Source organism: Petaurus breviceps, unplaced genomic scaffold (genome assembly GCF_028583685.1).
Source record: "Petaurus breviceps papuanus isolate PSGF00001 unplaced genomic scaffold, PetGlider_PUasm1.0 213, whole genome shotgun sequence".
Taxonomy (NCBI): domain Eukaryota; kingdom Metazoa; phylum Chordata; class Mammalia; order Diprotodontia; family Petauridae; genus Petaurus; species Petaurus breviceps.
This window is the reverse complement of record NW_027185860.1, coordinates 13,482,055-13,554,143: the sequence shown is the minus strand read 5'-3', so window position 1 is coordinate 13,554,143 and position 72,089 is coordinate 13,482,055. Positions and strand designations below refer to the sequence as shown.

The following is a 72,089-nucleotide window of genomic DNA, read 5'->3' as shown; positions in this document are numbered from 1 at the left end:
AAACAACTGACCTAGAAAATAGATGCAAGCGAGATAATATAAGAATTATTGCACTACCTGAAAGTCATGATAGAAAAGGCCTGGACAACATCTTTCAAGAAATTATTAATGAAAACTACCCTGCTATATTGGAACAAGTGGGCAAAATAGAAATTGAAAGTATTCACCAATCACTGCCTGAAAGAGGTCCCAAAATGGAAACTTCCAGGAACATCATGGCCAAATCCCAGAACTCACATGTTAAGGAAAAAACATTGCAAGCAGAAAAAAAATAGACAACAACAACATTTAAAAACCAACAAATCAGATATCATGGAGTTACAGTCAGGATTTCACAGGATTTGTCAGCTTCCACATTAAAGAATTTGAGGGCTTAGAACATGATGTACCAGAAGGCAAAGCAGTTAGGATTATAACCAAGAATCACCTACACAGCAAAATTAAATGTAATCTTTCAGGAGGAAGAAAATGGAAAATTAATGAAATAGAAGATTAATCTTTTACATATCATAAACTTAAATACTGAAACAGATAATAAATAAGAAAAAGAAAAAAAACATTTCATGGATACAGTTGAATGTAAGAGAAGATTCAAAATATATAAAAACGAGTCTCCATTTCAAGAAAGCCTATATAATAAATATTATAAGTTGTGTTGAAAATTGTCCATCTTTTCTTTGCTTCTTCATAAATTTTCTATTGTTCTCTGCTGTGCACTTTGTTCATTTTTCTCCATACCCCCCACCAAAGGCAACAATTAAATGCATTGAGAGAGAGAGAGAGACAGAGAGAGAGAGAGACAGAGAGACAGAGAGAGAGAGAGAGAGATTAAGATATACACACATAAATACATATGTAGGTATATGTGTGCATAAATATATATGTATACATATACACACATGTATATATGCACATACATACATAAACATATACTTTCCCTAACAAATTCCACTCCTGATCTTTGTTTGTGTATATCTCTTACTGCTTATTGTTCCTGACTATTCTACTTTATTTCTACCTATTATTTGCATTTTACTACTTAACCTACCCCTCCTCTTCAAGGATCCCTCCCATTCTCATAAATCTAAACACCTTTCCATACCTGCCTTTGACCTGTTTCCTCATCATCCCCTCTAAATATCCCTCCTCCCTATCCCCTTAACATTTTATTTCTTTCTGCATTTGGAAGACTTTTCTACCCATATGTATGTATGTATGTATGTATGTATGTATGTATGTATGTATGTATGTATAAGTGTGGGGGGGTTGTCCTATATTCTCAAAGAAGACCATGACATCAGGGAGATGATTACATGACTTGCAAATGACTTTGATTTGAATGAGGGAGGGCTGTGCAAAATCACCAGCCTGACTTTCTCCTCCAGGACCAGGAATATACTTATTTTTTCAGCAGTACATGGAACGTACACAAAAATTCATCCCATATTAGGACATAAAGACCCCAAAACCAAATGCAGAAAAGCAGAACAGCAAATGCATTCTTTTCAGATCATAATGTAATAAAAATTGCATTCACTATTTTACAATGGAAAGAGAGATTAAAATTATTTAGAAACTATATAACCTAATCCTTAAACATAAATTGATCAAAGAACAAATCACAGAAACAGATAATTTCATTAAAGAAAATGACAACAATGACAAAAATGACAATGTATTAAAATTTTTGGAATGCAACAAAAGTGGTACTTAGGGGAAAATTTATATGTCTAAATTCTTACATCAGTGAACTAGAGAAAATGCAGATCAATGAATTGAATATGCAACAACGATGACAACACAACAACATGACATAAAAAGTAAAAAAATTAAAATTCCCCATTAAACACCAAATTGGAAATCCTGAAAATCAAAGGAGAGATTAATAAAGTTGAAAGTAAGAAAACAAATAAATAAAACTAGAAGCTGATTTCATGAAAAAAAAAAAACACATGCAATAAAATAGATAAATCACTGGTTAAATTTATTTTAAAAAAGGAAAGAAGAAAATCAAATTACCAGTATCAAAAATGAAGGAAGTGAACTCACTACCAATGAAGACTTAATTAAGACAATTGCTAGGAGGTATTTGGCAGAATTATATGCTGATAATTTTGACAATCTAGATGAAGTAAATGAATATCTAAAAAATAAAAATTACACAGATTAAAAGAAGAAAAAAATACTTAGCCCAATCTTAGAAAATTAAATTGAATAAAGTATGAACTTTCTAAAAAATAAAAATCACTAGGGCCAGGTGAATTCACAAGCTAAATCTACCAAACATTTAAGGAGAAATTATTTGGAAAAATAGGCAGAGAAGGAGTCCTGCCAAATTCCTTTTATGACACAAATATGGTGCTGATAAACAAAGCAGGAAGAACAACAACAGAGAAAGAAAATTATAGACCAATTTCCCTAATGGATATTTATATCAAAAAAATTAAATGGGGAGAGCCAAGATGGCAGAGTAGAAGCACAAAGTTGGCACTCCAATCACTTCCAAAACATGCAAAAAACCAAAACTTTAGAGCTACAGAACCCACAAAATGACAGAGAGAAACAAATCTCCTGCTGAAGGAAACCTAGCAAGTGTACAGGAAGGGTCTATCACACTGAATAGGGAGCTGAGCACCGTCCCCCATTAGTGACAAGTTTTTGGTCACAGGGTGAACCCAACCTTCAGCAGCCAAAGCAGACTTCAGGAGAGTGAATGACCAGCAGCTGTGGCAGTTTCAAAAGTTCTCAATCCATAAATGCCAAAGACAAAGTATAAGGTCAGTGGAGAACTCTGCTGGATGGGGGGGGAGACATAAGAGTGTGGTGTGGCCCCTGCCCCTAGGGCAAGAAGCAGTACAGCCACAACATGGCTGCATCAGGAGCCTTCAGGCCATAGGGGAAGCAAACAACCAAACAGACGGAAATCACTTTCACTTTAACTTGCTGGAGCTGGATCATGGTCTTGGGTGATGGTCCTGGGGTCTGTGGCAAGTAAGCCAGAGCTTGTGGGGGCTGTAGAGACGGTGCCCTCCTAAGAGCTCCAGCAGCTTTGAAAAACCCAGCAATTTAGGCCAAAGTTCTCTACATTCAGGAAGCAGAATTCTATTCTGGCAAAGAGCAAAAAGTCAAATAATTTCCTGGCAAGATGAGCAAGCAGAGGAAGCACTAACAGACCATAGAATCCTTTTTGGGGGACAAAAAGGATCAAAGTATGGAATGGAAGGAAGACAGAGAAGTCAGAACTCCTATATCAAAAGCCTCCAAGAAAATATGAATTGATTACAAAGCCATGGAGGAGCTCAAGAAGGATTATGAAACTCAAGTAATAGTAAGTGGAGGAAAAATTGGGAAGAGAAATGAGAATGATGCAAGAAAATAATGAAAAACGAGTGAACAGCCTGCTAAAGGAAACCCAAAATTACACTGAAGAAAATAGAATAATTCAAATGCCAAAAGAGGCCCCCAAAATGCCAGTGAGTAGAAGAATGCCTTAAAAAGCCAAATTTGCTAGATGGAAAAGGAATTTCAAAAACTGACTGAAGGGTATAACTATTTCAAAATTAGATTGGAGCAATTGAAAGCTAATCACTTTATGAGAAATCAAGATACTATAAAACTGACCCAGAAAAATGAAAAAAAAAAAAAGAAGGCAATGTGAAATATCTCATTGGAAAAAACATTGACCAGGAAAATAGATCCAGGAGAGATAATATAAAAATTATTGGACAACCTGAAAGCCATGATCAAAAAAAGAGCCTAGACAAAATCTGTCAAGAAATTCTTGGCAGAGGCAGGACCGGAAGGCATGGCCGGCAGACGCAGAGGAAGGGGCCTGATCAACTCGGAGGGCAAGTCTTCCCACCAACCACAAAGGCCACTACCAGGCCTATCACCAAAGGGCTGGTACTGGAAAGAACAAGGTGTAATGTAATGCCAAGCAAAGGCAACTTCTCAAGTTTCAAAATACCAGCATAAGTGTTCTTCATTTTATTTAGTGACAAATTAAGAACAGAGGGAATCAAAATATGACATCATTCAAAATACAGCATTTACTAAGTGTGATTAAATAATCTCCAAGGGCTACCCCACCCCAGGACCTTACATTCATTCAATCAATTACAAAGTCCCTGTTCTAAATACTACTCCACCCCTAGGCTGTAACTTCATTTAGTCCATCACAAAGTCCGTCTTCTCAAATGGAGATTAGTTTCCAATCATAAGTAAAGTTCATTCATTTGTTCAATAATAGGACACAAAAAGGTCAAAAGTTCCCCACTCCTGGACCACAATTGAATCTACCCCAGAGTTACAACAAGTTTAAGCACAGCACTTAATACCCAAATGGAGGTCTTTTCTTCATCTTCACTGCAAGGCAAGTTCTCAGCAATCTTTATTCCTGGGGAGACAAAGCTTAGCAAGGCCACAAGATACATTGCCAGTCTCTTCATTAATTCATCCTCTGTCTGCAGAACAGTCCTAGAAACCTTGAAAACATTAGCAAAACCCTCTCCCAGGATTTCTGTAACATACAACAAGAAAATCCTTCTTCAGGGCTTCGGAACCAACAGAAAGTTTCCCAGATTCCTGCAACAACAGCACTGTCCTTCACCAGTGGACAGTATTCACTCTCTGTCTGCAGGACAGTCTCAGTAGCTCTTAACCAACAGCCAGGTTCCAGAACTTCTTCAACAACAGGACTGTCTTTCACCAGTGGACAAATCTGGCAAAACAACATCAAAACAGACAGACAAAGTACCAGCAAAACAGCCGTGTCTCCTCAGTCCTTGGCAGCTCCGGGGGCAAGTCTTAAAAGTCCAGGGCAATTCAAAGTGGCCCTCAGCGATTCTCTCAGTCTCTCTCTGCCTCCATGAGGGTGCTGCTTCCAAAAATTACTTCTGCCTCTCTCTTGTGTCTCTCCAAATCTACGTCACCAGCTCCTCCCAGTTCAGCACTCTCTTTTCATGTCAACAAGTCCATCCCACAGGTGGGATTAACAAGCTCTGGGTTTTAACACAATCAAACCCAAAACCAAGCCAGTACAGGGGAATCTTTAAATGCCATTACTATTACACAAGGTAAGAAGCAGATACAGGGGCCCCTGCCCTGGACAGCAAATACTCCTGGGGCTACCAGTTCATAGCCCAGAAATTAAAAAAAAAAGCCCCTATCATAGACCAGGATGACAGAGTGAACCTCACCTGCTCCAAAACCCCCCTCTGACCCTGAAAACATAGTAACTCTTGCCCCAGGGCAAAACCCTTTATTGTAAAGGCTTGGAATCCCTAGAGGAAGGCAATGACTAGGGCCCTGCCTCAAAATGGCTAGAAAGAATACCACAAAGGCAAAGACTCTGGTGTTCTACTCACCTCAGAGGGAGAAAATGTGGTCTCCACACCCACAGCTGAAACATCAATAGGTAATGGGACCCTAGCACAGAAGGCTCTCCTAGATGAGATCAAAAGGAACTTTGAAAACCAAATGAGAGAGATAGAATACAAAATGAATAATTCTCACAAAACGAATATAGCAGAATTATAAAAACATTATAATGAGGGAAACATCTCTCTAAAAATAAAAGTATATGATATGGAAAAAGGAGCTCCAAAAATTAACCAAGGAAAATGATTTGCTAAAAACTAGAATCAACCAAATGGAAACAAATAACTCTATGAGGAACCAAGAATTAGTCAAACAAAACACCAAGAATGAAAAATTAGAAAAAGAGGTCAAATACCTCAATGAAATAATAACTGACTTGGAAAACAGATCCAGAAGAGATAATATGAGAATCATAGGTACACCAGAAAATCATGATGAAAAAAATGAGCCTGGACAATGTTCTCCAAGGGCTCGTTAAGGAAAACTGCCCTGAGATACTACAACCTGAGGGTAAAATAGAAATCGAGAGAATCCACCAGACACCTGCTGAAAGAGATCCCAAACTGAAAAGTCCTCAAAATGTTGTGGCCAAACTCCAGAACTACCAGATTAAAGAGAATATACTTCAAGAAGCCAGAAAAAAAACAATTGAAATATCTAGGGTCCACAGTGAGGATTGCACAGGATTTGGCAGTCTCTACACTGAAAGATTGGAGGCAGTGGAATACAATTTTCCAGAAGGCAAAAGAGCTCAGGTTACAACCAAGGATCACGTACCCAATGAGACTGAACATATTCTTCCAGGCAAAGAGATAGTCATTTAAGGATATAACAGAATTCCAGAACTTCTTGATAAAAAAAGCCAGAACTCAATGGAAAATTCAACCTCCAACTACGAGATGCAACAGTTACATAGAAAGGTAAACAAGGAAAACACACACACACACATGCGCACACACACCCTGCTATTTGATTAGAGAAAACTGGTTATAGACAAGTAGAGAGTATGACTATAAAATACACAAAATGACGATTTAAAAAAATCTTATTAAGGGCTACAAAGGGACTGTAATGGAAGAAAGGGAATGAATGAGTGGAAAAGGGTAAATTATGCCACACAAAGAGGAATAAAAACTGTATAGTAGAGGAAAAGAAGGGAGGGAGATGGGAATCATATGAGTTTTTCCCTCATTGGTTCTGGTGCAAAGAGGGAATAACAACCAGTTAAGCATAGGACTCTATGGAGAAGAAACACAAAAAGTATCATATAAGAGGGAAAGAGGGGAGGAAGAGGAGCTTCACATTAGATTTCTTCCTGTCACACTTGGTGTGAAGAAGAAATAGCATACTTCATTAAGTATAAAAATATCCTACAGGCAGTAGGAGGGGGAAAGGGTTACGAAAGGGGGTGTTAGTAGGGAGGGAAGAAGTACGGGGAAAGAGGAGGTAAAGGGAGGGGGGCTGATAAGGGAAAACCGAGGGAAGCGGTGGTCAAAAGGAAAACTATTAAGGGGGGGAATATGACCATTAACTGGGGTGGGAGATGATGGAGGGAAAGAAACAGATAACAATCATAACTGTAAATGTGAATGGAATGAACTCTCCCATAAAACGGAGACAAATAGCAGAATGGATTAGAAATCATAATCCTACAATATGCTGTTTACAAGAAACACATCTGAAACAAAGGGATACACACATGGTAAAGGTAAAAGACTGGAGTAATATATATCATGCCTCAGCTAAAGTAAAAAAAAGTAGGGGTAGCAATCCTTATGTCAGATAAAGCAAAAGCAAAAAATGACCTAATTAAAAGAGATAAAGAAGGAAACTATATCCTTTTAAAAGGCACCATTGAGAATGAGGCAATATCATTACTTAACATTTTTGCACTGAGGGGTATAGCATCCAAATTCTTAGAGGAGAAGGTAAAGGAATTAGAGGAAGAAATAGATAGCAAAATCTATACTCCCACTATAGAGTGGGAGACCTTAATCTCCCCCTCTCTGAACTTGATAAATCTAACCTCAAAATATTCAAGAAAGAAGTTAAGAAGGTTAAAAGGATTTTAGAAAGGATAGATATGACAGACCTCTGGAGAAAACTGAATGGGGATAAAAAGGAATATACTTTCTTCTCAGCGGTTCATGGCACATACTCAAAAATTGACCATGTTCTAGGGCATAAAAACCTCACAATTCTATTCAGTAAGGCAGAAATATTAAATGCATCCTTCTTAGATCATGATGCAATAAAAGCTATATGCAATAAAGGACAATGGAGAGACAGACTAAAAACTAATTGGAAATTAAACAATTTAATCCTAAAGAATGAGTGGGTCAAACAAGAAATTATAGAAACAATCAGTAATTTCATTCAAGAGAATGATAATAATGACACAACATACCAAAATTTGTGCGATGCATTAAAGGCAGTTATTAGGGGAAGTTTTATATCCCTAAGTGCATACATGATTAAATTAGGGAAGAGGGAGCTCAATGAATTGGGCATGCAATTGAAAAACCTAGAAAAAAGAACAAATTCAAAATCCCCAATTAAATACTAAAATAGAAATATTAAAAACCAAAGCAGAGATTAATAAAATTGAAATTAAGAAAACTATTGAATTAATAAATAAACCAAAGAGCTGGTTTTATGAAAAAACAAACAAAATTGATAGACTCTTAGTCAATATGATAAAAAAAAGAAAGAAGAAAACCAAATTATGAGTATCAAAAATGAAAAGGGTGAATCTACCTCCAATGAGGAGGAAATCAAAGCAATAATTAGGAATTATTTTTCCCAATTGTATGCACATAAATTTGACAATCTTAGGGAAAGGGATGAATATTGACAAAAATAAAATTTGCCCAGATTATCTGAAGAGAAGGTAAATTACTTAAATAACCCCATCTCAGAAATAGAAATTGAACAAGCCATCAGTCAACTCCCTAGGATAAAATCTCCAGGGCCAGATGGATTTACTAGTGAATTCTATCAAACTTATAAAGAACAATTGATTCCAATACACTACAAACTATTTGGGAAAATTAGTGAAAAAGGAGTCTTGCCAAATTCTTTTTGTGACACAAATATGGTACTGATACCTAAATCAGGAAGAGATATAACGGAGAAAATTAGAGACTAATCTCCCTCATGAATATAGATGCAAAAATTCTAAATAAAATACTAGCAAAAAGACTACAGCAACTTATCTCAAGAATAATACATTTTGATCAAGTAGGATTTATTCCAAGGATGCAAGGATGGTTTAATAGTAGGAAAACCATCAGTATAATTGATCATATCAACAATAAAACTAGCAGAAACCACATGAGCATCGAAATAGATGCAGAAAACGCTTTTGACAAAATACAACATCCATTCCTATTAACAGCATTAGAAAATATAGGAATAAATGGAGCCTTCCTTAAAATAATAGATAGCATCTATTTAAAGCCATCTAAAAGTATTGTATGTAATGGGGAGAAGCTAAAAGCATTTTCCATAACATCATGGGTGAAACAAGGGTGTCCACTATCACCCCTCTTATTCAATCTGGTACTAGAAATGTTAGCAGTAGCAATTAGAGAAGAAAAAGAAATCAAATGAATCAAATTAGGCAAAAAAGAGACCAAGCTATCTCTCTTTGCAGATGATACAATGATGTACTTAGAGAATCCTAGAGAATCAAGTAAAAAAACTACTTGAGACAATAAAATAAATTTGGCAAAGTTGCAGGATATAAAATAAACCCACACAATCCTCGGCATTCCTATATATTTCCAATGCAATTCAACAGCAAGAGATAGAAAGAGAAATCCTATTTAAAGTTACTGTAGACATTATAATATATTTGGGAATCTACCTGCCAAAATAAACCCAGGACCGATATGACCACAACTACAAAACACTTTTCACACAAATAAAGTCAGATCTAACTAATTGGAAAAATATCAATTGCTCATGACTGGCTTCAGCTAATATAATAAAAATGACAATTTTACCCAAATTAAAATAAATATTTAGTGCCATACCAATTAATTTACCAAAAGACTACTTTATAACGCTAGAAAAAATAGTAACAAAATTCATTTGGAAGAATAAACGTTTCAGAATATCAAGGGAATTAATGAAAAGAAATGCTAGGGAAGGTGGACTAGCTATACCAGATTTCAATCTGTATTATAAAGCAACAGTCATCAAAACTACTTGGTACTGGCTGAGGAATAGAAGAGTGGATCAATGGAATAGATTAGGCATATGAGATTCAGAAGTCAACGACTATAGTAATCTATTGCTTGATAAACCCCAAGACCCTGGTTTTTGGGATAAAAACTCACTATTTGACAAAAATTGCTGGGAAAAATGGAATTTAGTATGGCAAAAACTGGGCATAGACCATTATCTAACACCATATACCAAAATCAAGTCTAAATGGGTGCATGATCTACGTATAAAGGTTGATACTGTAAGCAGTCTCATAAAAAAAAAAGGAATAGTTTACCTGTCAGGCTTGTGGAGACAGAAAGACTTTATGACTAAACAAAAATTAGAGAACATTATAAAATGTAAAATGGATAATTTTGACTACATGAAATTGAAAATTTTCTGTATAAACAAATCCAATGTAACCAAGATTAAGAGGGAGATGGGAAATTGGGAAAGAATCTTTACAACCTAGGTTTCTGACAAAGGACTCATTTCTAAAATATAGAGAATTGAGTGAAATTTATAAGAATACAAGTCATTCCCCAACTGATAAATGGTCAAAGGATATGAACAGGAAATTTTCAGAGAAAGAAATTAAAGATATCTATAAACACATGAAGAAATGCTCTAAATAACTATTGATCAGAAAAATGCAAATTAAAACAACTCTGAGGTACCACATCTCACCAATCAGATTGGCTAAGAAGACAAAACAGGAAAATGACAAATGCTGGAGAGCATGTGGGCAAATTGGTATACTAATGCATTGCTGGTGGATTTGTGAACTGATCCAGCCTTTCTGGAGAGCAATCTGGAATTATGCCCAAAGGGCTATAAATACTTTCATATTCTTCGACCCAGCAATACCACTCCTAGGGTTATATCCCAAAGTGATCATAGAAGTGGGAGGAAGACCCATATGTACAAAAATGTTTATAGCAGCTCTTTTTGTGGTGGCAAAGAATTGGAAATTAAGGGGGTGCCCATCAATTGGGGAATGGCTGAACAATAACGAAAACTCCTAGGAATATTGTAGCCAAATTCAAGTGTTCTCAGGTCAAGGAGAAAATACTGCAAGCAGTTAGGAAGAAATAATTTGTGTATTGTGGAAACACCAGGATAACACAAGACCTAGCAGCTTCTACATTAAGGGATTAAAGGGCTGGGAATATGATATCTCAGAGGTCAAAGGAACTAGGACTAAAACCAAGAATCAGCTACCCAGCAAAACTAAGTATAATGCTACAGGGGAAAATATGGTCATTCAATGAAATAGAGGATTTTCAAGTGTTTTTGATGAAAAAACCAGAGCTAAGCAGAAAATTTTACTTTCAAGTACAAGGAATAAGAGAATCATGAGAGGATAAACAGGAAAAAGAAATTCTAAAGAACTTAGTAAAATTGAACTATTTATATTCTTATATGGGAAAATGATAAATGTAACTCATAAGATCTTTCTCAATATGAGGATAGTTGAAGAGAATATATAAATATATATGTATACATACACATATGTATATACAGGAGGGTATATGTGTATATAAGTGTATATGTGAGTGTGGGCATATATATGTTCATGTGTACATAGAGGGCACAGGATGAGTTGAATATGAAGGGATGATATCTAAGAAAGAAAATTAAGAGGTGAGAGAGGAATTTATTGGGAGAAGGAGAAACGGAGAGATAGATTAGGGTAAATATCTCATATAAAAGAGGCAAGGAAAAACTGTTACAATGGAGGGGAAGAATAGGAAGGTGAAATGGAATGGGACAACCTTAATCTCATTGAATTTGACTTCAGGAGGGAATAACATACACACTCAATCAGGTATCTTACCCAACAGGAAAATAGCAGAGGTACAAGGGAAGATGGGAGATGATAGAAAGAAGGGCAGATTGGGGGAGAGGGTAGTTAGAAGCAAACATTTTTGAAAAATGATAGGATCAAAGGAGAAAATAGAATAAGTGGAGCATGGGATAGGATGAAGAGAAATATAACTACTATGGAAATGATTTGGGTAACTACACATGTACAACCTATATTGAATTGCTTATCTTCCCAGTGGGGGCACGTGAGGAGGGAAGATGGGAAAAAATCTGGAAGTAAAAACTTCAAAAACAACTGTTTAAAAAAATTGTTTTTCCATGCAACTGGGAAATAAGATTTACAGGAGCTGAGGTATAGAAATCCATTTTTCATTACTAGAAAGTTAGGGGGTTAAGGGGGAGCAGGAGAGAACAGATTGGGGGAAGTTGTATTCAATAAACTTGCTATTTTGGGGTGGGGGTAGGGGAAAGACGGAGAGAAAAAAACTGTAACTCAAAATCTTGTGGACATGAATGTTGAAAACTAAAAACAAATATATATATATATATATACATATATATTAATTTTAAAAATAGATAAAAAAGAAAATAAATAAATAAAATACAAGCAAAGATATTACAGCAATATATCACAAAGGTTATACACTATGATAATGTGGAATTTATACCAAGAAGGAAGGACTAGTTCAATATTAGGAAAACATAACTGATCATATTCAGCAAAACTGACCATATTAATAACAAACCCAGAGGGGATGGCAAGGTTAGCATAGTTATGCTAAAACTGATGAGGACTCAGATGGCTGGATATAAGGTGGAATGAATGGGACCATGAGGCACATTTCAACATTGATCTATGGGAATTTCACTGCCACAGAACAGAGCAAGGACTATAAACCACACAAAGTTGGATGTACTTGTCTACACCTTAGAAATCAAGGAACTCTCCCTCCTCTGATGTACTTTGATATCTCTGACAACTAAAAGAACAGTTTAATTTCGAAACCCACTAATAAGTAAACAATAAACACTGGGACATAATCTCATTCTCTCAGATCCATTTTCTTAGGTTAGGGAGGAAAAATCCAAATAAGACTTTCATGATTTGTTAAATGAGTATCCGAGTTATAGGCTGGTTCCTAAAACAACCCATGAGAGTTCGGCTCTACTGGAAGGACTGGCTCATATGAATAATTGGGCCAATTACTTCTTTCAACTCCACACATTGATCACCTCACCTTATGTCCCCATCCCTAACCCCTTACCAGATCTTTAATGAGTCAAACCACCTGAGGCACTCTGACAAAAAGTTTGCTAGATAGGACAACAGGAGAGGAAAGAATTGATCTGAAATAGGGAGGAAAAAATGAGAGAAGCAACCACTAGTACCCCACCTGCAACTATGCATTGTGAGCCCTAAGGCAATGCTTAGTGTGCGGAACAGGCAGGGGAGAGATGTGGTGGAAACTGCTGGCACATAATAATAGCCTACTTTCCTTTCTTAGCCTTGTCTTGTGTTGCCACAGCCTCCATGGCTTTGCTCATGATCTCTTTACTCCCAAGGAATAGCATCCACTTGATGGGTTTCAGATTCTCCTCCAACTCATACATGACGGGAATGTCAGGGGGGCAGATTCAGCTCCATGACTGTTTTTTCAGGCAGACCATCAAGATATTTGACAATCCCTGAAAGACTATTGCCATGGACTGCAACCAGAACACATTTTCCTTCCTTGATCTGGGGTATAATGTACTCATTCCAAAAGGATAGAATCCAGTCAATGGTGTCTTTCAGGCTCTAACAGGAAGGCAGCAGATCCTCAATAGATGCAAAAAAAGCCTTTAACAAACTGTTGCATTCATTCCTCTTAAGAACCTTAGAAAGTATATTAATAAATGGAGCTTACTACTTTAAAATGAAAAATTGTATTTATCAAAAACCATCAGCAAGCATTACCTATAATGGGGATAAGCTAGAAGTCTTCCCAGTACAATCACGGGTGAAGTGAGGATGCCCATTATTACCTCTATTATATAATATTTTACTGGAAATATTAGAAAAATTAGCTATAGCAATAGAAGCAAAAGAAACTAAAGCAATTAGAATAGGAAATGAAGAAACAAAACTATGACTGCATATGATATGATGTTATTCATATAAAATTCTAGAGAATCAATTAAAATATTTGAAATTATTAACAACTTTAACAAAGTTGCTGGATACATAATAAGCCCACATAAATCAGCAGCATTTCTATATATTACTAGTCTAGCACTAAGAGTTAGAAAGAGAAAATCCATTTAAAAGTATTGTAGATGATATAAAATACTTGGGAGAGTGTGTGCCAAGGAAAACCCAGGAATTATATGAACACAGTTATAAAACACTTTTCACCCAAATAGATCTAAACCATTAGAAAAATATTAATTGATCATGGTAAGGCCAAATCAATACAATAAAAATGACAATTCTCTTCACATTAATTTATTCACTCAGTGTCATACCAAACTATCAAAAAAAATTTAAAGCTAGAAAAAATAACAGAAGTCACTTGAAAGAATAAATGCTCAAAGATATCAAAGGAATCAATAAAAAAAAACACGTGGAAGAAGGTGGTCCAGGTCAAGTTTCAGAGTAAGGAGTAAATTGCTCTCACTTTCCCTTATTGACCTCTAAAAAAAGCCAATAAATAGCACTCCAGGATTCATCTTAGAAGAGGAGCGGAAGAGGCAAGACAGGGTGAGCAGGATGTTAGCCCAGGAAATTTGGAGAATAACCAAGGAAAGTCCATCTCATTTGGGTAAGGGAGGATCACAGTGCAGAATGGGAGATATTCCAGCAAACCCCACCTTAGCAAACCAGTGGGAGATCCTGAGCCTCAGGGTGGTGTAGCCGGTAAAGGCCAACACCTCACAGGTGCCTTAGCATAGCCAGGGAAATCTGCATACTCCAACTTGAAGAACCACTATGTGCATCAGTGCAGCCCTTCATGGTCAGACATCAGCCAGCATTCAAACCACCCCATGCTTCAGCCCAGCTCTGGGGTCTTTCAGTGTCCAGACTTCCACATATTTCAGTGTAGATGTGGGAAAATGCATAAAAACACCACCTGGCCTCAATCATACCAGACAACACTGCTAGGAACACAGTTCAGTATCAGGTAAACTGCCACACCCCTTCACACTCCAACTGCCATCAACTGAGGCGATAGCACACAACATCAATAACTAGACCTTGGTGGTCAGCAAAAGAAGCTTGGACAGTGGCCCTATGCTCCAGCAGGATAGTTCAACTTTATATTTGTTTATTTTAATAGACTTGTTTATTTACTTTTAGTTTACAACATTCAGTTCCACAGTCCCTTGAGTTTCAAATTTTCTCTCCCTCCCTCTCATCCCCTTACCCCTCCCCCCAGCCCCACGATGGCGGCATGCACTCAAATATAGGGTCTACAAATATCTTCACATTAATCATTAGTCAGGTTGTAAAGAAGGATTATAATTTATGGAATTATCAGTGGGAAAGGGGAAGCAAAACAAAACAAGAAAAAGAAACAGAACAAGTAATTTTTTCAATCTACATTCAGAACCCACATCTCTTTCTCTGGATGTGGATATCTCTTTCGATCATGAGTCTTTTGGAGTTGTCTTATAACCTTACATTGTTGAGAGTAGCCTAGTCTATTGAAGTTAGTCATCACACATACTTTGTGTGTGATTCTGTACAGATATTTCCTGGTTCTGCTCTTCTCACTCAGCATGAGTTTATGAAAGTCTCTCCAGTTTATTACAAAGTTTGTCTGCTCCTCATTTCTTATAGCACAGTAGTATTCCTTTACCTTCATATATCACTACTTGTTCAGTCATTCCCCAATTGATGGGCATCCCTTTGATTTACAATTCTTTGCCACCACAAAAAGAACTGCTATAAATATTTTTGTACATATAGGTCGTCCACCCACTTCTCTGATTTCTTTGTGATATAACCCTAGAAGTGGTATTGCTGGGTCAAAGGGTATGCACTTATTTATAGCCCTTTGGGCATAGTTCCAGATTGTTCTCCAGAATGATTGGATCAATTCACATCCACCAACAATGCATTAGTGTTCTAATTTTTCCATATCCTCTACAGCACTTATCATTTTCCTGTTTTGTCATCTTAGCCAATCTGGCTAGTGGGATGTTGTTTGGATTTACATTTCTCTAAATCAGTAGTGATTTAGAACATTTTTTTATGTGCTAATAGATATCTTTAATTTCATCTTCTGAGAACTGACTGTTTATATCCTTTGACCATTTACAAATTGGGGAGTGGCTTGTATTCATATAGATTCAACTCTATTCTTTGTATATTTTAGAAATGAGGCCTTTACCAGAGACATTGGTTGTAAAAATTCTTTCCCAATTTTCCACTTCCTTCTTAATCTTGGTAATATTGGCTTTATTTGTACAGAAGCTTTTCAATTTAATGTAGCCAAAATTATCCATTTTGCATTTTATAATCCTCTCTAACTTTTATTTTGTCATGAAGTCTTACCCTCTCCATAGATCTCACAAGTAAACTATCCCTTGCTCTCCCAGACTGCATACAGTATCAGCCTTTATACCTAGATCGTAGACCCATTTTGACTTTATTTTTTTGTATGGTGTGAGATATCGGTCTATGCCCAATTTCTGCCATACTAGGTTCCAGTTGTCCCAGCAGGTTTTTCCAAATGGTGCATTCATATCCCCAAAACTTGGGTCTTTGGGTTTATCAAACAGTAGATTACTATAGTCATTGACTGTTGACTCTCCTTTACCCAATCTATTCCATTGATCAAGTACTCTATTCCTCAGCCAGTACCAAGTAATTTTTATGACTGTGGTTTATAATACAGATTAAAATCTGGTATGGATAGGCAAGCTTCCCTAATATTTCTTTTCATTAATTAACTTGATCTTCTGGAACTTTTGTTCTTCAAAATGAATTTTGCTACCATTATTTTTAGCTCTACAAAGTAATTTTTGGTAGATTGATTGGTATGGCACTAAATAGATGCTTTAATTTAGGTAAAATTGTCATTTTTATTATATTATTTAGACACCGCCTTTAGCAATTGATGTTTTTCCAATTGTTTAGATCTCACTTTATTTGTGTGAAAAGTGTTTCTTAATTGTGTTCATATAAATCCTGGATTTGTTTTGGCAGATACATTCCCAAATATTTTATAATGTCTACAGTAACATTAAATAGGATTTCTCTTTATATCTGTTGCTGTTGGATTTTGTTAGAGATATATAGGAATGCTGAGGATTTATGTGGGTTTCTTTTATATCCTGCAACATTACCAAATTTATTTATTATCTCAAGTAGTTTTTTACTTGATTCTCTAGGATTCTCTAAGTATTTCATCATATCATCTGAAAGAGTGATAGCTTATGCTTTTCTTTGCCTAATTTGATTTTTTTTCTTTTCTTATTGCTACTGCTAGCATTTCTAGTACCAGATTGTATAAGAGGGGTGATAATGGACATCATTGTTCCCCCTGCCCCAGTCTTATTGGAAATGCTTCTAGCTTATCCCCATTACATATAATACTTGCTGATTGTTTTAGATAGATGCTACTTAATATTTTAAGGAAGAATCCATTTATTCCTGTACTTTCTAGTGTTCTTAATAGGAATGGGTGTTGCATATTTTCAAAAGCCTTTTCTGAGTCTCTTGAGATTATCATATGGTTTCTGATAGTTTTGTTGTTCATGTGATCAGTTATACTTATAGTTTTCCTAATATTGAACCACCCTTGAATTCTTGGAATAATGCTATCTGATCAAAGTATATTATTCTTGTGATGAGTTGCTGTAGTCTTTTTGCTAATATTTTATTTAGAATTTTTGCTTCTATATTCATAAGGGAAATTGGTCTGTAATTTTCTTTCTATGTTTTGTCTCTTTTCAGTTTAGGTATCAGTACCATATTTGTGTCATAAAAAGAATTTGGTAGGACTCCTCCAATTTTTCTGAATGCTTTGTAAAGTATTGGAGGAAATTTTTCTTTAATTGTTTGCTAGAATTCACTAGTAAATCCATCTGGCCCTGGAGATTTTTTCCTAGGGAGTTCATTGATGATTTATTCAATTTCTTTTTCTGAGATGGGTTTATTTAAGTAGTTTACTTCCTCTTTGGTAAATCTGGGCAATTTATATTTTTGTAGATATTCATACATTTCAATAAGATTGTCAAATTTATGTGTATACAATTGGGTAAAATAATTCCTAAGTATTGTTTTAATATCCTTTTAATTGGAGGTAGATTCAACCTTTTCATTTTTGATACTCATAATTTGGTTTTCTTTCTATTTTTTATCATATTGACTAAAGGTCTATCAATTTTACTGATTCTTTCATAATACCAGCTCTTAGTTTTATTTATTAATTCAATAGCTTTCTTAATTTCAATTTTATTAATCTCTCCTTTGGTTTTCATTATTTCTAATTTAGTATTTGATTGGGGATTTTCAATTCTTTTTTCTTTTTCTAGCTTTTTCAGTTGCATGCCCAATTTGTTGACCTCCATTTTCTCTATGTATGTATGCATTCAGGGATATAAAACTTCCCTTAAGAACTGCTTTTGCTTCATCACACAAGTTTTGGCATATCTCATTATTGTCTCATTATTGCCATTCTCTTGAATGAAATTATTTTTTGTTTCCATAATTTCTTGTTTGGCCCACTCATTCTTTAGGATTAAGTTATTTAGTTTCCAATTAGTTTTCAGTATATCCCTCCATGACTTTTTATTACATTTAATTTTTATTGCATCATGATCTGAGAAGGATGCATTTAATATTTCTGTCTTTCTGCACTGAATTGTGAGGTTTTAGTGCCCTCACACATGGTCAATTTTTTTGTGTATGTGCCATGTACCACTGGGAAGATATATTCCTTTTTATCCCCATTCAATTTTCCCAAGAGGTCTATCATATCTAGCCTCTCTAAAATTCTATTCATCTCTTTAATTTCTTTCTTGTTTATTTTGAAGTTAGATTTATCAAGTCCAGAAAGAGGGAGAATAAAGTCCCCCACTAGTATAGTTTTACTGTCTATTTCTTCCTCTAACTCCCTTAAATTCTCCTCTGGGAATTTGGATGCTATACTGCTTGGTGCATAAATGTTTAGTAATGATATTGCTTCATTTTTGATGGTGCCTTGTAGCCAGATATAGTTTCCTTCCTTATCTCTTTTGAATAGATCTATTTTTGCTTTTGCTTTGTCTGAGATAAGGATTGCTAACTCTGCTTTTTTCACTTTAGCTGAGGCATGATATATTTTACTCCAGCCTTTTTCCTTTACCCTGTGTGTATCTCCCTGTTTCAATGTGTTTATTGTAAACAGCATATTGTAGGATTATGGTCTTTAATCCATTTTGCTATCGATCTCCATTTTATGGGAGAGTTCATCCCACTCACATTCACAGTTATGATTACTATCTGTATCTTTCCCTCTATCCTCTTCTGTGCCCTCTTTATCCTTTTATTTTTCCCCTTCTCTCTTCACCTCAAGAGTTTTCCTTTTGACTGCCACCTCCCTCAGTATTCCCTCCTTATTAGCTCCCCTCCCTTTTCTTACCCTCCCCCCTTACTACTTCTTACCTCACTTCTAACCACCACCCTCTTTTTGATCCCTTCCCCCCTCCTACTGCCTGTAGAGTAGGATAGACTTTTATACTAAATGTAGTATGTTATTTCTTCCTCAAAACTAAATTGATTATAATAGATCTCATGCAATGTTCCTCTCCCTCTCCTCTTTGCCTCTATTATGATAGGTTTTATGTCTATTCTTGATAGAGTCCTATACTTAACTGCTTATGTTGTTCCCTTCTCACACCAGAACCAATGAGAGAGAAGCTCATAAAATTGTCATCTCCCTCCCTTCTTTCCCTCTACTGTAATATTTTTATGCCTCTTTGTGCGGCACAGTTTACCTTTTTCTGCTTTATTCTTTCTTTTTCTTCCACTGCAGTCCCTTTGCAGCCCTTAATAAGGATATTTTAATCATCATTTTGTGTAATGTATACCCACCCCCTGTATTTATCTATATCTCTTTTAGATGTAACCATAAGTATACAATGTTCAATATTAACAGGTATTAACTTCCCATATAGTTATGTAAACAGTTGGCTCTTATTAAATAACAAATTATATGTGTGTTTGTGCATTATTTCTTCCTTATTTACCTTTCTGTATCTTTCTTGAGTCTTGTAGTTGGAGGTTGAATTTTCCATTGAGCTCTGGCTTTTTCATCAGGAAGGTCTGAAAGTCCACTGTATCATTGAATGACCATCTCCTTGTCTGGAAGATTATGCTCAGTTTCTCTGAAGAGGTGATCCTTGGTTGTAACCCAAGCTCTTTTGCCTTGCCTCCTGTCCCTCCAATCTTTCAATGTAGAAGCTGCCAGATCCTGTGTGACCCTCTTTGTAGTTCCACGATATTGGAATTGTTTCTTTCTGGCTGCTTGTAGTATTTTATCCTTTACCTGATAGTTCTAGATTTGGCTACAGCATTGTGGGATCTCTTTCAGGGGTTCAGTGTATTCTCTAAATTTCTATTTAACCCTCTGGTTCTAGGATGTCAGGGCGATTTTCTTGACAAGCTTTTGGAAGATGTTATCCAGGCTAATTGTTTCTCATGAATTTTCAGTAGACCAATAATTCTTAGATTATCTTTCCTGGATCTCTTTTCCAAGTCATTTATTTTTCCATTGAGATAGTTTAGTTCTTTTTCTAATTGTTCATTCTTGATGTTTTGTTTGACTGAATGTTGGTGCCTCATGGAGTCATTAGCTTCAATCTGGTTGATTCTAATTTTTAGCAAATTATTTTCTTCAGTTTTCAAAGCTCCTTTTCCATGTTTTTTTTTTTCTATTTCACATATTTTCCTTTATAAAGAGCTGTTTTCTTTATTGTCATGTTTTTCTAATTTCATAATTTTGATTTTAAAATAATTATTCATTTTATCTTCTTCCTCTCTAATTTGGTTTTCAAAGTTCTTTTTGAGCTCTCCTAAGAATGCTTTCTATGATTGAAACCAGTTCATATTCCCTGTTGAAGCTTCAGTTGTGAATGTGGTGTCAATGCTGTCTTCTTTTGAGTTTGGTTCCTCCAGATCCCAATAACAGGATTCTAGAGACTTTGTTTTTGCCGTCTGTTTTTTACCCATTTTGAGTCAGAGCCTTAGCCACACCCTTCCTCCAGGGTTCCCAAGCCTTTACTGTCCAAAATTTTTCTCTGGGGCAATAATTACTATGTTTTCAGGGTCAGAGGGGGGATTGGAGCAGCTGGCGTTACTCTGCCCTTCTGATCACTGGAAGTTCAGACATGTGACTTTTTAATTTCCAGGCTGTGGGTTGGCAGTCCCAGGAGTAGCTGCTGCCATTGCCACTGGCCCTGCATATGTCTCTTACCTGCCTAAGTCAGATCCCAGTCCTGCAGTGATAGTCCTGGGAATGGCCCTTGGGGTTAGTGGATCAACTTGCAATCATATTGACCAGGCCTTATCTGGGCCTTCCCAAGCCACATCATCAAGGCTCTTTGCCCTTTGCTCTTTGCTCTTTGCCCCCTGCCTCGTCTTAGACTCACCACTGACAGTTCAACTTTATAAGTCAGGAAATAGGCAAACAAGATGAGCAAAAAGCAAAAATGAACACTAACCACAGACTCTTTTTGGGGGGACAGGGAAGACAAAAACAAATTCAGAATAGTAGAGTATTGTCACTCTACCTACATTGCAAACCACAAATGTGAATGTGAACTTGTCTTAAACCCAAAAGACCCTCTTGGAAGAGCTCAAGAAAGACTTTAAAAATCAAATAAGAGAGGAGAAGAAAAATTAGGAAAAGAAATGAGAGATGTTTAATATACAGTCAACAGCTTGGAAAAGAAAGATAAAAATTGAATATAGAAGCAATTCCTTAAAAATGCAATTGGCTAAATGAAAAAAAATCTACTGAAGAAAACCATTCTTTAAAAAGTAAAATTGAGCAAATGGAAAAGGAGATACAAAAGCTAACTGAATAAAACAATTTGATAAAAATTGGACAAGTAGGTCCTAATGACTCCATGAGACATCAAGAATCAGTTAAAAAAATTCAAAAGAATGAAAAAAAGAAGAAAATGCAAAATATACCTTTGGAAAAACAACAGACATGGAAAATAGACCAGGAGAGATAATTTCACAATTTTTGGCCTACCTGAAAGCCATGATCAAAACAAGAACATCTTTAAATAAATTACAAAGGAAAACTGTCCCTAAGGTCCTAGAACCAGAGGGTAAAATCATTACTGAAATACTCCACCTCTTGAAAGAGATCCCAAATTAAAACTTCAGGGAATATCATGGTTATTACAGAATTGTCAGGTCAAGGAGAAATACTGGAAACAGAAAGAAATAAATAATTTAAATATAATGGAACCATGGTCAGGATAACACAGGACCTAGCAACTTCTACATTAAAGGATCTGAGGGCTTAGAATATGATATTTCAGAAGGTAAAGAAATTGGATTGGAACCAAAAATTAACTACCTAGCAAAACTGAACATTATCTTTCAGGGGAGGAGATGGATATTCAATGAAATAATGTTCTTCCAAACTTCTCTGATGAAAAGATCAGAGCTGAATGAATGTTGAAAACAAAAAATAATAATTAATACAAAATGATTAACAAAAGATTCAGAGCTGAACAGATAGTTCAATCTTCAAATATAAGACTCAGTAACAAATATAAGATTCAGTAACAAATTAGAGCAAGACATTCACAAAAAAACAAAGTACAGCATTTTGAATGTTATAACTTCACAATTTATCACTAAAATGGCCACATAGTTTTCACCAAAGTGGTCACATAGCTTTAAGCAAAAGATAACATTCATTTAGTAAGTCCTTCATTTAGCAAATCCTTAATTCAATCATCCTTAGGGAAGAAAACCTCCTTAACTGACATAAAGCACAAAGTCCAACGTCTTCCACCCATGGAGTGAAATTAAGTCACAACATTATCAGTCACTACTAAGTACCCTCTTAAGGATTAGTGGAAAGTGACCACCCCCAGGTCACAAGAAAGTTACAATCTCATCAGTCAGCATTAGATACCCAAGGAGACCTCTTTTCATCTTCACTCAAGGTAGGCTCTTAACTTCCATGGTTCCTCTTCCATGGTTCCAGCTCCTACCTGAATCTAATCAACTGCCACCTGAGTTCAAAGGCAGACAGCTGCCAGTTACTTGTCCAGCTCTCCATGCAGTTCTTGTTCCATATTGAAGCTCACAGTATATAGTCCATCTCAAGTCCTTATTAAAATACAGGAAACCAAGTCCCAGAACGAGAAAGTCAGTCATTACAGTAACCACTAAGTTGGTACACATGGTTAATGCAGTAAACACCTACATTCCCAAGCCTTCAGAACAGAACAGGTTCCCTCAAGCAGGGATCCTCCTCTCTCATTCATGGTAGCTCCTCATCCTGGTTCTTGGAAGCTCTCAGGAGAAGTTCTCAGAAGAAAGGTCTCAGCAGAAGCTCAAGCTGGCTCTCAGAAGAAACTGCTACCATAAGCTCCATTCTCAAAATCAAAATCACTTTATCCAGCCTGGACCTCTCCTCCTTAGCCTTCACATCACTTGCTTCAAGAAGTTCTGACTCTCCAGCTTTTGCTTTTCTTTATATAAGATATTAGCTCCTCCCTGTTCCAGCCCCTTCCTGTTAAATCAGGAACTCCATCCCACTGTGGGATTCACAAGTTCAGGGACTTAATACTTGACACAATTCTGAGCTTGGAACTAAGTACTAAGTGACTGTTAGCTTGTCAATACAAGGGCATGGAAGATCTTCAAATTCCATTATTATTACAACTATATACATTTCCAAATGGGAAGATGATAGTTGTAACTCTTGAAAACTACATCTTTAATAAAACATTTAGAAGGGCTATACATAGACAGAGGGTGTGGGTATAAGTTGGCATGGATGTGATGATAATGAAAAAATAATTAAGGGGCTAAAACAGGATTGCATTGGGAGAAGAAATTTGGGATAATTGTGACACTAATACATTCTTGGTGGAGTTGTGAACTGATCTATCCATTCTACAGAACAATTTGGAAATATGCCCAAAGGGCAACCAAAATGTACATACATACCCTTTAATCCAGCAATACCACTACTAGGTCTATATCCCAGAGACATCCACAAAAAGGGATAAGAACTTATTTGTGCAAAAAATGTTTATAGCAGCTCTTTCTGCAGTGGCTAAAAGTTGTAAATCAGAAGGGTGTCCATCAATTGGGGAATGGCTAAATAATAAGTGGTATATGATTGTAAAAGACTATTGTTTTGCTCTAAGAAATGACGAGCAGGATGAAAACAGAAAATCCTGGAAAGACTTGCATGAATTGCTGTATAGTGAAATGTACAGAGTCAGTAGAATTTTGTACACAGTAACAGCAATATAGTGTGATGAAGAACTGTGAATGACTTAAGTATTCTTAGCAGTAAATAATCCAAAAGAATCCCAAAGAACTAATGATGATGTGTGCTGCCTGCCTCCAGAGAAAGAATTGACATTGAATATAGACTAAAGCATGTTATTTTCACTTTCTTTCTTTTTCTTTTATTTGAATCTTCTTGTGTAAAATGACTAATATGGAAATAGTTTACATAATTGCACATGTATAATATATCTGCTTGGTTACTGTCTCAGGGAGGGAGGAAGGAAAGGAGGAAAGAAGGGATAGAGTTTGGAACTCAAAACTTTAAATAAAAATGTTAAAATTTGGAAAAAAAGATAGATCTTCATTTCAGAGTCATTAAAAGCCTTCCACACATACCCAAGGAAATGTAGTCTCTTTTTCTTCGTGTGGTCAGTTCCAGAACCAGATTCTTTTCCATTCCTGGCATTTGTCCACAATATATCAGTTAGTTGACAAACTGTCTTTTTTCCAGTTAAATAGCAACATTTCTCATTTATTTTTAATTTCCATTATGTGAAGTTCCTGGTTCACTGTAAATTAGAAGGTTGTGCAATATTATGGATCTTAGTTTAATTAGTGAAAAACCAATTACAAATAGGAGAATCTAGAGGTACTCTTCATCTGTGACTCCCTCTTTCATTTGGACTGGGAACTGTCCATTTTCTATGATGATAGGAAACAACTTCCTTATAACCTATATGGCAGAATGGATAGTGTTGAAACTCGAGTCAGGAAGACTTGAGTTTAAATTTGACTTCTATTATTCACTAGTTTTATAATCCTCGGCAAGTCACTTAACATATGATTGCCTCAGTTTCCACATCTGTAAGGTAGGGATTATAATACCTTGTAGCGTCATCATGAGGACCAAATGAGATATTTATAAAGCACTTAGCACAGGGACTGGCACGTAACAGGGGCTATAAAATTATCATTCCTTTCTTCTTTCCTTTCTCCTTTCCCTATGTCTCTATGCTTCATGCCTTGATTAATATTAGTAATTAATGAACAAAATTAATTCAGTTGTCCTATCATAAAAGGAATTCTACATGATTTTGACATGAGCATAGGGGATATTTTGTTGGAAGAAATCCTCTAAGGTGTTTGCTCTACAGAACCAAGAGAACACTGTACATAGTAACAGCAACATTGTGGGGTGACTGATTTTGTTATGCTTAGCTCTTCTGAACAATGCAATGATCTAAGATAATTCCAGGCAACTCATGATGGAAAATGCTTTCCACATCCAGAGAAAGAACTATGGAGTCTGAATGCAGATTGAAGCATATAATGTTCTCTTTCTTTTGCTGCATTTTTTTTCTTTCTAATAGTTTTTTCCCTTTTGTTTTGATTCTTCTTGATAACATGACTAATGTGGAAATATGTTTAATATGATCACACATATATAGCTTATATCAGACTGCATATCTTCTTGTCGGGGAGGGGAGTGGGAAATGGACCACGGGAGGAAAATGTAGAGCTCAAAATCTTATGAAAGTAAATGTTGAAAACTAAAAATAAATTAATCTTTTTTAAAAGGTGGTTACTCTACTTAATCAAAAGACTTTCTTTTAAGTAAATAAACAATTGTCATTTTAGGATCTTATATTCACTATATTTTAGCCAATTATACAATCATAAATATATGATCTGGTATAGCATATTGTTCAGTAATGACCTGCTTAGTTGCTTTTGAGATTTTTTTATCAAAGATGTACCTGGTGCATTACTGTCAAAATTCCTGTCACAAAATTATAAATATATGAGTTAAAATTATTGTTATTTTCTGTGTTTCCTTTTATTTTGTGATAAATAATAAGAACTGAGATTCTCCTACCCTGTCTTTGGGAGTTTTCTTTTTTACAGATACCTTGATAATCAATATTTCAGTGCCTTTAGCATAGTTATATATCTATATGTGTGTATACACACACGTGTGTGTATGAAATCTAATGCAGAAATTTTCTACCTTTGTTTTCCTTAGTGTCACTTCTACTTCCTCATGCAACACCCAAACCCATAATGCCAACTATCAATTATCAACAACAACAACAAAAACCCAGTGAATCCACTGTCATTGATGGAAGAGTTGGTAATTTTTTTTTACAAATACCCATTTTTTGTCTATTTCTTTTTCTTTATCCATTTTTCATTCTTAGGGTGATACAAGATCTCTCACAAAACATTTGTTGAACTTATTTTCCCATTCTCTTTGTTTATTAGAATTAGAATTATTAGAAAATTAATTTCTAAATTTATACCAATTTAATGAAATCGTTTTCTTTCTTAGCTTCTGTTGTGTTTGGCTATAATATATCTCTGCTTGGAAATGGGATAAAGCATTTTTTTCTAAGGCAGTTTCCAAGCCCCTTTTAAAATACTTGTTGTGGCAATTGATTTACATCAGTTAAGTTACAGTAGAAATTTGATTGTTTATGCTGATTTCTGTATTTTTATTAATTTTCCATATGAAGCACTAAAGTCTTATTTAAAGTGGTTAATTTGGAGGTATATAAAATTTGACACTGTATCTTCTAAATTTTATTACATCTTCTGATTTGGTATATTTTTTAAACTATATATAAGCACTTATTTTGAAAGTGGGTTACATCAATAACCAATCATTTCCATTTTATTAAAATATAATAATTTTAATTTTGTCATGTTATTTGAGATTTACCTTATTTACCCTCTTAACAAAATTATTTACCTTATTTACCCTCTTAACAAAAATATTGATTATATGTAGGTATAAGGCTTCTGTAGATTGCATAAGCCTTTCTTATTTCTGTTTCTCACATTTTCCAATGCATTTTTCTTCTTCCCCCATTCCCATTTTTGTATTGAAGCCACCAAATATTTAAATATATGTTGATTTAATTTGGAGGGTTTCATCTTCCTAAAGGAGCTCTACCTCCTCCTCTTGTGCAACAGATGTTAGTTCATATGCTGTAATTATTTTCCTGGTGGTCTTCTGGCAATCATGAGCACTGCAATATGAGATGGCCATATGTCCCATGGAATGGGTTTTTTTTTTTGAGCTTTGATAAAGCATTTCTTGTTGCATAATAAAAGCAACTCTACCTACTCCTTCAATAACCTCTCCATGAGAACCTGTGAAACATGATTCCATTTAGCTAAAAGTTCCTTATAACTTCTGGAATCATTTACATAAATATATAAAATAGTAATTCTTCTAGGGCATTGCTGACTCATTTGTCACAGGAAAAGTATCCTATGCTTAGAGTTATAATAGTTAAGTTAGTGTTTGTATTCTCTCTTGAGACTATGTGATTCACAGTACCTTCTGAACCCATTTTGAGTCTCTCTGACATTGTCACTGCAAAACTGGAAAAAAGACAACTGGGACTATTTTGTATTTTCAATATTTTCATGGTTACTATCTTAGGAATTCATCACCAAGAGTCTAATCTACTGGTGATGAGCTTCTATATATTTACCTAAACTTGTCCTCAGATAGTAGATGTCTGTTTCCAAGTTGAAACTCCAAGCCTTTTCACCATGTTTGGATATGCCAGAGATTGCATTCAGCAATCTAGAATGTAGGATTACTTCTATAAAAAAGAGGCATGATTTAAGAATTTGTGGAAGATTTCTAGTTAATTTATTTACTATGTTGTTGTTGTTTTTTCTCTTTTCCTATGTTCTTTTATTATAATAAAAAACCATCATGGGGCAGCTAGGTGGAGCAGTGAATAGAGCACTGGTCCTGGAGTCAGGAGGACCTGAGTTCAAATCCAGCCTCAGACACTTGAAACACTTACTAGTCGTGTTACCTTGGACAAGTCACTTAACCCAAATTGGCCTGCCTTTCCCCCTCCAAAAAGCAAAACAAAACAAAAACATCATCCGGAATATTTCCATCTAAAAAACAAAAAGAGTGTCAGTGGAACAATTGAAGTACATTAAAGATTGCAGAAGGAATTCCAAAGGGGATAGAAACAAAGACATTGTGGGTTCAACAAATTAAATTTCAAATAAGTATTTTAAGAAGTCATATATTATAGAGATTCACGATTTCATATATAATCCTCTTTTTCTGTTTCAGCATGTATTGTTTTTATCACCATCACCATGGCTTCATTCACTCTCTCCTCAAATTCCCCTTTCAAAAGAAAAAAAATCTCACTCTTGTAATAAATAAATACAGTAAAGCAAAACATTCACACATTCATTTTGGTCACATATATATGTCTTAATATGTACCTGCAATCTGCAATTCTCTTCTAAGAGGTGGTTTTATCGTCAGTTTTCTGGAGTTGTGATTGGTCGTTGCATTGATCAGAGTTCCCAAGTCTTTCAAAGTAGTTTTTCCTTATAATATAGTGTAAATTGTTATCCTGATTGTAATTCATTTTACATGGTTTCCTACAGGTCTAGTCATGTTTATATGAATTTGTTCTGTTTGTTATTTGTTATGTAGCAATAATAGTTCATTATGTTATTATGTCATAATTTGTCCAATCATTACCCCAACTAAGGGGGAACCACTTTACTTTAGTCCTTTGCTATAACTGAATATGATTACACACACACACACAGATAATATTCTTGCCATATACATATGTTTAAACACATGTATTGGTGCATATATATGCGTGTGTGTATACATATGTATAAATGCATTTCTAAATTTTCCCTCTCTTTGATGTCTTTATGGACAATGTCTAGTACTGATATTGCTGAGTCAAAGGGTATGCATGTTTTAGGGATTTGTTTTTATCAAGAACAGATGAACCAATTCACAGAGCCACCAACAGTTCATTAGTGCATGTCTTCCTTCCAACATTTTCATTTTTTATCGTCTTTGTTCATCTAATAGGTGATGACATAGAAATTCAGGGTGCTTTTAATTTCTATTTCTTTTGATATTTAAATAATTTTTCATAGTGGTTTCTTTTTTTTCGTTTTCAATGGTATTAATTCTTTTCTTGTGAATGGCTTATCATCAAGAAAATATGAATAAAGAGTGAAGAGAGGAGAAGCTAGGAAGGAGTGTTGGAGATACACCAACATTTAGGGAGTAGGAAGTAGAAGAGTCTGAGAACTGATCAGACATGTTAAAAGGAAATCAAAAGAGAACAGTAGCAGGGAAACTCAGAGGAGATAGAATGTCCTGGAGAGGCTGGTCAACAGCATGAACATAATATATAGATGGAGCAAAAGAATTAGGACTGAGAAAAAATGGATATAAATTAATGACTACTACTATTTTGAAGATCCATCATTTCCCATTTTGATTCTCTCCTGAATTTTGATCTTTAAAACCTCCTCACCTGCAAGATGACATCAACTCTGAATCTTATACCTCCTTAGCTCCCCTCTCACCTTAGAAAGGATTGAGGGTGGACTTCAGAGACTTCCTCCCAGATGCTTCATTTAAGGGGTTTTCGAAGGGCAGCTATTTCATAATTTCCTACCTGGCTTCATGGTGGTCCTTATTCCTCCCCTCCTTTTAGCTTCTTTTTGTGTGTTATTTTCCTTTATTAGACTGTAATCTCCTTATAGTACTTAGTAAAGGTAAGTCTTCAAATCAACCTAGTAGAACCTGGTAAGAGCACTGACTCTGGTGTTAGAGATCCTGAGTTCCAGTTTTATTCTCGTATGACTAGGCAAGTCACTTAACCTGCTTATTCCTTTATTTCCTCATGTACAAGAAAAAGTAGGTGGACTAGAGGGTGACTTGTGTGGGCAAGGACTGACTCAGAAAGATCTTTTTTTGTTTCTTTTTTCCCCTAGGGTTGACATACACTAGGTGCTTAATAAATGTTTATTAACTAATTGAAAATAACTAGTTCTATGTAAATGCTACATATTGATTAAGTTAATAATCTCAATACACCAATTAAAATTTAAAAGTGGGAGTTTTAAGAAATGATCCTTTGAGTATTTTAATAACAATATTTTATGTAAACTATCAAATAGCAAAATAAAATTTTTCCATAAATTTGTTATCTCTAAAGTCAGAAATTAAAATACATTTAGTTTTTTTTCTGCGTGCAAATGACATTTAGACTGTTTTCTTAAAACTATTAGAAAAAACATGTTAAGAAGGTTCTGAAGGAAGAGAGTTCATTGGTTCCTTTTCTGAGTAGAGAGTGATATGTGACTGTGTCTGGGTAGAGAATAGTATTAGATTGTAAATTTCTTGAGGGTAGGGATTGGAGTTTTTGTTTGTTTTTTGCTTTTGTTTTGTCTCTTTTTGTATCCTCAGCACTTAGCATGGTTCCTGGCACATTTTAAGTACTTAATAAATGTTTATTTATGAATTGATGGAATTGAAGGTGCAAAAGGGTTCCCTAAGTCTTATTTAGCAGGTATCGGAAAGATTACAAGACACTCTTGAATTTTAAGTGCTATATAGCATAAATTCAGTTTGAAACAGCAAATTTCTCAATTCATTTTCTGTTTCACATAGAAAAGACATAAAATAGTACTGCACAAAACTTCTTTATACCACCTAAAAATTATTTAACAAGTTAAAATGAATAGGAAAATTATGAATTATACTTGCCTGGAACTTCACCAGAGAGTAAGATTTAAAAAGGAAAAAAAATGTCAAAAATGAATTTTGGACTTTGCCAAATGCAACCCTTCAAAGTAAATAGTTTGAAACATTTGCCAAAGTGAAATGGAGTTGATTTTGCACATCCCTAATAATCACTGTGGCTGTATTTTCAAGAAGTTCCTAAGGAAAATGTGGTCCTGATACATCCTCTTCCCTACCCCTGTTATTAATTTTCTTAGAAACTGTTGTTTAACCTATTTTTGTTTATGGTTTTCCTCATAAAAAATTATTTATAGTCCAATTCAATTCAAGTATGTTCTTTGAGGGCAGAAATTGGTTATTTTGCAAAAACTTCCAAGGATAAACCTATGACCTATGAATATGAATATGAATAAATGCAGTGAGACAAATTTGTTTTTGTCTTCCAAGAAGTAATTTGCTTAAAAATATGAATAAATTATCATTTTTAGAGTATCAAGGATTAAAGACTGCATTTGCGTAAATAGTTATCTTAATAATGAGGAGAGAACTGGACTATTTTGTCCAAAAAACAATTGAGATAAAAACACATTTTGACCTTTATATAACTACATTAACCTTTATTTTTTCCTTGTTTAATTTTTAGAAGGACAGGGGAAATGACAAGTAATCAAATTGATATCAGGTATCACTGCCTCCTCCTCAACTTAAAGGAGTATCTAGAGCACGTGTTTTTTTTTTTTTTTTATCCTTGGTTGTATATCATGGATCCTTTTAGGCAGTCTGATAAAACATATGCACCACCAGATTATTTTTAATATATAAAATTAAATACATAAGATTAAAGGAAACCAATTATATTGAAACAATCATCAAAACATTAAAATCAATAAGTTAATGCACCCACAGTAAAGAATATTTGATACGTGGCATCTTTTACCATTAGAGCAGTTAAGTGATGAAGTGGATAGAACAATGGGCCTGGAGTGATGAAGACTCATCTTCCTGAGCTCAAATCCAGACTCAGACCCTTAGTTGCTGTGTGACCCTGGGTCAGTCACTTAGTTGTATTTACCTCAGTTTCCCCATCTGCAAAAAATGAGCTGGAAAAGAAAATGGCAAACTACTCCAACAACCTTGCCAAGAAAATACCAAATGGGGGTTATGGTTGGACACAACAGAAATGATTAAACTGCATTTTTAGCACTTAATAAAGGTAAATCTTCAAATCAACCTAGGAGAACCTGGTAAGAGCACCAACTCTAGTGTCAGAGATCTTGAGGTCTAATTTTATTTCTCTATGACTAGGCAAGTCACTTAACCTACTTATGCCTCTGTTTCCTCATGTAGAAGAAAAAGTGTTTGGACTAGAGGGTGACTTTGTGAACTAGGACTGACTCAGAAAGATCTGGTAGTTCAAGTTTAAGATTGATAGGAAATGAGACATTCATATCTGTATGTCACTCTCTGACAGGTAACAAAAAAAATGATTTACTTAACTTTAGCAAAGAATGGATATTCAGCAAGGATATAATACTGTTTCAGGTAAAAGATACTCTCACTTTGTTTTGATATGGAAACTAGGCATAATGATGTATTGATTCCCTTGACAGTAGACCCTCTGTCAAATCTGAAGGTGACTGACTCTTCATGGACTTCTAGGGGTCTGTAAATTTTCAGTACTCCAAGGTGGTGTGATCAAAGGAGAGGTGTTACTCCTCTGCTGGCCTGTGCTCTGGTCTGGGAGTGACCACATGCATTCTTTACTGTGTTTGAACTGTGAGGAAAAGTCTTTCTCCACTGCAGCCACAAGCTCTGCCTCAACTGTGCTCCTCCTCACCCTGTAGGACTTTGACCAAGAATAAAGCATGGGTAATGCAAGAGAATCCTGTCTAAACACCAGCAAAGAGATAACTGCATTCCCCCTATAATCAGCTACTCAATCCTTCCAATATCCTGTGGGTTTAGAGCTCTGAAAGCAGCTGCTGGTGCTGCTGCTACTGCCACTGCCCCAGGTTTGGGGCCTAACCATGCTCCTCTCTCACCCAGGTTGAACAGACCATTACTACTGACCTTCCAAGTTGTCTTTGGCATTTGTGGGTTGAGAAGTCTGGAAACTGCCAGAGTTGCTGATTATCATTCAGGCCCATGAGTCCTACTACAGTTCTGATGGACGTCCTGGTCTGTGCTGGCACAGGCACCATTGGTCTGAGACTTGGTGATTTTAAAAGGGTCTTTAATTAAATTTCATTAGAAGGATATGTATATAGAAGGAAAAGTGAGAAAGTTTAATCATGGAGAAATGAGAGAAGTAGGGGTAGAAAGACAGCTATAATCTGTCTGAATGGACAGCGTGAACAGAAGATTTAAGAATAAATGGTTTGGAAACTATTGAAAAAAATTAAAAAAGTATCAGGCTTCACTTTAAAGCTTAAGCAGCAAATAGTCTGCATTTGTATGATTATCAAGAGTCAGGTTTGGAGGGTATCTCAACGAAAGTTTCAGGGCTTACACTTTGGAATTGGACTGGCACTTAAACCTTCCCTGTCTCACGGAAAATGGGAAAGGTCTTTTGTACTGGGATGCAAAAGATAATTGAATTCATTCTGGTCACATTTTAAGTGAAATATGTCTCTCTTAATTTAATGTTTAAAGTAATTTATTAATAATTTATTACTTTGATTTAAGAATTTATTATGTTATTTGGAATTAAGACAAATTGTTAAAAATATATGATTTGAAATTTGTTAAGTGGCTGACCTTGAGCAGGTTATCACACACACACACACACACACACACACACAAGGTCTACCTCAGTTTATTTCACATGATTGTAAAGTGCCTAACACAATGTCTGACATAGGGCAAACACTATAAATGCTGTTATTATTATTTCCTTCATTAGGTGTAATGGCTTCATTCTTGATAACTTTATATGGAATATCAGATATGAACATCAGTATACAAAACCAATGATGATGAGATGCCTGATTTTCTGTATAATGTAATTTGGAAATGCATTCAACAAGATTATAGTCCCCTGATCAGTAATGGGTTTGTTTCAACTATTTGGCTTATAAAAGTATGAGTGTTAACTAAGTTTTTCAGCGTTATTATCTTAATGTTGAAACGTAAAATTGATAATTGATTACTGTGTGTGGGAAAGAGGAGTATGAAGGTGTGCAGCATGGTTAGTCTATTCCACTTTGCACAGAAGGTTGTATGGGTGAAAGGTATTGTTGCCCAGAACAGAAATAAGGGTAGATGGGGTGGGCAGATGGGGGAATCAGGCTCAGACTTTTCTCTGGGATCTTTATTGGTTTCCCTTATTTTTTAAACCTGCCAGGTTCTGGGAAACCATGTGTGTATGCAAGGTATTTTGGGTTATACAGTTCCTAAGCAATGAAACTAGTTTACTGAGAAGTTACCAATGTGTACATAAGATAGAACTTATTTTTAATGATTGGTCTTTACACAAGGACAAATTTAAACTTGAGAGGAAAAGAAAAACAAGAATGTTAAGTGAAATCTTGTATATCTTCGATTCCAGGTAAATTTTATGGCTCATTGTAATTCCATGAAAGGAAAAATAACTATATTCAACCCTAAGCTGTGACAGGCAAAACTTACCATTTGAGGTAAAAGCTCTTGGGACTGTAACTGATTTTATTTTTAGGTCTGAAGTTAGATATAGTTGCCTGATAGATCATTAAGTCAGTAGTCCATCATTTAAGCAAAATGCCACAAGCTACTCAGAAGGAATGTGACCCTGATCTATCACAGGTAGAGGTTTGTATCTGGGAGAAAGCTAAGAGAATGACCTTTGTCTTAATCTAAGGGAGGATTTTTCTGGCTCAGTTTCCCAATTATGTTAATTTTGAACAAGATGTTTTCTATCTGCCTGTTCCTGAGTCTGGTTATGAGGTAGAATTGTTGCAGTATGGAATGCTGTCAACTGTGACTCTTACTTGAAGTCAAACAGAGCTAAGTATGCTTTAACCTGCCATACATGTGTCAAGACATCAAAGACCAATTTGATGCTGATATAACCATATCTCTGCTTTTTCTTACTATAGAAAATTTCTATAATCAAAGCAAGTGGTCACTAGAAGATTTCACAATGCAAGAAATGTGAAATTTTGCTACTTCTAATCTGAATGTATAGCCATTCTATAGCCTAAACAACTTAGTAAATGACTATCTGGCCTAGTCATCTGCTTCTTTATAAGCATCTATATAAATATGTTTATATATTTGCATATACATACACACATATATACATATGTTGATACAACTGTTTGTAGGACCTGTTATTCTATCAATTACTGAAAATAAATCAGAAATATCTTCAGTTTGACTTGGGAAAGAGGTTTTTAGCATAATCAATTTTCTTAGATATAACTTATGGAATATTTTGTGTCATATTAATGGAAAAATCTTTTTCATTCATATTTACTACTAAAGTGGAAAATAAAACCTGTTTGTACTGTGCATCCTGTGGTACTAACATGTTTTATTATAAAGAACTGATTTAATATATGCTATTTGGAGCTTGATTGATTAATATCCTCCCAAGTCTTATATTATAATTGGAGTAAATTCAGTCTCTTATAAGTACATTTATTTGTGTAAACATGGAGCCTAGGGATGGAAAACCTCTCTCTGTAAGAATGTTGTCACTTATGTTTTCATATGTAGGTATGAAGCCTGCCTGTATCCTGACATTTCAGGGTTCCCAACAACCCTAAATGACATCATATTTTTGGTGGTCCATACAAAGAATTACCTGACCCCCTCAATCCTTCTTCCAGTCAAGAGAAGAATGTACCTAAGCTTCTTCTCTCTCTATCCCTCTCTCAATCTGCAGCTGAGGTCACTCTCCAAGCACCTGAGAAGGCTTAGAGGTGCTTTTGAGCCTGTCTCAGGCTCCAGTCATGTCAGATGGTTTCTTACAAGGCTATCTTGGACCAAGCACACCTTCTGCCACATAGAGGATTCTCCCTTAACACCCTAGGATGATCTTTCAGGGAGGGACTCCCAGTCCCCATGTCTATGCTTTCCAGACCCCCATCTCTTTAAGCCTCATGGCCACTGAATTGTTAGCTTCACAGGCAGACTAAGTGGGACTTCCCCAACATATCCCCCAGGTTACCTTTTACAGCATTGGAAAAATCTCAGCCTCTAAGACCTTGAAAAAGAAAGCTTTGTACCAATAAAACATGTCTGATTCCTTCAGGGGATTTCTGACAAGCCCTTCTGAGGTTTTGGATTTTTCCATCATTGTCTATAGCACTCTGTATGTCCTGTTAATCTGTTCTATGTTTGTCTTTGTGTGTTGTGAGTGAATATCTGCATGTAATCTGCCATTTTGTAAGTTTTCAAATGCCCTCAGCCAGCAAGGGAAGCTTCTAAGGGCTATAGCTAGATTTTTCTTTGGAATGTCTCTTTCTCCCCTCCAACTCCTCTCCTCTGATTGCAACAACATCAGAGGATCAGGAGCATGAGACAGTGTAGCGCCAATGCAATAACCATAGTACTGGGAGTAACTGTGAATATTCTGGCATCATATTCAATCACAAAACATAACAGATTCTCCATATAGAACACAGAAGCAACATATTTCTTCACATACCAGAAAACCAAATCCCAACACCACAAAACTGAATCCATCATAGTAACATAAAAGTTAATATGCCATAATGCATCAGAAAGCCACACTATTCTTTAGCCTTCCCACAAACCAACACTCACAAATCTAGCTGTCTGCTTATCTGCATAGCTCAAAAGCTAAAGCTAACAGATTGGTTGTAAACCTCCTTGAATATGTTAATCTCCAAAAGCCTACTGGAGAAAAGGATTCTGACAAATACCTCTAAATTTCAAGCATAAAACATACTCCTCTACTCCCTTCATCAATAATTCTCACCATCCAAGACACTAACAATTATCCCATCCTTTGAGTGAATCTGCTTAATATATTAGTAATCTCCTGCTGATGGAAATCCTCAATTATCTTCCTGAACTGCATTTGGCCTCCCTGATGCTTTCTTCTTAGTATGGGGAGAGCTTCTGCCCTTGTAAAAACCTCATCATGCAATATTGTATCATTTTCTACCCATGCACACTCCTGGCAGTGGTCATTATGGCAATTAGGTTCAGTCTGAGCTACATTGACATTCCTCTGGTCAGTTTTTTGCTATGTATATGCATATATATATATGCATATACATACACACACACTCATATATTACTTTTTGGAGGGGGGAATGTAGGGCAATTGGGTTAATTGACTTTACTAGGGTCACATGGCTAGTAGCTGTTAAGTGTCTGAGGTTGGATTTGAAGTCAGGTCCTCCTAACTCCAGGACCAGTGTTCTATTCACTGCGCCACCTAGCTGCACCCCACCTCCCATTTTTTGCTTTATCTTAGCTAAATTCACTTCTACCACCTGAGACCCTCCAACTTGCTCTTCTAAAGGAGAGCCCAAATGCTGTAACACAGAGAATTTCTCATTCAAAATAGTTCATTTCTTTTCCATCTGAATTTTCTATTCCATCAGTTTGTCTCTACTTTAAATATAATACAGTAAACTATTAGTAAAACCCGGCATCTTCTACATACTCCTTCCAGTTCTCTCCCTGGTTTTATTGGTATTCCTTGCAAACATGTTTCTAAATCTATAGGTTCTCCCTTATGTAACCTCAGTTTCCAGTTTTCAGAGAGCTCTGTACATTTAATCCACCCCCTTGCTAGGGAGGAATGAAATAAATCCTCCCATCTCAGATATTCATTTCTCCTCCTAAATCCCTTCTGCCTCCAAATAGAAGTCTGATATTTTGTGATCCCATCCTTGTCACCAAATGTCCCACCAACAAAAATATTCACAGTGCTGATGGTGAATGTGAATATGCCAGTATAGTTCACAATCACAAAACATAACAGACTGACTTTCCATATAGAAGATATAAGCAAAACATTTATTCAGATATCAGAAAACCAAATCCCCAAACCAGAAACCAGGATTCATCATAGTACCAAAAAAGTTAATACACCATACCACCACAGAAAATCATCCTTTAATCTTCCCACAAACCAACACACACAAGACTGTCTTCCTGGGTGTGTCCTCTCCTCCCTCCAGCTCTAACTGCTCTGAATTCCAGTTTCCTGTGGGCTCTGCTCCACCCTTCAGCAAACTCTTCCCATCACAGGCTCCATGTGATTACATTCAGCTTATTAGGGGGCAGGAAAGATCTTTGAAGCAGGGAAGGTCTTCAAATTCCCATAGGCTTATAAAGGGGCAGGGAAGATCTTCAAATTTCCATTACTATTGCAGACAGACAGAGAAAGAAAAAATACTTTATTTAGGTTATATGATTTTTAAAGGCAAATATAGGAGGGTAAGAGAAGTGTCAGATCATAATTAGAGAGGCATAAAAATGCAAGCAAGGAAAAAGCAACAACATGGTATTCAATACGGGGAAACTATTTACATCTCTCAAACCTAAAATGATACTTTTAGAAGGGGTATACATAGACAGAGGGTATGTGTATAAGTTGACTTTGATGTGATAATAAAAAATTCTAATCAAGTGGTGAAAAATGCATTGCACTGGGAGAAGAAGAACGGAGAGGAAGAAAAGGGTATATTGCATCACATGAACAGCCACAAACACCCATTACAGTAGAGGAAAGAAGGGAGGGACATGAGCATCATTTGAATCTTAATTTCCTTAAATTTGACTCAAAGAGGGAGTAATATATTCAGGTATAGAAATGCCTGAATATAGAAATAATATATTCAGGTATAGAAATAGGAAATAGGAGGGGAAAGAAAAGGGAGGGGAGATAGAAGGAAGGGCAGACTGAAGGAAGTTGTAGCCAAAAGAAAAACTTTGTTGAGGAGGGAAAGAGAGAAAGGAAAAAGGAAAGTATAAACAGTGAGAAAAGAGGATAGAGAGAAAGACACAGTTAGTAATCATAACTGTGCACTCCCATAAAATGGAAGAAGATACCATAGCACATTAAAAAAACATAATCATACAATATGTTGTTCACAAGAAAACACATTTGAAAAAGAGGGATACAAACACAGTAAAGGTAAAACAAAAACTAGAATAGAATATATTATGAATCAGTTAATGTAAAAAACAAACAGGGATAGTAATCGTCATCTTAGTCAAAGCACAAGAAAAAACAGATCTAATTTAAGGCGATAGGGAAGGAAACTACATCCTGCTAAAAGGTACCATAGAGGACAATGAAGTAATACCATTACTAAACATTTATGCACCAAGTAGTATAGCATCCAGATTCTTAGAGGAGAAGTTAACTGAGTTATAAGAACAAATATATAGCAAAACTATACTCTTGGAAGACCTCAACCTCCCCTTCTCAGAACTAGATAAATCTAACCACAGAATTGAGAAGAAAAGAGTTAAGGAGGTGAATAGAATTTTAGAAAAGTTAGATATGGTAGACCTCTAGAGAAAATTGAATGGGGATAGAAAGGAATATACTTTTTTACAGCTGTATATGGTACGTGAACAAAAATTTACGATGTATTAAGGCATCAAAGCCTCACAATCCAATGCAGAAAGACAGAAATGTAAAATACATCCTTTTCAGATCAGTATGCAATAAAAATTACATACAATAAAGGGTTATGGAAAGATATACTAAAATTAATTGAAGACTGAATAATGTAATCAAAAAGAATGAGTGGATTAAAAAATAAATCATAGAAAAAATCAGTAGATTCATCTACGAGAATGACAATAATGTGACAACACACCAAAGCTTATGGGGTGCAATGTTGTTCTAAGGGGAAGTTTTATATCTCTCAATGCCTACATGAATAAAACAGAGAAAGAAGAGATCAATGAATTGGGCATGCAACTAAAAAGGACATAAAAAAACAGTTTAAATATTTCCAACGAAATACCAAATTAAAAATTCTGAAAACCAAAGGAGAGTTTAAAAAATTGAAATGAAGAAAATTATTGAACTATTAAATAAAACTAAATTTATTTATTTTATAAATAAATTGAAGAGCTGGTTTTGTGAAAAAAAAAATTATAAAATGGATAAACCTTTGATTAATTTTATTAAAAAGAAAGAGGAAAACTAAATTACCAGTATCAAAAATGAAAAGGGTGAATTCACCATCAACGAAGAGAAAATTATAACAAATATTGAGATCTATTTTCCTTAAGGATATAACAATAAATCTGACAATCTAAGTGTAATGATGAACATTTAAATATATATATATTGCCAAAAATTCATCTGGAAGCCTAAATATCCAGAATATCGAGGGAATTATTGAAAAGACATGCTGGAGAAGGTGGTCCAGCTGTAACCAATCTTAAATTATATTATAAAGTGGCAATCATTAAAATTGCTTGGTACTGGCTAAGAAATAAATTGGTTGATCAGTGGAATAGGTTAGATACACAAGACACAATAGTCAATGAATACATTAATCTATTGTTTGATAAAACAGAAGACTTCACCTTCTATGATAAGAACCCACTATTTAACAAAAACTTCTGGGAAAATTGGAAAACAATATGGCAGAAACTAACAGGCATAGACTAACATCTTACTCTATATACCAAGACAAAGTCAAAATGGCTACATGATTTTGATATAAAGGCTGCTATTATAAGCAAACTAGGAGAGCACGAATCGTTTACCTGTCAGATTTATGGAGAAGGGAAGAATTTATGACCAAACAAGAGACAGGGAACAATATGAAATACAAAATGTATGACTTATACTACATTAAATTGAGAAAATTTTGCACAATAAAGCCAATGCAACCAAGTTTAGGACAAAAGCATAAAGCTGAGAAATAATTTTTAGTCAGTGTCTCTGAAAAAAGGTCTCATTTCTAAAATATATAGAAAACAGTCAAATGTATAAGGATATAAAGTAATTCCCCAATTGGTCAATGATCAAAGGATATGAACAGGCAGTTTTCAGATGAAGAAATGGAAACTATCTATGGTCATATGATAGAATGCTCTAAATCACTATTGATTAGAGAAATGCAAACTAAAATAACTCTGAGGTATCACATCATACCTATTAGTCCATGGTTTTGGACATTCTTCTTATGGTTTTTCCTGTCATTGGCCAAGTTTGTCATTACATTAACTTGTCAGGAAAAATTATTATAAGTCTCCTACTGAAGAGGAAAATTGAGAAAATCAGATGATTCTCATCCAGTTTTTAAAAATTTATTCTATTGTCTATCACCCCCAATATGTTGTAAAATTGCCTAAGCCATGTTTATTTATCTCTGAATATATTTCAGAAACTCGGCTGGCCTATACTGAGTTAACTTCAGAAACTGAGTTCACTAAATGCCCTTGATTCTTTCTTCACCACTCATAAATTGAAACATAAGTGGTAACTTTATTTTTGTATATTTTCTTATTATACTTATACATGTAGTGCTTTTGCAATTTATGCCTATACATGGGACCATACCTTTTGATTATACCAAAAAAAACCTAAAAGGCCCAGTGAAGAGCCACCTCAGGGACCTTGCAGAACATATTTGGGAAGTATGTATGGGTGACTTTCAGGGATGAAATATGGGGTCCTGACCGGTGAAAAACATAATATGATCACAATGACCAATATAAGACCTTGTGTATCTGGACATCTACCCAAAAGCATTGGCCTTAATGCCTGGGTTTCTTGGAATCAAGCCTAGTACTAAATATCAACTAATTATAAGCCAAAACCTTAGCTAAGCCACTGTGATATATGTAATGACACGCTATAGTCCCTTCTCCATTGTTTGATTTCTGTAATTACCAAGGAGTTTTTGAGGGTCTTTGCAAGGATCCACTTAATCATCTGGCCCCCCATTCCAGACTGAGAGTTATTAAGTTCTTGGCGGAGATCCACAGTGCCTCTGGCCACTGCACCAAACAGTACTTATTATAATATATATGATTATTAAATGTCACTTATATAATCATCGTGAAGCTCCTGGCCTCTTTCTTAGGTATCAGACTTGCCCCACTGTTTGCTTGGGATTTTTTTGGGTGGTGGAGGAACCATGAATATCTCTGTGCAGGGGAATTTTGGACCCTACAAACAGTTAACCTTTGTGAATCTCTATTTTTTTAATCTACAAAATGGAGACAATAATACCTACCCTATTTGTTTTATGGAGTTATTTATGAAGATGAAATTAGATGTGGTAGCCTTTCATCAACTGTTGTAAGGGGTATAAATGCAAAGTGTTATTAATATTTTTGTTATTAGAATTTCCAGTACAAATCCAGCATGAATCAAATAAGATCTGATACTGAATATTTTGAACTCGAGGCACTGAAAGATCCTGAATTAAATGTAAGTCATTTGTTTGTATTTAGTTTATTGCAATTACTAGAGTATATATATATATATGTATACACACACACACATATATATGTATACACACATATTTATATACATACATGTATGTGTGGACACTGGTATATTTTAGGGAAAAAAATGAGAATAAATTAGAAGAAAACCAGCCTTCCAGTTAACTTTCTACCATGAATGTTCCCTTTCCATCTTTGTGTATGCACAGTAAACAAACAATTTCGTTTGCAAACAGAATCATTTTATGTTTGTTGAGGCAAATAGTAGTTAGGGGGTACTAACTATATAAATATGAGTGACAGAAAAATAAAACTATAGTGTGTCAGATACCTTAGGAAAGCACAGAGTTTTCCGGGTTTATTGTAGGCCTTATGCATTGTAACCCCCCTTCCAAAAGGCGAAAGAGGGGAGAAGTCATACTTGGGGGGGGGGAGGATCAAAATTACAATTTGGTTTTTGTCCATTTTTGAAAAGGACCAATGACATCACATTGTGATAGAGGATGTCTTGACTCTTGTACATTATACCATTTAATTTTATAGTATGGTCATTTGGTCATCTCTCTTAGACCAAAGACTATCATGGTAGCAAGTTCACAGTTTATATACCTATTGGAAGATTGATGTTCCTGACAGTGGCAATCAACTCTGATTGGTTAATAATTGGTGACAAAATGAATGCTACAATGAGGGGGGAATCTATTCAAATGAACTTTGATTATGTCTTTACTTCTAAGTTACCACTAGACTTGGGCAATCTATTCAAAGAATTTATCCCACCCAAACCTGAGTAGAGCAAAATGGCTTCCCACCTGGGTGGGGTCTGAGCAGGAAAGTCCAACCTCATTATCAGAAATGTCCTTGAAGACACTGAACTTTTAATGTCAGAACTTTAGGAAAAGGGGAAAACTCTGAATCTCTCCAAATCATTGATTATTAATAATAATTGCTGTCAATGTGAATTGGATTTAATTGAGGCAGAATTCAGCAAAGTCATCAGCCTCACTCTCTTATCCTGAGTATTTGGAAGTACAATGGCAATACAGAAGTCAGGGCAGTTGGTGATAGCCTGGGATTCACTGAATGACTTTAGCATCTCCAATGTGTGACTAAACACTATACTCTCCACAGTGCCTGCTTTAACCTCTTTCAACATGCTTCATGGCCATTTGAACAAAATTGCTCTCATCCACTGGGGATGGCATAATCATTCCACTAGGAATATGTTGGCATAATTCTGAATTGCAAAATATAGCAGACCGAACCAAAACCTTTATTCCACCAGAAAGGGAAATCTCAACACCAGAAAGCCTGGGGTAGACATCCCATGAAGTCACTAGTTGGTTTGAGGCCTGTTGATTACCCTAAGCCTGATGTAGCCCATCTGCCAAGACAGTTTTACTGGACTGTGGCTGCTGCACATGCTACAGCTTCTTGGAATCAGGTGAGAATTAGGTGAAAGGTGAACAACAAAGGTGGATGAGTAGCCCTAAAAAGGGCTGCCAAGCCCTCACACCAGAGGTATTCATCTTTCCTGAGTACCCATACACTCCAAAGAGTACTACAGGGATGATGAGAAAGGGGGAAAAATAACTGACCACAGAGAATCGACAGAGAAACTGAATAAATAATTGAATTGAACAAGAAAAGCAATAGCAGACATTCATGAAAGCTGAATAGGTTTCAGTGTCAAAGAAAAGAGAGAATTCAGGGGAACAATGGATATGGAACACAATAAGGAAAGCAGTTAGCTCACGGATGCCAGGAGCCTTTGGGGGAGTTTGGTTGTTGCCTTAATCTATCTGGCCATGCTTGGAGTTCAGCCAAAAAATAATCATATATTCTTCAAGAACTAATTTGCTGACAAATTTTCTAGCCTCCCTTAAGGTGAAACTGGTTGGATTTGGGAAGCCAGAATTAGGTGTTGAACTGAAAAAAAATTAAACTGGAAGTAAGCTACCTATATTTTGGCAACTTTCCTATAAATAAACAGTTTATAGGATATATATATATATATATATATAGGTATATATATATATAAATCCTATTATAGATAGATATATAGATACATAAGATAGATAGATAGAGATAGATAGATAGATAGATAGATAGATAGATAGATAGATAGATAGGATATAAACAGTGGATGGAATACCACCCCTGGAGACAGGAAGACTTTTCTTCCTGATTTCAAGTTTGGCTTAAGGCATTTACTATTGAGAAAAATTATTAATAAGCAATGATTTGAGAAGACACAGGGTTACTCCTTTTTCTACAGTCTTCATTTGAACAACTCAGTCTGAAGGTTGAACTAACCTTCTCCGCTATCAGACTCCATCTTACTTTATAAGGAATCTATAATGTAAAGTGAATTATACTGTTATCAAGCTAGGGTAGAGATAGATGCTTTGACTAATTTGTTCAAGCCTGGGTATAGGGATAGTCTCTCTGTCCAAAAGTGACATGATGTCATTCTCAGTCCTTCATTATAATATTCATTTTCTCCCATTGTTGTTAACCAAGCAGAGTTAATTGCCATCCTCTGGAACACCCACTTTTCCAAGGCCATATAAGCCTTGAGCCTACTGCCACTTTGGCATTTGAGAGTGCCACTGACCTCTTTTTAATAATATGCTAGCATTATTAATAAAATTATTAATTACCCAGTAATTACCTCCCTTGAACTTTTTAAACACTGCACCAACTATGTGACCCTGGGCAAGTCACTTAATATTGTTTGCTTCAATTCCTCATCTGTTAAAAAATGACCTAGAGAGGGAAATGGCAAACCACTCCCAGTATATTTCCCAGGAAAACCACAAACAAGGTCATGAAGAGTTGGACAAGACTGAAACAACTAAACAACAACAATTATAAAAAAATAGATGTTTGCATATATAGGGACCTGGGTAATATTCACAGTGACTACTGTGGCTAGGAATATGTTGGTGTAATTCTGAATAGCAAAATATAACAGACTTTTCACATGGAAGAAAGAACAAAAACAATTATTCAATTACCAGAAAGGTAAATCTCAACATCAGAAAGCCAAATCCATCATACCAACAAAGAAATATATACACAATAAAAATGCAGGGGGCACCACCATCCCCAAGCCTTCCTCCTGCTAGGACTTTCTTATGAATGAACACTCACAACTCACTGCCTGCTTCCTCTCTCTCCCTCAGCTCTAATTGATCTGACCAAATTCCTCTCACTTCTTCTCCACCCTTCCTGTTCAGCAAGCTCCTCCAACTATAGGCTTTATGTGATTCAACTCATGTGTCTTAGGCTTTCATGTGACTTAAGCAAGTCACATGGGGTTATCAATGGATAGGAAAGATCTTTCCATTTATATTACCATTACACTGGGTCAAATTTATAAGAATACAACTCATTCCCCAGTTGAGAAATGATCAAAGGATATCAACAGGCATTTTATAGAGGAATTATCATTGTCTTTGTTTAGCTCCTTGCTAAGTCTCAGGCCTGCATGTTTTTGTACTAATAAATTTCCCTTTGGCTAAAAAGGTTTGATTGAATTCTTTCAAAATTTGAAGCAGCTCTCCCAACTCTGAACCTCAATAATGATTCAGAGAGAAGTTCAACTAGATGATATTTGAGGTACCTACCAAGTGTAAGATAATCCTACCACTCCATTTTCCATAAGTTTTCTAGTGGTTTTCTGGAATATTGACACTATCCTTTCATGACAGTGGTACATTTTAATATGTTAAAATAATTATTACCAATTACACCAAAGTAAGAGAATAGTCATATACTCTCATTTAACAAAGAAAAAATTAATTAATCACGAATACATGGGTTGTTCATGGTTTTGCCACAGTTGTCTAATTTTCTTATTTCAAATAAACATCATCTATCAATTGTTTTGTCCATATTACCCAATTATTTTACACCATATATATTACTTCTTTTTCATTCATAGATTTCAGTGATGTCCAAAAATATTTACTTACTCTTCTATGACAATCCTGATATTTGTTTAGAAATGATATGTCACAATAAAGCAAAGAACAAAGTAATAGCAAAAATCAAACTAAGTGATCAGAGCAAGACCAAAGCTAGAATTGTAATGACCCACCAAAGAGCAATTAATGTGTCACTTTCATTGATTTCCTTATATACTGTGTACTTATTTTTACCCCACATTGACAAAGTAGGATGTTTTGAGTTGCTGCGAGTGAGTTACTGCTTGCATACTAAGTTTATTGCTGCTCTCTTGGTGTAGCCTTTATCAGAGATGTTAGACAGAAAGAATGTGCGCTCTCTCTCTCTCTCTCTCTCTCTCTCTCTCTCTCTCTCTGTCTCTATCATTGAATTTTCTCCATTGCATTCCTGTATTCCCACATGTGCTGTTAGTAGAGAAAATAAAATTATTTTTCATTGTACTTTTGCTTCCAGCAAATTTTAATTTGAGTGTATCAGCAGAGTGAATACTGATGGGCTTGTGCTGTTAAACAGTCCATAGATGTGTGGAGTTATTTCTATTTCATCAGCTATTGTACAAAAGTAATAGAAGTGTAGTAAGCAAGGTCATAAAATTTGTTTTGTTTTCTTTATGTTTCTGCTTTTGCACAGCCATGAGCATTACCATCCCTTTTTAAGCAAGTAATAATTCATTCAATGAACATTTGCAAGTTATATGCCAGGGACTGTGTTGGGTTCTGGAGATGCAAAGAAAGAGGCCAAGAAGAGTCTGCTCTCAATTGCTGAATGTACAGACACACACACAAACACCTTCTTCCCCCCACTTCTGTATATGTCCTTTTTTTCTATGGCACTATCAGGTTTTCAAAATATTTTCATTGTTATTACTCTATGAGAAAAGTGGTATAGTAATTATTATATAATCTTTACAAATGAGTAAATTGAGGCACATATAGGCTGTTTTTAAAATCAGGGTCATATCTAATAAGCAGTCAAACCAGGAGCTGAACCCATCTTATGGCTCCAAATCATGTGTTTTTCCTGCTCTTCAATGTGAAATATCTGGATTGAACCAAACCTTCAGGAATTTTTCTGAGATGATGTTTTCATTATCATGCTTTTGTAAATTGCATGTCCTGATTTCCTAAAATCATCGCATATGCTACAGTAATCTCTGTTAAAGCCTAGTGATCATGGGAGATTATTCTATTATTTAATGAGGTCATTACTAAGCCACACAGTGCATACTAATATAAAAACTACTGAAGGAGGTAAAGTTTATTCAGATCTCTATTTAGCTCACATTTTGAATTCTTTCAACTCTCACCTACACTGAGCAGAGAAGAACTTTTGAAGAAGAAATTCTGTGTTCAATTACCATGTTGTTACCAAACCAAGACTGCTGAAGTAATGTGAGCGGTTTTAATGAAAGCCACAAAGGCAAAGAAAAAACCAAGGATAGGGCCTTGTTTCTACTCTCAGCTTTCCACATGGTCTTTTAAATCTAAATGTCTGGTAAGGAATGAAAATACATTCTGTTTCTAAATGAAATTCACTCAGCCTCACATGACCCATCCATGTGAATCAATTTACAACCAGTTGTTCAGCCATCCCATCTATTCACGTGGCTTCAAGTACCAATTTTACATGGGTCATTTTTAAAGGCATATCTTTAGTTCCAGTAATGAATCCGATTCTTATTTAATCTAGGGATTCTCATTAAATTAGAAAATTCTGTCTTTTATAGTGCATAAATCAATGCAATTGCAAATACATGGGAAATTAGCAGATTGTCTGGAAACAGAAAGTTTCTCCATTCTTTGTATATTTAACTAGGTTAGCCAAATTGAAACTTACTGAAAAAGGTATACATAGGCCTGTGTCATGGGAATTAGTTTTAACAAGGAAATATAAGGGAAGAGTAGAGGATTCTGAATCACTTTGAATACTAGTCAATTTGCTGTAATGAAGCATTTTTCTAGATGTCCAGAATGAAATAAATCCTAGATTTTATTAATGGAGCCTTGGTAACAATATCTAATATGTTTACTGTGCTTTGAAGTTTATGAAGCATTTTACATACAACATGCCACCATGTCTTACCAAAAAAAAGGTAGTTTAAGCATAAAGTAGAATTTGAGCCATACTTCAAAATTTATTTTATCCGTTGTATGACGATGCATACACATTTTCATTTTCTAATTTTGGTTGTCCTTACTGAAAAATTAAAAGGTCAAGATGCTCCCCTAAATATCTTTCCAAATGGTGAAACTTCTGTTCTTCTTCCTTTTAGTCTACTCTTGGTATACAAATAATTATCATCTGATTATCTCAAATCAAATTAAAAATATATTTTCTATACTTATCTTAGGAAAGTACTACTCTGGTGTATCTTATAAACTCCAGGTTTACAATATTTATGTCAGAAAAGCACAAACTCTGGTAGACTATATCAAGTCAGGAAGACTTAGAATATGGTCCCAGCAATAGCCAAGTTTTGCTTTCACAGGAAGTACTATATTCAGAATGATTTATACCCAGAGTATTAGTTAACAAATGTTTAATTTTGGGGGGATATTGCAAACTATGGAAAAGATAAGTAAGAATAATTTCTTCAGTCTCATATTATTCCACCTTAATAGTTACACAGACAGTTATATAACAGATCACTGACCCATAAGCCTAGAACTTATGACATTGTACAAAGTACATAATATATAATTTCATCAAAGAAAATGAAAACAGAACAACATGCCAAAACTTTGAGACTAGAGTCAAAGCAGTACTTAGGGGAAGTGCTATCTCTCGACATTTTCCTGAATGAAAGAAATAAGGAAAAGATCAATGTTTTGGGCATTCAAATTTTTCAAAAAAGCTAGAAAAGGAAATGAATTTTAAAAAATAAATATATTACTAGAAATTCTGAAAATTTAAATTAAATTAAACAATACAAAACACGGATGAAAAACAATATTACTAATATTTTTGTATAAAATAGTATAAGAAAACAAAATGAATGCAGCATTAAAAATACACAGTATCAAGGAGAAGAAAGTTCAGGAGGGGACACAGACCATCAGGGAAACATTTCTGCTATTGCTTTTAATTTAATATGTACTAAAACACATAAACTTCATGTCATAGAGATTCAAATTTTCACATTCAATCCTCTTTTATATGCTCAGTATATAATCATATACTTTTTGATTTTAATGAAGTTCACATATTTTAAAAAAATAATATATTAAAAGAATAGAAAAAACTTCTTTAGAAAGCAAAAATTTATATCCTTGCTCAGAACTGAGAAATATCAAACAAGGACTACCTAGGCATAGATGTCCTCTCTGCTTCAGTCCTAAGATGACTTCTCTCTTTACTTTCTAGTCTTTGGTGATTTTATCAGCTGCCAAATCCATATTCCTAGTGCTAATCTCTCTCCTTATTAGTCCTACCTGCTGGACATATCTTTCTGGAGTAAGAATCACTTTAAAACTATATGCCAAAATGGAACTCATTTTCTGATGCCTTAAACCGACTTCTCATCTATATGTTTCTCTTTTTGTTGAGGTCAGCACCACTCTTCCAGTCCCTGGCAACGTTGGATTCATCTTTGATTCTTCCTTCTCCCCTCACTCCTCAAGTTCAGTCATTTCTCGCATTTGTCCTCTTCTCTCCAGTCATAAGGCCACCATTCTATTGTTTCACTTCTTGACATATTATTGTAATAGCCTCCTAATTGGTCTTCATTCCTTCACTTTTTCACCTTTGCAATCCATGGTCTACATAGGTACTGAAATATTCTTCTTAAAGCAAAGGTCACATTCATGTCATTCTGCGGTTCAAAAACTGTCCCAAATGTCACCACTGCCATTGTCATGGTCTTCTTCTTCTTCTTGTCCTCCTCTTCCTCTTCCTCCTTCTTCTCCATATCCCAGTTTTGTGTGTTAAGTGGTTGTTGAATGGTTATATCTGTTATTGAAGGAATTTTATATGTGATTTTAAAATTATTTTGTCAAATAATAAGTATTTTTTATTAATTAAAAGAAAAAACCCCTTGATACATATCCACACAGCATGGCAAAGCAGATTCCCACATTAGCCATATCTCAAAAAGTAAATCTCTTATGGATTTTAAGTTCATCATTCCTCTGTCAGCAGGTGTCATGTTTTATCTTTATCTTATGGATTTGTGGGTTATCACATTGGTGATATGAGTTCTAAAGTTTTTATTTGAGTTCTGAAGTTTTTTTCTGCATAATATTGCTGTCTCTGAAGTTCTATTGCTCACTTCATTCTGTATGAGTTCATAAAAATATTTTGTTTCCTCTGAAACTGTCCATTTTGTTACATCTTATGTGACAATAACATTCTATTACATTCACAGGCCACAATTTGTTTATCCATTGCTCAACAGGAGGATATACTTCAATTTCTTTTTTCTTTCATTTCCTCTGTAGAAACTATCTGCAGTGGCTTACATATAATAGATATTTAAAAAAATGTTTTGGAATTGAATTTATCACTGGAATGAAAGGCTTGTGAGTCATAGTGACATTTAGGAATAACTTGTGAATAGCCTCAGTGCTGCAAGGGTACCCATGAAATATTATAAGAACAAGATAAAGGCCCTCATCCCCTTGGATAAGAGGAGATGGTATTTTTTTTTTAGCACTTTAAGGTTTCAAATTGTATAGTACTTTAAGATTTTCAAAGTGTAAATGGAAAATTACTCCAATATTTTTGCCAAGAAAATCCAAAATGGAGTAATGAAGTCAAACACAACTAAAAATGACTCAAAAATAATAAAAAAGTATTTTCATGCATAGTATCCTCCTTTTGGGTGCCATCTTCCCTCCTCTGAGAAATAGTTTCAGAAACTGCTCCTTGCTGGATAACCCCCATCCAGAACTCATGAGTTACTTAACTCCTGAGCTAAGTGGTCCCCAAGACTAGAAATATTTATCTCAGCATCACTGTTCATTCTTCTGTGCTTGAGGAAGGAAACACAAAGTAGAAGATGAAACCAGAGACTTGAGATTCAGTCACAAGCTCATCTAGGCAAGCACATGGGCTTCTTGCCATTTAGACACAATTGTCATTGCTGGCAGAAACACTTCTCTCTATGGAAGTCTATAGTAGAAGCTACTCAAGTCCCAAGAGACATTCCTCAAAGAAAGTAAGAGAGAGCATGAAGATTTTTATTCCCATTCCACCAATGAAGAACTATAGATAAGGGTGTAAATGCAATGAATGAATTCAGATGTTTTGAGCAGACGGTAACAGAAGATGTTGAGGTACAGAGAGACAAGTTCCCAAATTATGTTTAAAAGCAAACCAAACAAATAAAAATGGAGTCTCAAATTCTCTACTTACAAACTGTTTACCTTGGTCATGTTTATCTTTGACTCAATTTTCTTATCAGTAAAATAGGAAAAGTAATTTTTATACCTAGAATTGTTGTGAAAAACAAATAAGATAATGTTTTCCAAATGGTTTGTAAACACAAATCAATATTTAAATGAATGCCATTACTATGATTAGAGCTTAACCTTCTGAAGATTAATCTTGCAGTATTTTATAGACTAGATTGGAGGAGGGAGAGAGTGGTGGCTGGCTGAATTCACATTGAAAAAGGAGACCTCAGTGGGACTATAAAGAGGACTCTGGGGAGCCACACTGAATTTTATTTTAATGCAAATTACTTTATCTGCTCAATTCTCTCACTTACTGAAGGGGTGGTTATACCTTAAGGTCTCTGAAAGGGAAAAGCATTTATTGAATCAAAGCACTAGAACAAGAATACCATTGTTTAATTCACAGTACTGCTAGCATAGGTTGTGTGGTATATAAATAATTTTGCATATGTAATTGTAATTGGTTGGTTCTCTTCTGGTAAATCAATTGTACTGACAGTTTCTATTAAAAACCTTTCCAAAATCAATGTAGCTCTGTAAAGAACAGAATACCAAAAAAAGGGGAAACTTTCGTTATTAAATTCTGTAAGTAAATCATATTTACAGAGAACAATATGTATTCTAGAATAATGGTGTCATACTCAAAAAGAAACAGATGCCTGAAGAAAGCATATTGACTTAGAAAACCACAAATTAGCATTATCTATATTGTATTGTATTTTTATTTATTTTTGTTAAACACTTCCCAATTATATTTTATTCTGTTCCTGACTACACATAGAAAGATGAGTGTGAGTAGATCTAGTGAACACTCAATTGTAAGTTCCAGGAGCTGACTATCTTCACACCACCACAGTGAGATCCGTAGGCAGTTCATTCACATAACCACTGAGTGGCAGTTTTTCTGACCTATGGTTAACTCACTCTTCCAATACCAATGATACTAAATCATTGGCTACTTAAGAGAAAACAAGTGATAACTATACCACTTGTTTTCTCATCCGCATCCACTTCAATACCACTACCCCTCCTCCAGCTTTACCTTCCCATTCCACTGTGCCTTCTAGAATTTCTGTTCTATAAGTAGCACATTTCTTTTCATTTAAAAAAAATTCTTCTCCTTATGTTCTTTCCATCTGGTTTTCATAGACACCTGGTTCTACCCAGATAACACCTCATCTATGACTATGCTTTCAATTTCTGTTTGCATAGATTCTCATGTTGCTTACCAATGAACCCAATGACCATTTCCATACTCTTCCCTTTGCTCAGCAACCTTGCCTCCACTGTTATTTTCTGATGTCCAGACAATTCTTCCTCCCTCATCCATAAATCCAATACCTAGTTTATAGTCTTCCTCCCAATCCCAAATCCTACCTACAAGAGGAACAACATCTACCTCAAGCAGGCAGGGTAAAATTTCCACTAAAATGCAATGGACCTATCCTTAAGACTTACTTCATCTAGAAAAAAAAAAAAAGGCTCAAACAAATTATATATTTTTGTAAGTATAAAAATCCAATACTCTTTGGGATTGTAACACTCTGTTGACCAGGCATGCCACTGTGGGTTTTGCCAAATTGAATTAATTTTGTGCCCTTGATAAATATAATTTCCATGTTCTTCTTTTTTTTTTTTTTTTAAAGCAATTGGGGTTAAGTAACTTGCTTAAAGTTACATGGCCAGTTATTTCTGGGTGTGGTGCTGAGTATCTGAGTACAGATTTGATCCAGATCATCCTGACACTGGAGCCGGTGCTCTTACTTGCTGAGCCACCTGGCTGCCCCTAAGCAATTGGGGTTAAGTAACTTGCTCAAGGTTACACAGTGTTTCTGGGTGGGTGCTAAGTGTCTGAGCCTGGGATTTGATCTCCAGGTCATCCCAACACTGGAGCTGATGCTCTTACTCGCTGTGCTACCTGGCCATCCCTCCATGTTATTCTTAAGTAAATTTCCTTTTGTAAATTTTTAGAGGTATAGATAGCATACTAAACAGTTCCCACTCTCAAATGACCTTCCCAGTCTGGTTCAGAGTACTGCCCTCCTATGAGGGAACTTCCATCTACCTGATGTTCCTACAAATTTCTTTACTTTCCATTTCCTCAATCTACTCATCCCCCTTGACCTACTTCTCTTTATCTTAGCTGGAGGGAAGGTCCTATTGTAATCTCTCCACAAGTGATTCCCTTCCATGTTGAAGAACTCTGAAAAATTTTTATCAGTTTATAACTTTCTAAAAATCCCTCTTTACCTATGCCTTACTCCTCCTAAACCAATTGCTTATCCTTAGTGTGAGCTTCAGTCCTTAAACTCCTTGGGCCATCAATTTTGCTCTGCACTTTTATTGCTTGCATGAAGGCTTGCTCCCTTGTTTTTTGGTCATTTACACCTTTTCAAACCCCAAACTCAGATTATTGCTGCTTCTAACTCCACCGTAGCAATATGAATGCTGTAGATCAGAAAAAATTGTGCAAATGTACTGAATGATTCCATGAAAAAATTGTGTTATCTAATTTTTATTGTGTTCCCACTGTAACAAGGAAAAACATTTGTTCTCTCTCTTTCCTAATCTCCATTACAGCTGTTCCAAATCTTATCTTCTACCCTAAAATCTCTCATACCACCCCTTCCTCCCAGCATAACAGCTGAATTCCTTGCCTCATGCTTACCTGAATTCACCTTGAACTTGTTATTATTTAATTCTCTTTCCATTACAACCCCTTGGTATTAGCTCCAATTCTTCCTTTGCAACAGTCTCTGGGGAAGAGGTAACCCTGTTCCTTGCCAAGACCAAATACTCTGCATGTATATTTCGTCCAGCATCCTCCCATCATTGTTAAGATTGTACTTTCTATCACTCCTTTCCTACTCTGTCTTTCAATAATTCCTTAAATTATTTTACTGGTTCCTTCATTGCTGCTCAAAAATATATCCAAATCTAACTTATCCTTACCAAAAACAAAACAAAACAAAAAACCTCATTAAGATTCTACAACCCAACAGGCTATTATCCTGTATCTTCCCTCTTTTTGGCAGTCAACCCTCCATGAAAAGCTCTTTATATTCATTGTCTTCACTCCTTCTGTTATGCTTTTCTAAACCCTGCAAAATTTGGTTTCTAACCTCCTCATTAACTTGGAATTTTCCTTCTAAAGTCATCAAAGACCTCTTAATGGCCAAATCTAAGAGCCTTTTCTCCATCCTCATTCTTCTTGACCTCTTTAAATCATTTGATGTTGTGAACCACGCTTTCTACTTTCAACACATAGGAGGCACTTCATAAATGATTATAAATTGTTTTAAGCTTGGGAGATAATATGGATACTTATAGATGTTCATAGGTATTAAATTTGAGGAGTCTTGATGAATATATGTTAATATTCCTAGAACATAATGTCATGAACACTTAGATATTGTAAATGTCTAAGTTCTAGCACAAATTATTAGCTTTTCCCTGAGTAAGTTGCTGGCTTTATGCCTTTTCTGACATAGGCACATTCTATACCTCTCCCAGGAGAGGACAATCACTGTTTCTTTTTTTTAATATAAATTCTTAATATTTCTTTCTTTGTTCTTTTTTATTAATTTGTTTGTTTACTTTTACTTTACAAGATTCAATTCCACAATTACTTGAGTTTCAAATTTTGTCCCCCTCGTTCCCCTGCCTCCCATGGTGGCATACAATCAAGTACAGGATATGCAAATACTTTCACATTAGACATTAGTCAGGCTATAAAGATGGATTGTATCAGATAGAATGAAAAATGGTAAGTAGGAAATAAAGCCAAACAAGGAAAAGAAAAAGATCAGGTGTTTTGCTTCCACCTGGATATAAACTCAGTTCTTTCTAGTTCTATCTCTGGATGCATATATTTCTCTCCATCATGAGTCTTTTGGAATAGACTTATATCACTGCATTGCTGAGAAGAGTCCAGTCTATCAAAGCTGGTCATCACACATACATGGTGTCCCTAATTGTGTACAAATTTCTCCTGGTTCTACCCTTCTCACTCAGCATCAATTCATATAAGCCTCTCCAGGTAAATATGAAGTCCATCTGCTCCTCGTTTCTTATAGCACAATAATATTCCATTGTATGCATATACCACAATTTGTTCAGCCATTCCCCAATAGATGGGCAAATCCTTAATTTCCAATGTTTTGCCACCACAAAAACAGCTGCTATAAATATTTTTGTACATACGGGTCTTCCTCTCAATTCTATGATCTCTTTAGTATATAACCCTAGAAGTGGTATTGCTGGGTCAAAGGGTATGAAATTATTTACAGCCCTTTGGGCCTAATTCCAGATTGCTCTCCAGAAAGGTTGCATCAGTTCACAACTCCGCCAGCAATGCATTAGTGTTCAAATTTGCCCACATCCTCCCCAGCATTTGTCATTTTCCTGTTTTGTCCTCTTAGCCAGTCTGACTGGTGAGATGTGGTAACTCAGAGCTGTTTTGATTTGCATTTCTCTAATTAATAGTGACTTAGAGAATTTCTTCATATGCTTATAGATATCTTTAATTTCTTTCTGTGAAAATTGCCTGTTTATATCTTTTGACCATTTATCAATTGGGGAATGACTTGTATTCTTATAGATTAGACTCACTTCTCTGTATATTTTAGAAATGTGTCCTTTATAAGCAACATAGATTGTAACAATTCTTTACCAATTTCCCACTTCCCTCTTAATCTTGGTTACATTGACTTCATTTGTACAGAAGCTTTTCAATTTAATGTAATCAAAATTATCCATTTTGCATTTTATAATGCTCTCTAATACTTGTTTGGTCATGAAGTGTTCCCTTCTCCACAGATCTGACAGGTAAACTATTCCTTGCTTTCCAAGATTGCTTACACTCTCAACCTTTATACCTAGTTCATGCATCCATTTAGACTAGATTTTGGTATATAATGTTAGATATTTCTGCCACACTATATATTCCAATTTTCCCAGCAGTTTTTGTCAAATAGTGAGTTCTTATCCCAAAAACTGGGGTCTTTGGGTTTATCAAACAATAGATTACTATAGTCATTGACTGTTGAATCTTGTGTGCCCAGTCTATTTCATTGATCCACTACTCTATTCCTCAGCCACTATCAAGTAGTTTTGATGACTGTTGCTTTATAATGCAGATTAAAATCTGGTATAGTTAGTCCACCATCCCTAACATTTCTTTTAATTAATTCCCTTGATATTCTGGAGCGTTTGTTCTTCCAAATGAATTTTGTTACTATTATTTCTAGTTCTATAAAGTATTTTTTTTTTGGTAAATTAATTGGTTTGGCACTAAATATATAATTTAATTTGGGTAAAATTGTCATTTTTATTTTATTAGCTCGACACATCCACAAGCAATTGATACTTTTCCAATTAGTTAGAACTGACTTTATTTGTGTGAAAAGTGTTTTGTAGTTGTGATCATATAGGTCCTGGGTTTGTTTTGGCAGGTAGATTCCCCAATATTTTATAATGCCTACAATAACTTTAAATGGGAATTCTATTTCTATCTCTTGCTGTTGAATTTCATTAGAAATATACAGGAATTTCAAGGATTTATGTGGGTTTATTTTATATCCTGCAACATTGACAAATTTATTTATTGTCTCAAGTAGTTTTTTACTTGATTCTCTAGGATTCTCTAAGTATATCATTGTATCATCTGCAAAGAGTGATAGCCTGGTCTGTTCTTCACCTAATTTGATTCCTTTGATTTCTTTTTCTTCTCTAATTGCTACTGCTAACATTTCTAGTACCAGATTGAATAAGAGCAGTCATAGTGGACATCCTTGTTTCACTCCTGATCTTATTGGAAATGCTTCTAGCTTATCCCCATTAAATGGAATACTTGCTGATGGTTTTAAATAGATGGTACCTTTATTTTAAGGAAGGCTCCATTTATTCCTATACTTTGTAGTGTTTTTAATAGGAATGGATGTTGTATTTTGTCAAAAGCCTTTTCTGCATCTATTGAGATGATCATGTAATTTCTGCTAGTTTCATTGTTATGATCAACTATACGGACGGATTTCCTAATCCTAAACCATCGTTGCATTCCTGGAATAAATCCTACCTGTTCAAATTGTATTATTCTTGAGAAAACTTTCTGTAGTCTTTTTGCTAATATTTTATTTGATATTTTTGCATCTATATTCCTGCAGGAAATTGGTCTAAAATTTTCTTTCTCTGTTTTATCTCTTCCTGATTTAAGTATCTGTACTATATTTCTGTCATAAAAAGAATTTGGTAGGTCTCCTTCTTCACGAATTTTCCCAAATAGTGTGTAGAGTACTGGAACCAAATGTTCTTTAAATGTTTTATAGAATTCACTAGTAAATCCATCTGGCCCTAGAGATTTTTTCCTAGGGAGTTCACTGATCACTTTTTTGACTGATTTTTCTGAGATGGGGTTATTTAAGTAATTCCCTTTCTCTTAAGTTAATCTGAGCAACTTATATTTTTGTCAATATTCACCCATTTCACTAAGATTTTCAAATTTATGTGCATACAATTGGGAAAAATAATTCCTAATTATTGTTTTTATTTCCTCTTCATTGGGGGTAGATTCACCCTTTTTATTTTTGATACTCAAAATTTGGTTTTCTTCTTTCTTTTTTTTTATTATATTCACTAAGGGTGTATCAATTTTATTGTTTTTTTTTTCATAAAACCAGCTTAGTTTTATTCATTAATTCAATAGTTTTCTTAATTTCAATTTTATTACTCTCTCCTTTGGTTTTCAATATTTCTAATTTAGTATTTGATTGAGGATTTTCAATTTGTTGTTTTTACAGGTTTTTCAATTACATATCCAATTCATTGACTTCCCTTTGCTCTAATTTATTCATGTATGCCCTCAGGGATATAAAACTTCACCTGAGAACTTTCTTTAATGCATCCCACAAACTTAGGTATGTTGTCTCATTATTGTATTCTCTTGAATGAAATTACTGATTGTTTCTATAATTTACTGTTTGACCCACTCATTCTTTAGGACTAAATGTTTTAATTTCCAATTAGTTTTTATTCTGTCTTTCCATGGCCCTTTATTACACATAATTTTTATTACGTCACGATCTGAGAAGGATGCATTTAGTATCTCTGCTTTTCTGCACTGAATTGTGATTTTTTGCCCTAGAACATGGTCAATTTTTGAGTATATGCCATGAATCACTGAGAAGAAAGCATATTCTTTTTTATCCCCATTCACTTTTCTCCAGAGATTTATTATATCTAGCCTCTCTCAAATTCTATTTGCCTCCTTAACTTCTTTCTTGTTTATTTTGAGGTTAGATTTCTCAAGTTCAGAGAGGGAGAGATTAAGGTCCCCCACTAATATAGTTTTGCTATCTATTTCTTCCTCTTATTCCCTTAACTTCTCCTATAGGATATTTGGACGCTATACCACTTGGTGCATATATGTTAAGTAATGATATTACTTCATTCTCCATGGTGGCTTTTAGCAGGATATAATTTCCTTCATTATCTCTTTTAATTAGATTTATTTTTGCTTTTGCTTTATCTGAGGTAAGGATTGCTACCCCTGCTTTTTTTTTTTTTACTTTAGCTGAGGAGGTATATATTCTACTCCAGCCTTTTACATTTACCCTTTGTGTATCCCTTTGTTTCAAATGTGTTTCTTGTAGACAGCATATTGTAGGGTTATAGTCTTTAATACATTCTTCTATCTGCCTCTCTTTTATGAGAGAGTTCATCCCATTCACATTCACAGTAATGATGACTATCTGTCTCTTCCCCTCCATCCTATTCCCTCCCCTGCTTATGTTTTTGTTTCTTCCTTCTCACTTCCCCTCCTTAAGGGTTTTCCTTTTGACCACCACCTCCTTCAGTGTTCCCTCCCTCTGAACCCCTCTTCTTTACCTACCTTCTCCCCTTACTACTATTTCCCTCCCCTCTAATCCCCCCTCTTTTTATCCCTGCTTACCCTCCAACTGCCTATAGGACACAATAGATTTTTATGCTTATGAGAGTATATTATTCTCCCTTTGACCCCAAGCCAATGAGAGTAAATTTCATGCAGTGCTCCTCTCTCTCCCTCCTTTCCCTCTATTTAATGAGTTTTTTGTCTTCTCACGTTAGAATCTTAAATTTAACTGATTAGTTGATCCCTCTTTGAACCAGAACCAGTGAAAATAATGTTCAAATGATGTTTTTTTGCTCTTTCCTTCTCCTCTACTATAGTGTGTTTTTATGCCTCTTCATATGGGATAATTTACCTTTTTCTGTCTCATCCTTTCCTTTTATCCCATTGCAGTCCCTTTGACCCCCTTAATAAGTTTAAATTTTTTTTATCACCATATTAGTTCATTTATACCCACACTCTCCCTCTATGTATAACCGCTTTAAAGGTCATGATAATCATATAGATTTCAATCTTGATAGTTATCAGCTTTTCATAGAGGCATGTGCATATTTTGCTCTTATCGCATCCCAAGTTTTGTGCATGTGTGTGTGAGTGTGTGTGTGTGTGTGTGTATGTGTGAATGTGTGTTTTCCTTATTTACCGTTTTATGTCTTTCTTGAGTCTTGTAACTGGAGATCACATTTTCCATTGAGCTCTGGCTTTTTCATCAGGAAAGGCTGTAAGTCCCTTATTTCATTAAATGACCACCTACTTGCCTGAAAGATTATGCTCAGTTTTGTAGGGTAGTTAATCCTTGGTTGCAGTCCTAGCTCTTTTGCCTTACAAAATAACAAATTCCAAACCCTCCGATCCTTTTATGTGGGAGCTGCTAGGTCCTGTGTGACCCTGACTGTAGTTCCACGATATTGGAATTCTTTCTTTTTGGCTGCTTGCAGTATTTCTCCTTAATCTTGTAATTATGGAATTTGGCTATTATATTTCTTGGAGTTTTCAATAACTATTTTATCTTCTGATTCCAGGACTTCAGGGCAGTGTTCTTTGACAATCTCTCGAAGGATGTTGTCCAGGATGCTTTTTTCATCATGGCTTTCCAGTAGACCAATAATTCTTAAGTTATCTCTCCTGGATCTGTTCCCTAGGTCAGTTGTTTTTCCAGTGAGATATTTTACACCTTCTTCCAATTTTTCCATCTCCATATTTTGTTTGATTGACTCTTGGTGCATCATAGAGTCCTGAGCTTCAATTTGACTGATTTTAATTTTTTAGTGAATTACTCTCTTTGGTTAGTTTTTAAAGGTCCTTTTCTAGGGAGTATTTTCTCTAATTAGTTCACTAATTTCACTTTTTAAGGATTTGTTTTCTTCAGTGAGACTTTTTTTTCCAATTTGGTCACTGCAGATTTAAATTTATCTTCTACCTCTTTAATTTGGGTTTTAAAATTTTTCTTGAGCTCATCCAAGGATGCTTTTTGGGCTTCAGACAAGCCCATATTTCCTTCTGTGGTCTCAGGTGTGAGTATAGAGTCCATGTTGTCCTCTGTATTTGGTTGTTCTTGATTGCTATAATAAGCTCTAAGTGATTTTCTTGCCTTCCCCTTCTCCTTCTCAGCTTCCTTTCTACCCATTATAATTTCCTATTTCCTAATTTCTCAGGCTGGGAACTAAGGGCCTGGTTGTTGACTTTGTATGTTGTAACTTCTGGGTGTCTAGATTGAGGCAAAGACCAGGAGTCTCAGTGTTCCCCCTGAGTTATGCTGAGGCTCACAGAGTACTCTGTGGAGAAGGGGTGGTCTGGCAACTTCAGACCCCTGGGCTACCACTCAGGCAGGCTTTTCCTGGTCAGGTGAGGTGGGGCTTCTCTTCAGATTCCTTACTACCTTAGTTACACCCTTTCTCAGTGACTCCCAAGCCACAGGCTATTTCCACTATCTCAGGATTTTACTCTGGGTGGGACACTTATCTCTGGGTTTTCTATGTCAGGGAGGGGGAATCAGAGCAGCCAGAGTTTACTTTGGTATCCTAGCCCCTGGAAAAACAAGCAGGCGATTTCTAAACTTCCAGACTGGGGGCTGATGTTCCCGGGAGAAGCTGCTGTCTCTCTGGGGACCTTGAGCCCTCTTTTACTGGGCTCCAATGGATCCTCCCATCCCGTGGTGAGATGCTGGTGAGACAGCTGAGAATCGGCTTTGGGGTGGGTGAGTCTGCAGGTTGGGGCTCCTTCTCTCTCTGCTGTAGTCTGCTCTCTAGTCTGAGCTGCTGTAGCCCCCACGTGCTCTGGGCTCCCCCTGACCGGACCCATGTAGGCATTTTCCTTGGCTGTATTCTGTCATGCTCTGTCTCCCAGTGGATTCCGACACTCCAAAATCCATTCAGATTCACTTTTTAAAGTGACGGGATTCATGGAGGAGCTTAGAAAAGTTACTGCTTCCATTCTGCCATCTTGGCTCCACCCCTCAACTATCACTGTTTTTAATCATTCCCATGTGTCCTGACCACCAGAGGAAAAATTTTGCTTCGAAATTAAAGTGACACAACCCATTTCACACTGCCCATATGTAGCCACAGAACTGATAAGAGATGTACAATAACAATGACAGGGTTCCCTGGAAAGACTGCCTAATCTAGATAACTAAATTGATGTTATCAAATACGAATATAAATCTAGATTTTGTCATTTATTGTCTTTATGACTACCTAAATAGAAACTACATTCTAATGTAGTCAGGGACAAGGACTCAGTCCGTGATTTCACTTTGCAGATGGAAATTCCAGTTGAGGAAACCATCTCTAACACTGCAAGTCAGCACCTTCTCTGCAAATTGTAATCTTGGAAGCATTGAGTGGTTAAATGATTTACCAGAGTCATATAACTAGTATCTGCCAGAGGTGATATTTGAACCAAGGTTTTCCTAGTTTCAAAGTCAATTTTATATTCATTAAACTATGCTTTATCTCTAGTCTAAGATTCTTAATCTGGGGTCAATGAACTTTTATTTTTGAAATTATATTGTAAACACTTCAAACCATATTTTAAACTCACTGTACTTCCAAAGGGATCTATTTGTACACACACACACACACACACACACACACACAGCTAAGAACATCCAATCTAGTCTACTGTAAATAGAGACAAAATCTAAGCTTTGAATTTAATGTCACTTCATTCAAAAAGTGTGACAATCTCTGGCATAGGTAATTTAGTAAATCCATTGAATAAAAACTATAATAAAAGTACTATGCATTAAACATGGAAGAATGTTTTACACTCTATTTTTTATGCTTACAGATGAGGTGTATAAATGTAGATACAACCTCAATAGTTAGTGATGAATTGTTTGATCTCTTGCCAGGATCTTTGCAGACTTGCAGTTTCTTTCACCTCATATATTAAGAGTAAGCTCTGACAAGATTTTTGCCAGATATTCAGCAATTGTACTAAAAAGTAACCCTGGCTTTGTAGGTTTTCTTTTTTATCTAGTCAGTCCAATGTGCTCTTTACAAGTAAAGTCAATACCATTAACACCAAACTAAAATATAATTGACAATTTGCAGCTTATAATTAAAAAGGTTTATCAAATTATTAGGTGTTTAAGATTAATTTTGGCTAGTAGGGAAGAACAAAGAGGGCCAGATTCCCAGTGGAATATGGAACAACTGCCTCAAGCAAAAATCTAAGAGCATGTTCTGCTACTCTACGCAGATCATGATAATGGTGAAATGCATCAGTTTTTCAGACATGATATTTTAATATGGAGTTATGAAGCAAGTAGTTTGTGGTTGATAAAGCAATGCCTCTTAGTAGACAGACTCCACATAACTACATTTTGAAACATAAGTGTAACAAATTGATTTATTTTTTAAAGAGGTTCACTGAAAGAATTTAGTTATTATTCCACCCTATCATAAGTACACAATTTTCCTGGGGGTGTTAATAAGTCAGAGTCACCCCTAGAATAAGTATGGCTGGAACAAAAAAAAAACCACACAAAGTTTTTTATTGTGTTAGGATAAACATGCAAGTAAGAATTAAATTCAAAACTCACCAAACGCCTGAAGAACATTTAGCAGACAACACAGATTGTCATACTACTATATTTGGGGTGGTTTAAGGATTTTTTTTCAAGTCATATGTTAATATACTGCAGTAGCACTAAGTGCCAGTGTATAGTTATTGTTGGAATAGGATAGAATGGATGTTTCCATGCTGTTAGCACTGCCCTGTGGAAAATTAAGTCTCATCTATCTTAACCCTCATCACATCATATGGAAGAGAGTTTGTTGTTTGTTCATATCTGTATTTTCATGCATTTGAAGAATTTTTGGTTTAGAAACTCCCTACATAGGTGCAAATGAAATTGGTTTCATATGGGTACATATTTCATAAGCATACCTTTTCATATATGTATATATTTTACATATAAGTGCATATATTTTTAATATTCGCATATATAAATCATGGAACAGATAATTTGCTCTGGAGTTTATTTGGGTCCAAATTTAATCTCTGATGCTTATTTCTTATATGTTTTTAAGAAAAATTCCTACAAGTTATTCCAAAAATTTCTACATACTTATCCCCAAGTACATTTGAGAAATGAAATATAAGAATATAAAGATGAAGAATATAAAATTTATCTTGTAAGGAGGCTTAATGAAATGGAAAGAAAACCTTTTTTTCAAACCTCCCTCAAGTGAGACAATTACTACTTCCTCTGTTTATTTATTAGAACCTGTGACAATCATGGGGTTTGTAGATTATGGAGATTGTAAATTTAGTGACAGAGGAGACCTCAGAGGTCAATTAATTCAAACTCATTTTATATATGAGAAAGCTGAGACATGTAGAAGTTGAATCATTTGCTGAAGGTTGCATTTGAAAGTATATAAGTATTGTGGAAATAATACTAATTAACATTTATGCAACATTTATTATGTGCCAGGCACATTAGAATTATCATTTCATTTGGTCCTCACACCAACTCTCTGAGGTAAGTGTTATAATTATCTTCTCCATTTTACAGATGAGGACATTGAAGTAAACGGAGCTTCAATGACTTGCCCAGAGTTACATGACTATAAAGTGTCAGAGGCTGAATTTGAACTAAGGTCTTCCTGATTGCAGGCATGGTCTCTATCTGCAGTGTCACCTACCTGCCAAAGAGCACTGGCACTAGTCGGGGAGTTTGGATTTAAATTTTGTCTCTGATGCCTATTTTTTTGTGTGACATTGAGCAAGCGACTTATTCTCCCTGGGACTCCATTCCCTTATCAGTAAAATTAGGGAACCAAAACGACTCTGATGTCGTTCTTACTCTAAATCTATGATACCGTGTTTTGACCCTGTAGTTGTCTCTTGACATAAACAACAAAAAAAGTGACAAAACACCTGCTTACTGTCTTAGGGATTCAAAGATATTTCCTGTAGAGTTACACCTAGGAGGAAAAGATAATTGACTCCTTAACTATATCTTCTTTAGTACTCATTGACATTTGATCCAGAACTTGGTTATCCCAAAGCCAAGTAATGAGGATAAAGGTAAAAGATTAGTCACAAGTAAATACTGCCACTAAGATTCCTCAGGCCTGAATATGCCAATACAAACCCTCCATCCATTCAGAAAATTGCTGCTTCCAGATGTAATGCCACTGCTATATACATGAGTGATGGCATGCCAGTTATGTTAATTATATTGTATTCTGAGTTCAGTGTGTTCTACAATCACAAATCAATAAAGCTATAGCATACTTTATGAAGCAATTACAATTTGTGGTTTCTTTACATTGGGTTTTCTCTATACTAGATTGGAAGTATCTAATTTGGCCTACAATCAATAAAAACTAAGTTAAATAAACTGTATCATGGAAAGGAAATGGAAGAAAAATATTTTGATGATTTTTGATAGTCACTGCTATTGTATATTTAGTTTTTAGTTAGTGAGAATTTCAGAATGGATAGAAGTGCATACAGGATTAGGTTTATCAAGGTCTGAAAATCTTAATAAATGAGGATAGAATGAAAATATGGCCCTGGAAGACTGGATTATATAGACTGAATGATGTGAAAAGTCATTTATGTGGTTCCCACCCAAGACAAAACAAAACAAAGCAAAATATAGACAAAAATGTTGTTTACTACATACTTGGCTTCTAGTTGTGAAGACAGGTCTAGGAAGAGTGTGAAGAAGATCAGAACCAAATACTGAGACTGGGGATGGAATATGAGAATGGAAAAACTAAATGAAGATGTGCTAACAGAGAGGGAAGTGAGTGGATGTGGAAGCAATAAGTACTGCTATTTGTCAATCATTAAAAGGCAAACAGTAATTTGCACAAAAGGCAGGAAAGAGAAAGACAGAGAGCAGAGTTAGAAAAGAGAGATAGATACACAGACACAAAGAAATGGCTCTGAAACTCAGTTTGTCTTATCTAGGGTGTAGAAAAAATGATTCAGTTCTTTTATCCATCCTGGGATTGGTACTCATGCCAGTGATGGAGACTGGATAGAATGGAATAAGCTCTTTTTTTATTCTCAGGTCCAAAACTTAGTTGCATTTGGAAATTGAATAGGTTTAAAAAATTCATTCACATGTTTTAAGGTAAATAGATGGAGAGGTGAGATTAAAATATGTGGAAAGGCCTAGATAGTCAAAAGAATTGAAAATGACAAAGAATTGTCCAAAATGTCCTCTGAACTTCCAAAGTATCTAGTCTACTACAAAATAATACTCTTTTATGTCATAGGTTACTCTAATGCACATATTTTCATTAGTAAACAAATATAAAACTAACCTAAAATATCTATATCACATTTTTAAAAACCAGGTTAAATTTCTGAAAAACTGTTTTGTCTTGTGTAAGATAAAATGTGCCTCTTTAAGCCAGACTCACTTCTTCAAGTCTTGATACACTGCTCTTCCTTTTCTAAAACTGACATATTGACTGGACATAATCCACTTCAGCAAGCTTTTATTAGATGCTAAAAGGTACATTCATAGGGGAAAACATGCCGCATAGACATTTGTACATTTCTATTATGTGTAAGTCAAATTTGATTGTGGCAAATATTAAGTGAGAACCATATTATTTTTATTGTATTAACGTTCATTGTTTCCAACATAAGACAATGTAGTAAGAAGGCTTGGAAATTTTCATATTGTACTTACATATTCACTTTTAGAGTATTCTTTATGAGAGTGTTTGACTTATGTTAAAAACTATTTAGCTAACCAGTCACCTATCATGTATTTGCTTGTCAGAAATACCAAACTTTCTTTTCTCTTGAAAAAAACATTTCTGTATCCCCAGAATATCATGTGGAAAAAATATAACCACAAGGTCATACATCATGCCCTATAGCATAGTATATTTCCCAATTTGTATGTTCTTCCAAATCAGTGTCTTTTCTGGTAGGAACATTCCTTAGTGGATGAGCAAGCTCTAGTTAATTCCCAACCTAGGAAAGAAAATACTTTGGTGGTTAAGGAGTCATACATCAGATTTCTCCATCTCTTTCTTCTCCTTTCTGATTCAGGGGGCTATGTCTGGATATGATGAGTTGATTAACTTTGGAGATGTTTCTCTTCCTACCCCATCTCTGTGTGTCTGAAATGGTATAGAACTTGTTGATGTCAGTTACCCATTCAGTGTGGGTTACCACCATGTTTATCTTCTAATGATCTCTCAGCAACAACTAATGACCCAACCACAAGACTTGATTATTATAATTTCCTCTTCCTCAGACCTCTAGTTTAACTGCTCCATTGCTTACAGATTGCTCCTTCTCAGCCTTTAGTTTGTTCAATGTTTTTTTTTTTTTTTTTTTAACCACCAAGGTTTTTTTTTTTTAAGTTTGGGTCCTTCATAACTTACTACCATTATTTAATATATTACAGTTGCATTGTGAAATGTGTTGTATAGAATTCATGAAATCATTCATTCATTGTACATAGTTCCCTGCAGATTAGATCCTTGGAATACTAGAACTAGAAGCTAAGAACTAAGATGAGCACCTGGACAAGCGCTCATCCTTAGCCTTTTGGAAAACATCTGAGGAAAATGGCTGTCGATCTTTATTTTAAAAGAAAACAGCTTTTTTTTTTTTAATATGAAGCATTTCCCAACTCCTCTTAATACTAGTGCCTTCTCTGGGTTAATTATTTCCTATTGGTCTTACATTAATGTTGCTTTGTATATATCATCTTGCATTCTGGCACACTCATTAAATTGTAAACTCCTTGAAGGCAGGGACTATCTTAGTGTCTCTTTATATTGCCCAGATTAGCACAGTGTCTGGCACACAGTGGCTGCTTAATAAATGTTTATTGATTGATAGGCTTCTATATAAGAAAAATAAAGTATTTTATATTTGTAAAACATTTTATAAAACACTTTTGAACATACATATTCTTTTTAAATTAAATTTTATGTTTATTTTTAGTTTACATCATTCATTTCTACAAGATTTTGAGTTACAATTTTTCTCCCTAGCTTTCCCCTACCCACCACCCCAAAACCGTGATCCTACTCTATCCCTCTCCCCCCCAATTTGCTCTCTACTATATCCTCCCCCATTCTTCACCTGACTTTCCAGTAGGGCAAGATGAATCTCTATATCCCAGTGCCTGTATATCTTATTTCCCAGTTGAATATTAATAATAACAATAAATTTAAACATTTAATTTAAAAACTTTGGATTCCAGATTTTTTTTCCCTTCCTCCCTCATAACCCACCCTTACTGGGAAGATAAGCAATTCAATAGAGGTTGTTCATGTGTAGGTATGCAAACCTTTCCATAGCGGGTACACTGCAAAAGATTGACTATATTTCCCTCCATCCTATTCTGCCCACCACTTGTTCTATTTTCTACTTTGAACCTGTCCCTTTGGAAGTGAGTGCTTCCAACTTCCCTACCCCCCTCCTGCCATCCCCTCTGTCATCCCCCATCTCGTCCATTTCCCCCCTACTCTCCTGTAGGGCCAGATACCCAATTTAGTGTGTATGTCATTCCTTCCCTAAGCCAACTTCAATGAGAGTAAGTTTGACCCATTCCCTTTTGCCTTCCTGTTCTCCCCCTCCATTGTAACAGTTTTCCCTTGCCTCTTCTATATGGGATAATTTACCCCATTCTGTTACTTCCCATCTCCTCTCATTATATTCTTTTCTCACCTCTCAGTTTTACCTTTTGAGTATCATCCCTTCCTATTCAACTGGTCCTGTGCCCTTCATCTATGTATACCTGTACACATATATACACACACTAACATGTATTCATACACACAAATACCCTCCTATATAGACATATGTATGTATATGCATATATATGTATATACATTTATGTTCCTTTCAACTATTCTCCTAATGAGAAAAGTTTCATAAGGTACACTGATCATTTTTCCATGTAGTAATATAAATAGTTCAACTTTGATAATTTCCTTTTGATTACTTTTCCATGTTTATTTTCTCATGCTTCTCTTGCTTCTTGTATCTGAATGTCAAATTTTCTATTCAACTCTGTTTTTTTTTTCATCAAGAATCCTTGAAAGTCCTTTATTTCATTGAACGACCATATTTTGCCCTGAAACATGATCCTTGGTTTTTCTTGATAGGTGATTCTTGGTTTTAATCCCAGCTCCTTTGACCTCTGGAATATCATGTTCCAAGTCTTTCCATCCCTCAGTGGACAAGCTGCTAGGTCCTATGTTATCTGATTGTGTTTCCACAATATTCAAATTGTTTCTTCTTGGCTGCTTGTAATATTTTCTTCTTGATCTGGGAACACTGGATCTTGGCTATAATATTACTCAGAGTTTTCTTTTTGGGATCTTTTTAAAGAGATGATCAGTGAATTCTTTAAATTTCTGTTTTGCCCTCTGGTTCTAAAATATCAAGGCAATTTTCCTTGAGAATTTCTTGAAGGATGATTTCTAGGAGCTTTTTTTGATCATGGCTTTCAGGTAGTCCATTAATTTATAATCATCACTCCTGGATCTATTTTCCAGGTCAGTGATTTTTCCAATGAGATACTTCACATTGTCTTTTATTTTTTTTTTTCATTTGTTTGGATCTGTTTAATAGTGTCTTTATTTCTCATAAAGTTATTAGTTTCCATTTGCTCCAATCTAATTCTGAAGGAGTGATTCTCTTCAGGGAGCTTTTGAGATTCTTTTTCCATCTGGCAAATTCAGATTTTTAAAGAGCCTTCTTCTCCTCATTGGCTTTTTGAGCCTCTTTTCCATTTCAGTTAGTCTATTTTTTTAAGATGTTATTTTCTTTAGTCAGTTTGTTGATTCACTTTTCATGATATTCTTGCATCATTATAATTTCTCTTTCCAATTTTTTCCTCCACTTCTCATATTTGGTTTTCAAAATCCTTCTTAAGCTCCTCTATGGCCTGTATGTAACCAGTTCATATTTTCCTTGGAAGCTTTTGGTGCAGGAGTTCTGACTTTGTCGTCTTCCTCCTGTTCCATGCTTTGATACTTTTCGTCCCCAAAAAAGCCCAAAGTCAGATTGCTGTGCTTGCTTTGCATCCTTTGCTTGCTCATGTTGCTTCTCAATTACTTGAGTTCTCAGCATATTGCCACAGTAAACTCTGCTTCCAGAGAGGAAAGCTTTGTCCCAGATTGCCAGGGTTTTCTCAACTGCTGGAGGTATTAGTTGGGTGACCTCTCAGAAACCTCCATTAGCTCTGGCAAACTGATTACACACCTAGATATCCACCCTAGACTATATTCCATACTGCCATATTATATTCCAGTTTTCCCAGGAGTTTTTGTCAAATAGTGAGTTCTTATCCCAAAAGCCAGGGACTGGGGGTTTACCAAACAATATATTACTATAGTCGTTCACTTCTGAATCGCATGTGCCTAATTTATTCTATTGATCCACTCCTCTATTCCTCAGCCAATACCAAGTAGTTTTGATGACTGTTGCTTTATAATACAGATCGAAATCTGGTATAGCTAGTCCACCTTCCCCAGCATTTCTTTTCATTAATTCCCTTGATATTCTGGAGTGTTTGTTCTTCCAAATCAATTTTGTTACTATTTTTATAGCACTATAAAGTAGTTTTTTGGTAAATTATTTGGTATGGCACTAAGTATATAATTTAATTTAGGCAAAATTGTCATTTTTGTTATATTAGCTCGACCCAGCCATGAGCAATTGATATTTTTTTTTCCAATTAGTTAGATCTTACTTTATTTGTGTGAAAAGTGTTTTGTAGTTGTGGTCATATAGGTCCTAGGCTTGTTCTGGCAAGTAGATTCCCAAATATTTCCATAATGTCTACAGTAACTTTAAATGGGATTTCTCTTTCTATCTCTTGCTGTTAAATTTCATTGGAAATATATAGGAATGCCGAGGATTGTGTGGGTTTATTTTATATCCTGCAACTTTGCCAAATTTATTTATTGTCTCAAGTAGTTTTTTACTTGATTCTCTGAGATTCTCTAAGTATATCATCATATCATCTGCAAAGAATGATAGCTTGGTCTGTTCGCCTAATTTGATTCTTTGATTTCTTTTTCTTCTCTAATTGCTACTGCTAACATTTCTAGTACCAGATTGAATAAGAGGGGTGATAGTGCACACCCTTGTTTCATTCCTGATCTTATGGGAAATGCTTCTAGCTTCTCTCCATTACACATAATACTTGCTGATGGCTTTAAATAGATGCTACCTATTATTTTAAAGAAGACTCCATTTATTCCTATACATTCTAATATTTTTAATAGGAATGGATGTTGTATTTTGTCAAAAGCCTTTTCTGCATCTATTGAGATGATCGTGTGGTTTCTGCTAGTTTTATTGTTCATATGATCAATATATCATTTATAAATGATATATCAATATATGATCAAATATATCAATTATCAATGATGGTTTTTCTAATATTAAACCATCATTGCATTCCTGGAATAAATGCTACCTAATCAAAGTGTATTATTCTTGAGATAAGTGCTTCAGTCTTTTTGCTAGTATTTTATTTAGAATTTTTGCATCTATATTCAAGAGGGAGATTGGTCTATGATTTTCTTTCTCTGTTTTATCTCTTCCTGATTTAGGTATCAGTACCATATTCATGTCATAAAAAGTATTTGGTAGGACTCCTTCACTAATTTTCCCAAATAGTTTGTAGAGTATTGGAATCAATTGTTCTTTAAATGTTTGATAGAATTCACTAGTAAATCCTACTGTCTCCACAGATTTTTTCCTAGGGAGTTGACTGATGGCTTGTTCAATTTCTTTTTATGAGATGGGATTATCTAAGTAATTTACTTCCTCTTCAGTTAATCTGGCAACTTGTATGTTTGTAAATATTGATCCATTTCCCTAAGATTGTCAAATTTATGTGCATACAATTGGGAAAAATAATTCCTAATTATTGTTTTGATTTCCTCTTCATTGGAGGTAGATTCACCCTTTTCATTTTTGATACTCATAATTTGGTTTTCTTCTTTCTTTTTTTTTCATATTGACTAAGGGTCTATCAATTTTGTTTTTTTTTTTTTTCATAAAACCAGCTCTTGGTTTTATTTATTAATTCAATAGTTTTCTTAATTTCAATTTTATTAATCTCTCCTTTAGTTCTCAATATTTCTAATTTAGTATTTAATTGGGGATTTTGAATTTGTTCTTTTTCTAGGTTTTTCAATTGCATGCCCAATTTGTTGAGCTCCCTTTTCTCTAATTTAATCATGTATGCACTCAGGGATATAAAACTTCTCCTAAGAACTGCCTTTAATGTATCCACAAATTTTGGTATGTTGTCTCATTATTATAATTCTCTTGAATGAAATTACTGATTGTTTCTATAATTTCTTGTTTGACCCACTCATTCTTTAGGATTAAATTGTTTAATTTCCAATTAGTTTTTAGTCTGTCTTTCCCTGGACTTTATTGCATATAATTTTTATTGCATCATGATCTGAGAAGGATGCATTTAATATTTATGCCTTACTACATTGAATTGTGAGGATTTTATTCCCTAGAACGTGGTCAATTTTTGAGTAT

General features: G+C 35.2%; 1 long non-coding RNA gene and 1 pseudogene across 1 annotated transcript in view; one reads left to right on the top strand and one right to left on the bottom strand.

The window, feature by feature from the left end:
- Positions 1-12,679: 12,679 nt before the first annotated feature.
- On the bottom strand, positions 12,680-49,698 carry LOC138165573 (uncharacterized; annotated as a pseudogene).
- An 11,267-nt stretch (positions 49,699-60,965) lies between these two features.
- The window catches only part of LOC138165530 (uncharacterized), a 43,862-nt gene continuing 32,738 nt past the window's right edge, over positions 60,966-72,089 (top strand). Inside the window, exon 1 of the long non-coding RNA XR_011169373.1 lies at positions 60,966-61,235. This is a non-coding gene — a long non-coding RNA (uncharacterized lncRNA). The remainder of the gene's footprint in view (positions 61,236-72,089) is intronic.